This window comes from Vidua chalybeata, chromosome 1 (assembly GCF_026979565.1).
Source record: "Vidua chalybeata isolate OUT-0048 chromosome 1, bVidCha1 merged haplotype, whole genome shotgun sequence".
Classification (NCBI taxonomy): domain Eukaryota; kingdom Metazoa; phylum Chordata; class Aves; order Passeriformes; family Viduidae; genus Vidua; species Vidua chalybeata.
In genome coordinates this window covers 20,061,856-20,121,630 of record NC_071530.1, presented here as the reverse complement: position 1 = coordinate 20,121,630, position 59,775 = coordinate 20,061,856, and the positions used below count along the sequence as shown (strand labels likewise).

Here is a 59,775-nt window from a genome sequence, read left to right as displayed (position 1 = left end):
ACCTATTCTATGTTTGTTTGGAGATTAAGCAATCCCCAGAATTAAATGCTGGAAGCTATTCCTCCATTATCTGAGGAATTATTTTTATTAGTGGAACAAATCTGGACATGGTTAGCTTTGTTTGACAGAACAAATTATATTAAAGCCAGAGGAAATGCATATTATCATGTGTTTCTGCTTTTCAGTCATTCTTATAAAAATATTTATATGAAAAATTTCTGTAATTCTTGTTTTTATAAAGTAGTATATTTAGAAATGTTAGTTTGATAAATATCTTTCGTAATTTATGAAGTAAAATAAAAGAATATTTAAAAGTAGGACTGATTTTTAAAATAGTCAGCCATCATCACACAAGAATCTGTACATGTAATTGTATTTTGTGTTTTTGAGAACACTTGTTTACATTTTGCATTTCCCTCAAGCTGGCGTTGTCAGTTGAATTCTTTTATAGTCAGCATCAGTTGTCAGTTCTGTCTTGCTAAAACAAGGCTGTTGCCTTTGAGCTTACCACCTTGTAGGAGACATTACAGACATTTTAGAACCCTGGATTTTTTGTTAATCTAGCTTTAAAGAGAATTATGATGTTTCTATTACTACAGGCTTACTGCTTCACAGGATTTGTTGAGCCAGCTGAGATGATAGTCCTCCATTTGGAAGGTGGGAGAATGATATGACTGGTGTGCTGGTCTCTGTAGAAATCTGTCAGTTGTGACAGTTTTCACTAACTTCCAGTGCAGTAATATTGTAATAGTGTGGTACATCTACTTTGTAACAGCGTCCCTCTGGAAAATCTGAGTGGGTGCATGACAATTTTTTTTCACCACAGGCTGAGCTATCCCAGCTTTTTCAGTTGGAGCAAATGTGACACAGGATAAGTGGGGATGAAAGAGGCTGTTTTCTATGGGCAGTGTTTTGCAAAGAAAAAGTATAATTTTTCTATGGATGTGCTTGAAAAGATTTCTATTTCTATTGTGTTCTCATATTTTCAAGAAGTAGTAATATTTTAATGAAAAAAATAAAATTGAGGTTTGTTTTAGCATTGATCAAATAATTTAGTAACACAGAGAACAGTTATGAGTGTTTGCATATATTATCCATCAATAATGGAATACGTTCTTGAGTAGATTTTTTACATCTTGTATTTCTAAAATAGCCTGTTTACATAAAAAGATAACTACTAGAAAATGTGAAATAAATTCAACAATATAATGCTTAGAACTTGCAAGTACAAGAAGAACATGTACTAATTCATATCCACCTCCATTGTCACCTTAAGGGCAGCTCTCTCCATAGCAACTGAAAACTTTTCAAGGCAGCAATAAACTAATCCTCTCCAGCTTCCAGAGCACCATCAAGGAATTTTAAAAACATTGGACTTCCAGCAGCTAAATACTTCTGAGGATTCAGAAGGCCACAAAGCTAGATACTCAAGCATTCTTTTTTCCTTCAGAAGGTAAGAAAATAACATTTAGAAATAAATGCTCACAATATCCTTGTAACAGTGATACATATTCCTAACAATAAAATATATCTAAACACCAAAAGATTTCCTAATATCTAAAAACATACTAACTTTTTTCTGACTAAATGCCCATTTGAATTCAGCAGTACTTTTTCAATTTTAATACTTTGTAAGCAGAGTTTCCTTTAAAATAAGGCATATCATATTGCAGTTCAAAGAAGATGAACATATATGTGGCTGTTTAACATGTGCTTTGCTGTCTGAATATGTATATCACTGCCAGCATCTGCCCATCAATATAATCAAAACCTCTGTGGAAAACAGAAGTGAAACTATTTTATATTTCTTGTGCTTTGATATCGAGATAGATTACTGTTAAAGCAGAAGGAGTGGTTTATTAGGAAGGATTGTGAACAAGAGAGATTTATAGTACTAAATGTCTTTTGCACCTAGAGTTAACATGTTAAGCTTGTTTGTCTTGTTTATTCACTGAGTTCTTTGAGTGAAATCATAACCTCAGCTTTGTAATTCTTCTGTCTGAGTAGTGATCACTAATTTTTAAATACATCCTGTTCCTTCTCTTTTTGTGCAGTATAGCTGGAATTTAGTGATGTTGGTACAGTGTTTTGACAATATAACCTGCTTTATATTATTGCTATGTAACGTAATTACTGCACATTCATATTAGTATTAGACTAGCAATATTTATTTACAGCTATTTTTGTTACTAAAAACCTGTTTTCATGATGAAATGAAAGTGCAAGCCATGGTATTTTCCTATTCTTACTGAAAAAAATTAGTAGTAAATGCAATAGCATAACACTGAAATGAAAGCCATAGACTTTATTTTTAAGAAGAGGGAAGGGCACTTTGAGACAACCTCTTATTGGTAATTCTAAAGAAGTTTTGAGGCCATGGTTGTCTTAGTTTCCTGCTGTTCTGTGCTGTAAAGCCTTTACAGGCTCCCTGTTGTTCAAAAACAGCTTGTCACTGCAAATCAGCTTAGCCGACCAATTAATAAATCCTTTCGAACATATTGCATTCGCACTAATTAAAGGGTTGGGTTTTCTTCTCCTTTACCATTCAGATTCTTCAGGTTTCCAGTTTAAGCTGTGCAGCGCAAACAACAATCCAACATTCAGTGCAGATCACACACTGCAGGAAGAGGAGATGTGTTTTCTGACCAAGCATCCAGCTCTTGGGGTGGTATGTTCTGCTTTCATATTCAGCGTGCTCCTTGCTGAAGGACAGCCTGGGGAAGAGCATGGGCAGGATGGCAGCAATCCTCCCAGCAGAGGCTCTCTGGTGGAAGTTTTACGCGTTCTCTCAGCTGAAAACACTGAGCTCCACATGAACCACTCACGAGAACTGGTCAAAATGTTACTGGAGAGAGCTGAGTGCCCACAACGGATTTATGGCATGCAAGAGGATTGTAATCTGGTTAGTGCTTCAATTAATGAGGGATATCTTTACAGGATCATCAGTGAGTTCTAACATTTGTTTGAGTGATACTGTCCTGAATACGATACCTCTAAACATGTAAAAAACTTCTTGTTGCAGCAAAAAAATTTGTTCCTGCTTTGCTTCCTTTTGAATTATTATTATTTATTGTTTGAGCTCATGAAGAGATATTCCAAACATGACAGACATTCCTTTTAAAGTTCCCAAGTGTTTGTTTTCCAGCAAAAATTTTTCTACTGAAACCTGGTCTAAGAACAAAAACATGAGCTTGAATTTGGGGCACAGGAAAAGACACTGTGGAAAGACATAGGTTCATGGGGACCAGTTTTGCCACTTTTTTTGTTGTCGTTCTGAATTTTACTTCATAAAAATAAAACCCAGACAGGATTGTCTCGGATTTATGTGCCACTTCACTGAAATATTCAAGATTAAGGAGAGGGTTTTGTAAGCAGTTCAGGTCAAGGAAAATGAAAGGCAGAACAATGAATCTACAAATCCAAATTGAAACTGGAAGTAGTCCAGGGTACAGTTGCACAGAGGGGTTGGTTGTCTACTTGAGAATATTTTCAGAACTCAGTCCTGATTCAATGAAGAAAGGACAGGGACAGTGTTACTGAGCAACCTAGCTAAAAGGGACGACAAAGGGCTTGGTCAGCCTTGGCTTTCATTACTCTGGCTCTGGCACTGTTCAGTGGCCTACATACAGCAGTGTCACTTTATACCACACTTACAAGGATGGTCTGAAAGGTGAATGTTTTTACAAGGTGCTGTTTTCAGCAATCTGCCAAGCCAATGAAGTGGGAATCTTTTTATCCTGTGCAGTAGACAGCTGCTCACTTTATTGACCCTTTCTAAAAATGCTCCCATTTTTCATACGAACCCAAATGTGAAATTTCATACATAAATATTGTAGATGCCTGTCATTACCTAACTGGATAATTTTTTATGAAGGAGGTTATTCACACATGGGCAACGAATATGCATCAGATACAGGCCCAGACTGAAATTAACAACATATTAAACATGGCTATATAGGCCTCCTAAACTTCACAAAACAGGGGACTAAGTTTTTGATTGCCCTTTTTGTTTTTCTTCTCTAGTGGCATGGTTTTTTCTTGTATTTGTGATGTATTTCTGGAGAGCTTGCTGGTGTCCTTGGATGGACAAAATCTAAGAGAAACTTAGCTGGGCTTACTTTGGTCAGTACTGTTGCTCTGCTCAAGCTTCATCTTGTAAATTTTCTATAGTAAGACTTTGAGGACTTCTACCATTTTTAGCACTCCTCAGTGTGATCTGAGTCAGAAACACTGCATACATCCTGCACTGCCAGTGTTTCTGTGCCAGCACCACAGGCCTGTGATTTCTGTAGGAAATCCTTGAGGGAGACATGGCATTTTCAGTCACATGGTGCCCACATGGTACTGTGCTGAAGATTTGGAAAACCAAGATAGCAAAAACTGTGCAAGAAGTACTATCCTTCAAGTACATCAAAATTTGAAACAGAATGCCCCACCTTATATTGGCATTTTCTTCCTTGTACTTGTTGGGAGTCACTAATTGATTTCAGATTCAATTTCCCTTCTAAATCCAGGATTCTGTTTATACCACATGACTTTGTTTTCAGACTTTTTTTTTTTTCTTTTTATGATATCTCTAATGGGCATTTAAAAGCAGTGAAGTGTGAAGTTTAACACTTTCTTTAGATCCTCTTCTGGTTTGTTGTTATGTAGTAGCCCTAAGACTCTTTGGGCAGGAGCTGGCAGCTGTTGAATGGCATCTGACATTTCTTTATCTCCTAAGCAAATAGAAGTCATATATTTCTTGCATTGATAAGAAATTTTTTTTTAACTTCTGATGACTTAAAGAAAAGAAGCTAAGACTTCAGTGCCAAAGTTCTGGGCTTCTTTTTTGTTTAGAATTTCTAAATCAAGGACAGATGGTTATTCCTGTAAAAATATTAGTAGCAGCAAAAACAACAACAACAACAACAAAAAAAAAAAAAAAAAAAAAAACGAACAACAACAAAAAAAACCAACCTAATGACAAAGCACTTTATATTCTCTTAATATCTCTTTAGGGGTCACTCACCACAGGCTACCCATATATTATGGAGTATTGCATCTTTTACAATGCATCTGTTTCCTTCTGGTCAGCAATTTTCTTTTCAGTCATCTTCCTTGCAAGAGCAAACACTGATTGCAATATATCTGCAATGGATTTTAAAATCTTACAGAAATCTTTGAAAATCTTCCACTTCATGCCATATGTTTATTGTATTACTACTAAGTGTTCATAAAGGTTGGTTGACTGACTTGAGGTCTTCGGTACAGAAAAGAGAATAGACTCCTCCTAGTCAAAAGAGTAATTCTCAGAGACTGCATTAGGAAAAGTTAAAGACCTTGATAAGCAATGAAGGCAGGACAGGACACAGTGAATCATATGTAATCATCTAGCTTATTTATGTGTATAAATAGTTAATTTGCCTATTAATATCTACAATTTTACACATATTAAAAAATCTGTGCTCAGATGTAAAGCCTGCACAAGGTGAATATGTCATTTCAGTCCCTCTTGAAATGCATTTGAAGGACTAAATGGGGTTGAGACCTTGTGCTGGCGCTCTGCACTGGATCTCATTGTTGCAGTTAACAGAATTCATTGAGAAACATAAAAATAGCTGTGTGATTACAGGCTCAATTATGTCTCTCAGCAGTGCACTGAATATGGTATAACTTCTGTTTATATAACCTCAATTAACTACAGTTCAGCAACTGCTTTTATCTTATAATGTAAACATATGTAGAATGCACAGATGAAAATATGAATAGGCCTAGCCCTTATCTAATATATTTGTAACCAGAAATGTAATCTGCTGAAGCCAGTGGAAGGTTTTCGCTCCCTACAATGATGGATCAGAATTATTCCTAATTGTAGGGAGGCTCAAACCACTAAATCATAGAATTACAGAACAGAATCATAGAATGGTTTGAGTTTGAAGGGACCTTAAAAATGATGTTGTTCCATTTCCCTACCATGAGCAGAGGCACCATCCAATAGACCAGGTTGCTCAAAGTGCCATCTCTAAGACACTCGACTTTCCTTAAAAATAAAAAGGGCTCTGGAAAAAAAACCATATGGTTAATCTTGCAGCCACAGAACCCTGAAGAATTACCTGTACCCTCCTCCTGCCATTCCATCAGCCTGCATCTGTGTAGTTTTGGGTTTGATCCCTTAAGTATAGAACTTGTATTTTCCTGTTGTCCTTCCTATCTGTATTTGCAAATGCCTGGCAGGGTGTCACTTGAGTTGAGTTTCCATTTATTTTTATTTCTTCACAGTGCCTTGAACCAGATGCTTTGTTACTGATAGCTGGAGGAGATTTAGAAGATAATCTCAGTGAAGAAGTATTTGAGAGAATTTCTCTTATTCTTCTCTACTACATTCTTCATCATAGAGATATGTGTTCTTCAGAATTTAGCTTGATTGATAAGGATTATAAATTTTACCTACAAAGTATGCTTAGTTTAAGACATGATGAAGATTGTTACTATTTTTCACGGAATGAAACTGAAGATATTTTAGCTGCAGTAAGGCAACATTTTAAAACTTCTGAAAACCAGGTAAAGAAAACGTGTGTGTGTGTGTGTGTGTGTGTGTGTGTGTAAAAATAACTTCATCTTTATTACAGGTATAATGCCTTTATGCTAGTACAGAGACTATGCCAGTACTACAGTCCTCCAGAAGACTGGTAGATGAAAATGTCCGGGCACAGGTTGAATTCTGGGATTGTATTGTATGTGCTGTTTAATGCTTTTCTTTGAGTTGTTTCTGGCATGTACCACTTCCACAGGGTCTTCTGATGCAAGATCTTGCACTTGGCTCCAAGGGCAGAAAAGACTTTCTCATCTCTGATATTTGCTAGCATAGATACACTACCAGTGATCTATGAGATCTATTTGAGATGGATCTATCTATAAGGATCTATTTGAGATCCTTATTTCAAATAGGATATATAAAATAATAGAATAATATTATAGAATTCAAAGTTGAAGTATTTTTAATGGTATAAAGCAGAATAGATAATGAATTATTTTGCTGTGATGAAGTCCTTGCCAGGATCAACACTTCCATGTCTATCCAAAGCTAGATGGAATGAGGAATCTGTCCAAATATATGATGGTTTCCTTCAGTAGGAACACATAAATTTGTGATTAATTATCTACCATGGATATGCCTTGTAGAAAGATTGTTAAAGATAAGCTTAAATTTAAAGTTAAAAAAAAAAAAAAGCCTATTGAGTATTTTCAGCCAAGATCATAATTTCTGAGTCACGAAACATGCTGTGTGTTTTCTCACTGCTGTTTAGAATTCCTTATTTCAAATAAGATCTATAAAATAATAGAATAATATTCTGGAGTTCAAAGTCAAAGAAAAACTTTTCCTTGTAATGGGCAATAGAACAGGTTTTTGCCAGATTAGATAACTCCTAAAGTACAGGTTGACCTCCTGTTTGTAGCTCTTTATATCTGTTCCATGTATTTAGTTAAATTTGGTTTATATAAAGCTCAAATTTGTCCTTTTCATTTCATTAGATTTTAATTTACACATACTGTAGTAGGGTTTTCTGCACAAAAAGAAGATGGGTAAGAGACCTGGCTGTGTCCAGAATATTGAGGGCCTCCAGTTCCTCTCTCTGTCTTCTTTGTGTGGTCATTTCCCACCATAAATTATTCATTGATCGGTACTTTTGGTTCTGAGTCCTGGTGAACGTGCCGATTTCCAAGGACTCCAATGGTATCTGAGCAACTGTAAAGAGGCATTGGAAGGTATTTGGAATGCCAAGACAGAATAACAACCCATAAAATGCTTTACTGAGGGTTCTGTTTGTTTATGCTGGCAGTATAATCAGTTGTCAAGCCTGTCTAGTGACTGAGACTTCACCATTCACTGACTTGAGGGAAAAGAGATTTCTTTTATGAAAGGTACACAAAACACAATAGCATAATACTTGGAATCACAACATTTGAGTTGTGGAAAAGGGCCAATGGTGCAGGGTAGTCATAGAAGAAAAGCATTTTTATTGGCTCTTATGTGTTTTGGTTTCACAGAAAATATCCTCTTCTTTAGTCATAGCATGTAATATCTTGATTGAAATGAGAGATTAAGTTTTGGGTTGTGAAAATTTTAATGTATAGTGAATGAGCAGGAAAAGAAATGGCAGCCTCCTCTCTGAAGTGTTTATGGCCTACATAAGGGGAGATGAGTATGTATGAAATAAATGACATGGTAATGGCTCATCTAGCTGACCTTTTAATTTTGTTAATATGAGTTAGACAAAAATTAAGTAATTTTTACCTTTGTTGTTGTCATTTCATTCAAACCCAACTATTTGCAGTGAAAATAAACAAGAAAGGAAAAAAGGGACAAAACTGTGAAAAGGGGGATAAATTTCCAGGCAACTGAGTGAGTTTTCAGACCTCCATATACATGGTTGTATACTACTGACTACTGTTTTTATTTGGTCACCCAGCAGGAAAATCACCCTTTATCAGAAAAAATATATCTTTCCTTATTGTCCCCAGATAACTATGCCATAAAAAAATCTATTGATTCTATTATAAAGGTAAGGAACTAAAAGCATTCAAAGAATTCTTTCTGAAGTTTGATATGAAGAGTTACAGCCTGTATTATTTGAGCCAATTTCTCGTGCCTTAACAAAAATTCCTCCCCTTTCTTCAACTTTCTGGAAGTAGATGTAGATGTAATTGAGGAGGACACTTGGAACAATAGAAACAGCAGGAAAATAACACTAAGCAAAAATAACCTGAATGACGGACTGTACTTTTTCCTCATTAGACACTGAGTAAATGTTCAAGATTTTTAATTCTATGCCTGTTCTCCTGAAAATGTCCTTTGATTAGCTGTCCTGCTGGCAATTACAGCTTACATCTTAGCATTTTTTCTACTCTGGCTCTCTGTGAAATTGCTCTCCCCAGTTTCTCCTCATGTCACTTTGATTATTTAAATGGAGGTGAGTAGGACTGTCTTCATGCTGTTTTCTCCTGATTTCAGTGTGTTGATGTGAGCACTCTGGAGAAAAATGCTGATATAATGGACAGAGATGGTGCTGATGAAAACACTCTTCCACGCCTGGCTGCTTTAATCCTTACTCTGGCTCTCCAAGGAGTCTGTATGGGGAAAGCAAGTTTGCCTTCCCCAGAATTCTTTATAAAATATATTTTCAGTTCTCTAAATAGTACCACTGAGCTCCAAGTGACAGGTAAGCTGGAGTATGCAAAAAAGTTAAAAAGTTAATTTTCTTCAGGAAAATTTATTGTTGGACTTATCAGAAATGCTACTTAACCATAAATAAATCGAAGTATAGGAGAGCTCTAAGTGACCCAAAAATAACAAAACAAAAAATCTGAAACAAAACAAAACAAATGCCAAGCTCTCATCAGCAGCAGTTATTAATTTCTGTAAAAGGTTGTGCCTGCTTAGCAGTTTGAGAAGCTACACCATCAATTCAGGGGCCTGGCATGGATTTAGATATAGAAGTTGTTATAAGACATCAACTTTTCCTTTTTTGTGGCAACTGCTAACAGCAACAGTTTACAAGCTTTTCAAAGCACTTTTAGAAAGTTACATTAAGTATGGGTTCAAAAGGATGAAAAATTGAATTGAGCATAGGTAAAAACATTTTTAACATTCATAGGTTACACAGAGGTACATTGAATCACAGAAATAAATACTAAAAATATAATAATCCTTAGCCCTAAACTGGGGCTTATAGATTGTACTTACATAAACTGATTTGGTAGCAAAGCCCTGCCTTTAAAATTGCCCAGCCAGATCTTGTAAAATAATTCTCAAAAGAATGAATGAAGCCATCTCAGCACAGTGCTACTAAACAGCTGTATGTGGTGAAAGCTGGGCTCCAGTGAAGGTAACAGAAGGACTGTATGGTTGGTGGAGTTAGGATGTCATTCAGAAAAATAAAAAATTATTCTTAACCAGTTTGTTGCAGAGTAAGTCTATTTTAAGTCTAAGCTCATTATACTGTCCCTTTAAATTTATTTAAATTCTTAATATTAACTTCAGGAAAGAGTAAGAATCTGGAAGAATAGAAAAAGTAAATTAGATTTTACTACATTTAGAAAACAAATATACCTGCAACTATAGCTCCATTCCGATAAGTTTTTTAAGTAGCCAAAAAAAAAGTAGTGAAACATCTTACCAGAAACCTTTCTGTGAGATTTACCATTAAGATTACACCATTTGCATTTTCCAAGTAACAAGATTTAAAAAAATAAAGGATTATCATATGGAAACATTCCCATTAATCTAAATTTCTTTAAAATGAATTTGTGGACCACTTTTTAATGGACAAATTAAGTTTTACAGGAATTATCGCTATGGCTTCATTTGAAAGTGCAGGGGTGAAGGAAGGTGATAAGGAAGATAGGACAGGGCCTGCCCATCAAATAACCAGGCATCCCATCAGCAGAAGCACCCATTGCACCCCAGCTATGACATGAGGTACATCTGTGCATGATCTCAGATTTGAATTAGGGATCCTGGCTCTCTCCTTCTTGTTTCAGTACTGTGAACAGGCATGCTTCCCTGTTAACCAAAGGAGAGAAAAAAAATCACTGTCCTGTGCTTCACTTCTGAAGTGCAAGGACAGTACAGCATCCTGAAGATTGATTTCAGGACACCCTATAGAGGATCTGTTTTCTCATCCATATACCTGGCTGTGGCAGCTTAGTGTGGAGTTCCATTTACACAGGAATATTTTAAGAACAGTGAAGATATTTAGCAATTGCTGGATAAATTTGTCAGAGATGCTGATAAAATAAAAGATGAATTGCCTTCCAGTCACATCTGAGTGCGATGTGTAAAGAAGGAAAGGCTGAGGATCTGGGTGTCTGGAAGTTCCAGAGTTGTTAAGCAGAAATTGCCTCCAGTACCAAACTGAGAAAAGAGTATTAAAATGAGGAATTGAATCAATGTTGTAACAAACAAAAAGAAAAAAAAAATACTGTCTTTTAAATGTTTTGTCTTTTAAGTATGCATTTTCCTATGGTAACATATCTGTTCTCTAATTAATTACCAGAACTAGAACAGCTACTCAATGTGCTTAGAGTCAAAAGGACCTGCGCTGTAAATGGACAATTTCACAGTCACAAAAGAAGACGTTACAGTATGGCAATCAGAGATATTGGAAGAAGAAATCCTCCAGTCAAAGGAAACCATACAAAAGGAGATTATCTGGAAGGCTATTTTGAAGACCATGAAAGGAACACAGACTGGGACCAGGTTAATTTATTTTTTATGTTATTATAGTGTTGCTGACAGAATTTCACTGTCGGAAGTTTAAACTGATTTGCAAACCATGCAAAATGTCTGAGGTAAAATGTATTAGTTTCTAAAAGGCATGTAGATACAGATGAAAATATATATTTATATATATATATAAAATATATATATTTATATAGGTATATTTGTTTAAATTTTAATCAGGGAAAGAACTTTGTGGATGTTGAATGTACAATTAAAGTCACTGGGAGGGGCTAACAATGGTTAGTGTTACATGGAGTCAGGTGCTTCTTCAAGACACAGAGGACTGAATTAACATTGATGTCAATTTGATGGTTTTGGTGTTTTCTTACAGTTATTAGAGATTTCTTGTGGTTTTATGTCACAGAGTTTCTAAGATGCCTTAAGTGACCTGGTAGAAAGAGGGATTGTTTTGCACTAAGGAAAACAAAGTAAATTAAAGTTTCCATGTAAGTTGCTTTTAAAAGGCTTCTGTAAATTGAGGATTGGACATTTTCAAACTCTTTTCATAGCCATCTATGGAATCCAGAAGCCTTCTTTAGAAAGTATAAAGGCTGTAAAAGAGAGCCTTAGGTACTCCAAAGTATTCTCTCTGAGAACTTTGAAGGACACTGGCTTATTGCAGGTGATTTTATCCTTTTCCTAAGAATTTGAAAATAAATAAATTTTGTTTATGGCAACAATCAAGATGGTAACTGACTTCCATCCTTTAGACTGGGTATCATCCCTTATACAAAAAAGGAGACTTCAAAGTATATAATTGGCATATATTTTGATGTATACATTTGAAATATATTCTTCAAAGAACACTTTTCTGTTGTTTTCAACCCTTTACCATTTATATGAACTCAGTGGCAATGTTTCTTCTCGATTTAGGAGAACTGAGTGATGTGCAATTGACTTTTTCTGTGTGGTCATTTTATGGTGGGTAGCCGAGACAAATTTCATCTGGTTAAAAGCCATTCTGATAGATATTTATCTGTGTAATTGTATTGCATTTGAAATGCATACTCTATCAATACATTTCTTTATTTGCAGCTGACCACAAAAAAGGATCATGCTGATCAGCATGATGAGGCTTTTATTGAGGTCTCAAAATAATCTTAAATTAAGGTCATTTTAAATGTGTTTCATATGAATTTTAAATTACAAAGAACAGACATCAGTAGTGATTCTATCTGTAAAAGAAGTAAAATTCTCCAGCAACTAAAGTATTTTTAAAGCTCAGTTTTTTGATTTCTTGAACTTCTAAGACTGGCTGTAACTCAAAGGAAAAGTGTGCAAGGGCATTATCTGAGTCTTAGGAGTCAACTGAGAGCCAAGTAGTCTGTATATATAAAAAAAAACCACAAAGAAACATCTGGAGAGAAGATAATTTCTCTTCTGTATTAATTCCTAATTATTTTCATTTCTGTTCTTTTTAGCAATGCCTATTTTCCTTTACATATTTCCATTAGAACACTTCATGTTTCACTGCAGTGTCGCTAATTTTGTCTCCTGTTTTCTGCACCTATGATAGCCATTGTGCTTCATTAATAACAGATTCCTCTACATACAGGACATTGACTTGTCTATGGCTTGTGTTTGCTAACTGCTTTAAGATCTGTAATTTAATTTTTATATAGGAATAATTATTTGAAACATTACCACAAAAAAAAGGTCACTGCTTTCTTATAAAGTCATCATTGTCTCTACAATTAAAAATGCCTATAAAAAATTTAGTGGCAAATGATCTAATAAGATAAATAATCTCAAATTCCATTAAACTATGTCAGAACGTCTATGTATTCATTTACTCTTCCTCATTAAACAAACATGGATTTTGGAAACTTAAATCATCCATCCATCCTGTTTTTCACATGCAAAAACAATGTGCTTATTTCTTTGTTATCATCCTCCAGCAACATAGTTGCTTTTCTAATGGAGACAGTTCTCTGCCTCCTTATGTTAAAAAGCTTCAAAGGCTGGGGCTTGTAGCTAGAAAAGATGCAGGTCCTCATGCCCCACATCTTACAAGAATATTTTACTAAGTAGACCTTAACGCTATTTTTATGTAAGAGTGGGCAGTTTCCTTTTACAGATAATATTTTGCTTTTCATTGAAAATTCATGGTAGTTAATTCACATTAAAATTTAGGTTCACAGTAATCCTGATCCTGGACCTCATCTTGTCTATTGTACTTTTCAAAAAAGAGCCAACTTCAAAGTCAGATCAGGTTTCACAGAGCCATGTTGAATTCTGAATGTCTCCAAAAACAGAGTTTATACAGTCTTTGGGAAACCTGCACAAGTGCTTTATTGCCTTCATCTTGATGGCCTTCTTTATTATAGCAAATTGGATTTTTTGCTGCTGCAACTAATACTTTTTGCCTCTCATTCTTTTTCTGTGTGCCTCTGAAAAGATTCTGGTTATATCTTCCCTCTAAACCACCTTAGAGAGTTGAAGACTTAAGATACCCACCAACCCTTCTGTTCCCAAAACAAACCCAGGTCCCTCAGCCTCTCCTGGTGCATCATGTGCTGCAGTTCCCTAGAAATCTTGGTGGCCCTCCACTGGACTTCCCTCAATTTGCCAGTTTCTTGCACTGCTGGTTATTAAGCTGGACATAGTCCATATGTGGACTCCCATGTCCTGAGTGGTGGGCAATATTCTTTCTCCAGTACCTGCTGGCTCTGCTCTTGCTAATGCAGCCAGTGTGCAGTTAGCGGTCATTGCCACAAGGGCACACTGGTGGCTCATGTTCAAGTTTCCTGTCAGGACCCACCCCAAGGGCTTTTTCTGGAATCCTGCCTTCCTTCTGGCCAGTTTTCCCTAGCCTTCATTGACGCATGGAGTTAGTCTGTGTGAAGCACAGTAAGTTTATCTTGGCTGATCTTCATGAAGGTCTGGTCAGCCCATTTCTTTGTCTTGTCAAGGTCCCTCTAAATAGCAGCCACATTCATCAACATACTGATTAGTGGTCCCAGTTGAATTTCACCTGTGAATGCCACCTGCTGCACTCTGTTCCATCACTCAAGTTGTTGGTGAAGGTGTCAAGTAATATCATCCCTGCTCTGACTGGTCAGCAATGCTGCTCATAACCAGCCAAAATCCTAGTCTTCCAACTTGATACCAGATGTCAGTGGTTCCTACTTCTAGAGTCAATATCACTGCCTAGAACAGGCAAAATTAAGGTGTCTTACAGTATGGTAGCTGCTGAATTGTTCTCATGCTCTCCTTTGGCTTGAAGGCAGAACACACTCAGTCCAGGTGACAAGATCACCTGTTATCCTGAAGACTTGAATGTGGTTTTCAGAAAAAATATATCAGTGCTCAATTAATTCAGTTTCTTAGTGAACCACAAGGCATATTTTACTTCACTAATGGATGAGCAAAGGCAGGAATGTATTGGGTTTTGACTGGATTATTTAAAAGTAATTATACTTAACAACTTCAAAAGAGGCTTAAGCTTCAGTAATGAGAGAAAGAATATTTAGGAATCCCTTGAGTCTCAGATGCAGACCAATTTATATTAAAGAAAATTTTTTGGTTTTTAAATATTGTATCACAGCTCATCAGATGAGATTAAGAAATGAAGATTATTAAGACAACATATTTGATCTGGAGTTCTTCTGTTTAAAAGTGCTTACAGAAATTTCCACTAGAATTTTTCTTGTGTTATCTGCTCATGTTTTTACTAGAAGTTTCATCCTGGAGAGGAAAACCCAATTAATTCTTCATGAAAATTTTTGAAATATAATGCTTCCATGAAAAATTGCTTCTTTTGACAAAGAGATGCTCCAAACAAGAACAAAAATGTAGTTGGAATTCTGAAGTGCCTCTAATAATACAATCATTAAGCAATCTTTAGACGGATTTTAGACTATGTAACATCTAGTCTGCTGACATGCTCTCATTCAATGAATTAAAAAAACTAACTTATTTCTATATCTTACTGAAGATCCAGTACAAGGACGAATTTCAGTATTGCTTTGAATTAGGCAGTATCTTGTATCAATAACACTATTACTACAAATTATGTAGTTCCACAAGAATAACTAAGAATATGGTTCGTATTAGCATTAAAACATTTTTCTTAGCACATATAAGAATTAAATATTGAGAGATATTATTTTGTAAGATCTTAATGACATTAAGTGGCTTCAATAGAAATTGATCTGGTTTATCCCAAAGATTCTGGTCTTTCTGAAATATGTAGTAGTATCAAGTTTACACAGAAAAAAAAGTCAAGTAATTGAAGTAATTAAACTAATTTAAGCAAGAAAGAGTACAGATATATAGCAGGTTTCTTCTAGGACTGGAGTGTCCTTTGTTCTTCTAAGATTCTGTATTTAACCTCAAAACTAAATGCAGGTATAATGCAACATGTTTAGTAACTGAATATACTTTTCTACAAAGGTTTGTTTCTCTGCCAATGAACTTGTGAAGATATTTTTGAAAAACAGTTCTTCCTCCATTTCTAAGGACCACTTCAAGCAAATCAGTCCAGCTATCATTCAACAACTTTTAAGTTGTTCATGTCAGCTTCCTGACTTCAAACAGACAAAGCTTCCACCAACAACTGTGGAAAGTAAGTTATGCTCTTGTTAATAAATTATTATTTAAATTCAGATAAAGAGGTGCAAGGACTTCTGGGGACTTTTCATTCATTAACAATCCAAAACATGGGATTTATGCCATCTGTAATTTAAGCATTCTGTCTTTTCATAGCATACATGTCAGATAATAGTATTATATTGAGAAGTGAGGGGATTCAATGGTCTAAATTTTATAGTATTTGGAATTCTATTTCCACCTGTTATTTCCTTCATTTGTTAGAGAACTGCTTGATATTGCCAGCAGGTAGGCAATAACAGGTCCTATGCAATCTATGGATTGCTGGGCAGTAAGGGCTTATTTTGTGAAATTTGCATCAGTTTTCTATTGTAGTCATTGCATTGCTCTTACATATAGCTTCTAAGTTACATTAGCTGGCATTTTATACCATGATGTGGCAAATGCTTGATAGAAATAAATTTTGCATGAATGCTACTGGTGTTTCAGCTTGTGATATTTTATATCAGAGAGGCTTTGAGGATACTATTGGGGTAAGAAAAACATTCAGAAAAACAGTAACAGGGCTGCAGGACCTGTGTGATAGAGCTGGAGCAAGAATTGACTGAGGGTATAATTGGGTTGTTTCCACTTGCAGTTGTAGCCCTCATATGCCTCTGCTTCCAGTGTTTTCCACTCCATCTGTTCTCTGGATTCCACTGTAGTCAATCCTTAGTCCACCTTATAAAAGAAAAATCTGAATCTAAGCTGACCTAAGGGCTTCCTAATGTTTATTCTGGGTTTTTTCCATACTTCAAGCCAGTGATATCTGGGTTACAAAACAAGGTGTTGTGGCATAATAACAGACACATTAATTTTGGTGGGGAATTTGGGAGTTGGGAATGACCAGAAAGGAACAGACATCTAACCATAATTGCATGCATCTAGAGGTGCACTTTTTAGGTTACAAATCAATGTCTTCAATACCTTTATCTTAATATCTACATGGTTAGCTTTGGATGACTAGGTCTTTTTGGAGCTAGTAAGTTTTCCCCACATCCTCCTGCCCAATGATCCTTATGGAACAGGAGGTGAATTAAAAAGCAGGAAAGAACACATGTGAATATCCCAGAAGTAAAAAGCATGGGAGAATACTCATGGATATCCAAAGTATTGTTATAGTAGAAAGAGACATACAGGGTAGGAAGAATCATTATGGGTCTTCAATAGGCAGCAGTCCTTTCTTATCTTATACCTCTGCTCATTACCTGAACACTTTGCAGTCTTTACTGCTTTGATCTTTTCTGTGCTACACAGACATGACCATTTTTTAAGATCGGGAATCAAGGGACAAAGAAAGAAAAGAAAGGAACTTATCCAGGTCACATACAAGGTTCATAAAATATTCACTGTTAAATGGGATTCTTCCAAGTCTAAAGCCATCGGCCCAATGAATGACATTTTACTGATCTCATAAAGGTGAGAGATGAGAAAAATTGAACTATTCAAGTGCAGAATGGAATTAATAAGAGCCCTTTCTGAAGCCCTTTCCCTGTGTTTTTTGGCAAAGGAAGGTTTCCATGACCACAGGGACACTTCTGCTGTCTTGATACAGATAAAGAACTCCATGTTTGACCTATGTGTGACCTAGTGACCTGAGCAGAGGCTCATTAGTCTTATTCTGAACTCTATTTTACTGACAGGCTGTGCTGTTTTGGCTAAGTCACCAAGGCCTGACATTCCATATATTTCTACTATACTCTTGTATATTTGGATGTGCAGTCTGTGAAATTAGCTGTCTGATTTTATGAGGTGCTAAGCACTTGCAGTGCTATTGAAGTTTGAAATATTAGGTGACAGTTTTAAATATTTTGGCATTAATTCCTTTATGTGTGTTTCTTATCAGTGTTTTACCTCCCATTATAAGATTTCCATAGAAATTAATCGGGATTCATGTTGTGCAAAATGTTGGAAATGTGAGCAGTGTGTAACTCTGAGGAATTAGAAGACTAACATTCAAAAACCTCCCAGTAATCTTGGAAAAATAGGCTGATGGTCCTGGTGTATTAAGTGAAGGGATGTATTTCCACAGCAGATTTGTATTTGTACCAAAATGTTTATGCTTAGAACCTAAATTAGATTGCTACATTTATTTGAGGATTTAGGCCTTCGTTTGTTTACAGAAAATGATTTGGTTAAAAATGTGGTGTTGACTGTAAAGACACACAGGTGTGGCACATAAGAACATAGAATCTCAAGCATAAATCTTTTAATAGGGGAAGCAAATACAGAGCAGTATTCACTGTGCTGCTCTGAGTGCCTCTGATTTGCATAGCCACAGTCTGTTTAGCTCTTAAGGTCTGAAATTTGGAAGTACCAGACTATTACTTGTAAAGCCTGAAAAAATGAATGTTTTCTGGGCTTCTAATTCTGTCATGTGTTCACACATGACTAGAAAAATATATTGGCTGTTGTGGCAACTAAATATGAAGCAGCCGCTTGCCCACCCCCTCACTGCCTCCCTCCACAGGGATTGGGGAGGAGAGCAGGACAAAGGTAACACCCATCAGTTGAGCTATCATCAATTTAATAATTGAGATAAAGTAAAATATACAATTCATGCTACTCCTCCTACTACTGCAATTACTAATGGAAAGGAAGATTACAAAAGAAAAAAAAAAAAAAGAGAGAGGGAAATAAACCCCAAGATAAACAAGTGATGTGCAACACAATTGCTTACCACCTGCTGACTGATGCCCAGTTCACGCTTGGGCAGCAATCAGCCCCTTCTGGCCAATTCCTCACAGTTTCTACACTGGGCATGATATTCTCTGGTGTGGAATATCCCTTTGGCCAATTTGGTCAGATGTGTTCCTTCCCCCTTCCCAGATTCTTGTGCAGCTCCTCACTTTCAGAGCATGAGACACTGGAAAGTCTTTGACTCAGGGTAAGCACAGCTTAGCAACAGTCAAAACATCAGTGTGTTGTCAACATTATTCTCATCCTGCATCCAAAACACTGCCCTGTACCAGGTACTAGGAAAATTAACTAATTAAATCAGATAGTGTCACAATGAATAACTCCTTCTGCATGCTTGTATATAGAGGTATGAAAACATACCCTTAACAATAATTACAAATACAAAAAATACTCAAATACAAATAAAAATATTTGGATTATTAAAGGTGTCCTTGTTTTGTTTCATTTGTTTTCCCCTACAGAATATGGTTACAGCACTGTTGCGGTTTTACTTATTACTATTGGATCTATGTTTGGTACAACTCTCATTTTATTTAACTCCTGTCAAGAAATCTACACACTCATTTTACAGCTGTTTGTCGGTTTGGCTGTTGGAACCCTTTCTGGAGATGCATTGCTACATCTTATTCCTCAGGTAAGTAATAGACACTTCCGTGCTTTTTAAAATGTTGACACATATGAAGATAAAGGTTTCATTTATACCTGCATAATGCTTATCAGGTTATAAATAAAGCTTTCCTGAAATCTCCCCAGCACCCCAATTACATTTGCACTCTGTAGCTCAGAGAGAGATTAAAAATAATAATAAGTAGAAATCCATGATTGATTAATTCAAAGAAAGAAAGGTTCCTGTTTTTCGAAAAGAAATTCAGAAACTCCACAAGTCCTGTGCAAGGCACATTCTAGATGGGTATTAATTTATTTAATGAAGCAGATTCTGTAACACATTTTAACAAAAATTGTTCTAAGGTTGTATGAGCCATCCACAGTCCCCTCCACAGATTGTTCCAGGGAACCAGGCACTATCAGCCAAATTAATCCTGATGCCTAGAACTGTAATAAAATGGGCAGTGTGATCTTTTCCTAAATTCATAATCTAAATTTTAAGAACAGGATGACATGCAAAACAGAACCAATTTTTCCATTGTGTATTCATTTATTTTTAACAGTCTCCCTGATATGACAGAGATGTTATGAGCAGACTTCTAGTGGTCACAGAAAGAGATTCGCAGCTTTACTTCAGATTCTGGTTAAAATTTTCTTTATGCTCAATGCATCATCTCTGGAAGCAAAACTGGGAGAATGGTTTAAGGAAGGCAATTCTCACTGAATGTGAGACAAATGCATTTCTTTCAGCAGCACCTTTTAAGTGTGAAAGTATTCTCCTTCACCAGTTTTAAGTGATGTATCCAGTAGTCTTTAGAGCCCTCACTTTCAGAGCAAAGGAGGCTGTGACACTAGGGAAAAGAAGTAAGCATACCCACCAACAGAAATGCATTTTTGCATTAATTATGCATTAATTAATTTATGCATTATTTTCACAGAATCACAGTTACAGAACTACAGAATAGTTAGAGTTGGAAGGGACATCTGGAGATCATCTAGTCCAACCCACTGTCAAGGCACGATAACCTAGAGCAGGTTACAAAGGAATACATCAAGGAGTTTTTGAATGTCTCTAGAGAGGGAGAATCCACAACTGCCCTGTGCAGCCCATGCCAGTGCTCTGCCACCCTCAGTTTAAAGAAGTTCTACTCCATGTTGAGTTGGAACTTTTTGTGTTTTATTTTATGGCCATTGCTCCTCATCCTGTTGCTGGGAACTGCTGAAAAGAGCCTGGCACCAGGCTCTTGGAACCCACCTTTGAGATATTTGTATGCTTTAATGACATCCTCTCGCAGATTTCTCTTCTCTAGACTGGAGAGGCCCAGTTCCAGCAGACTCTTCTCATAAGAGAGATGCTCTAGTCCCCTAAACATCTTTGTGGCCTCTGCTGGACCCTCTCCAGTAGCTCCTTTTCTATTTTTGATCTGAAGTTTGCATATTAAGATAATGCAAGTAATTTTTTATAAATTTTAGCATCATGATATTGCAAACAAAATATATCTCATATATATAAAGGGTGATTTCATAAAACTGTCCCTAAAAATAATGTTACTTTCACCACTGAGAGATGAAGAAGTGTAGCTGTGCTCCTCATGATTAATTTCATCCTCTATTATTCGGCTGATTATTTCAAAACACAATTTAACTTTGACAGAACTGGGAAAATAAAATTCTGGGGAAAAAAATGAATTAATGCATTATGGCTTGCTGTAGTAAAAATTAAAACGTTACCATTTTAATTTTTTTTTTACTTTATCTCTTTTATTTTAGATTCTTGGTTTGCATAAACATGAAGCACAAGACATAGAACATTTCTATGAGGGAAAAGAATATATTTGGAAACTTTTGGGAATAATTGGAGGAATTCATGGATTTTTTCTGATAGAAAAGTGTTTCTTTCTTTTGGTAACACCTCGTGACCAGGTAAAGCTTTGTACAATTCGCCATTTAAAAAAAAACTCTTGTATTTTGAGATTTTGCAGTGCACAGAATGGTAAAATGATTGTGGAAATTAATTATCATTTCTGTGGGTTAAATGAAGCATTGATAATTGCTTTCCAAAGTGGTCCTACCAGATTGACCTTCAGTTTCTATTTTGCTTTGCTTTGTGGAATTTGCTTGCTTCATGAGTGTGTTCCATATATTTATAATTCCAGAATGGAACAGTTAATCGAACATGTTCCATAAGCCTGCATTCATGAGTCACACTGGAGCAGGTGAAAAGCGTGTATCCATATGAAATAGCAGTGACTGTTGTTTGCTCTAGGCTCTGTTTAAAGAGGAGCAAGATGCAATGGAAAGATAGATGCAAGCATAAGATATTTTCAAGAATGATATCTTAAAATTTCCAAATTGTTTTTGATCCATATCCCAGGGATCTAATATGTGTGTTGCAGTCAGTAAGACCCAATTTTTATTAATAAGATCTCCTTGCTCACTGCTATGCTTACAGTAATTCTATTACTTTATTTCGTATGGCTGGAGCCTGAAAATATGATTATGCACAAGGATAGAGTGTATGCACAAAATGTGATGGCTCATTAAGTTTCTCAGCATGAGACAACCCTAATGTCACTTAAGAAGGCTAAACCTTTGCTTGTTCTGTTTACAGAGTGTGTGAAGACTGGTCTGATTTAGGCTTCAATGACTCCCTATTCCCACTACCTTTGAGTCACCCATAAGAATATAATGTGAGATTAATAGAATGAGAGTATTTTAATGATGGTGATATTTTATTTGCTTGGTAAAAAGGAGTCATTTTTCTTCCTTGTTTGAGAGAAGGGTTTTATCATTATCCCATCAATTTTAAAATTTTTTCTACTGAGAACTAGATGAATCCTCAGACTTAATTTTTATATGTATCTCAGCTTCAAATTTGAATTTGATTTTTTAAATAAATTAAGTTTTATCAAACCTTTGTGACTGTCACTGATACATCTGATTCAATTTTCAGGGCTTTTAATAAAATAAGCATAAGGAAATGTTGATGCCAGCCAGTGATCTTTTTCAGTACATTTGTTTTGGAAAAAAAATTATTAAAAATGCTAAATTTTCACAAAAGACTGAGAAATGCTGCACCTGTGTTCATTGGGTTTCAGAACTAATTGCAAAGCATCTTCATTCAGCAGGGCCTTTCTTTAGTTAATGGGCACTGGGGACATTCCCATGATCTTCCAGTGGAGTCTGAATTAAATGAACATTCAGGCAGAGGCAAATCTACTTCAACCATACAGTTGGTAGGTTACCAATATGACATAATTCCCTAAATTTAAATTCTTCTTTCGCTGTTCCTCTAAAGAAATGAACAAAATTAATGTAATAAATCAGTATTATTTTTCAGTCTTTATTGATTTTTTGTTTATTACTTGACATGATTGTCGAGAATCTCTAGATTTTGAAGTTTATAATGAGCTTTCACAGATATATCAAGAACAGATATTTTACAATAACATCGCTTAAGTGTGTATCAGATTGATATAACAATATGCTTCCTGTATTGTTATACATTTTATTGATAAAATTCTTGGAGATTTTCCTTCTCCCTTCTTTTTACACATTGATCATATGTAAAGGCAGACTCTCCCTTAGGAAAAACTTTGGAATTTCCTGCAATGAGAGTTAAATGCATAATTAGTGAACAGATTAAATCCTGGACTGTTCTTGGGCATTTTTCCACAGATTTGAAGAATAGTGTAAACACTTTGGATATCTGGGAATGGTGCTTACCTATAAGAAATTACATGCTGTTATACTTGTCTGTGGATAGTATACAGACAGATAAATCTTTGCAAATTCAATTAAGTCATAAATTTTACCGTTTTCTCCTTCTTTTAACAAATGTCTTCAGTTTATATCCAGTATCTCAATGCATAGGTGAACTCCATTTTACTAATGCAGTTGTGATGGGCAAGAACCTCTTGAGTCACCACTAATCTCTAAAACACAGTTGGAAAACTCTCAATAAAAAACAGATCAAACAGAGGAGTGAAGCATGTTTACTATTTTGTGAGACTCGTCAAAGCTTCCTGTTTATGATAATGAATGAACATATTGTTCCTCTCAGATGGAAGATCCCCCCAGAGTTCTACATAGATCACAATATCTATGTAGAATTAGCCTGGCTGAGCTGGTTTGTACAAGAGCAGCCAATTTTTCAGAATCATGTGAGTAATACTAAGACAAACACTGGTTGACTAAGAAAAACTTATAAATCCTTCAGATCAGTAATTAGTCTTGCAGTTTTGACTCACAGTTCAAAGAAGTGGCATGTGAATAAATATAGGAGAAGTGCAACAATTACTGGAATTCATATGACTGGCTGCAATCATGGGAACTAGAGATATTTATGTTTCCTTTAAAATGTAGAATATGAGAAACAATTCTTTTTCCTTCTCTCGTCATGCTTCAGCAGAACGTATCCTTCATCACAACCAAGCTAAGACCAACCAATAAACATATCCTATTTTGTAGCCAGTGCACATCTCTGGTACAGTTTTTGGAGCGGTGGCTGCTGCCCCTAACACAGAGCTCTTGTGCTGTTGACTCCACTGGCTGCAATAATAGGTTTTAACATACTTTTTTTGGGGAAAAAAAAAAACACCTCAGAAATTAAAATTCAGTCTTTCTAGTTAGTTTCAAGCAAACAAGTTTTTTGGCTTCTCCCTCACATGAATTTCAAATAATTTCTCCAATCAGAAAGCAAAGCCCCAAGGAGGTAGGGACAGTGACGGGGACAGGAAGGACAGTGAGAGATTACTCATGTTCTCCCTTACCTCCCAACAGTTGCAATATCTACTGATTAAATAGTAGGGCTGGTGCATCAATTTATCTCTCTAGGATAAGGAGGAAAATGCTGTCTCTTTCTTCAGTTGAAGTAAGGGTAAATTTCACCATGGAGTGTACTCAAGTGCTGCTATGCCCAACCAGTGTTGCCTGGTGCTGAGATGAAACCCTTGCTAAAAGCCAAGACACAAGACACTAGAGGCCACCCTGAAAAAAGAACCCCTATATTTTGAAAGGGGATGAAACCTACTGATGATGATAGTTTTTAGTCTTGTGTTTTCACAAGAAAACTGTGAAGAAGATGAGTGCCTAAAAGACTCTACCTCTTTTTCATGGAAATCCTATGGACACGTTGTCCAGGAAAATACAGTCATCCAGTCATGACAAAATCAAAACATGCAATTTTAATTATAATGCTCCTTCTAGTCTTTGGCTCAGATTTTTGTGTATTCGAACAGAAGTGTGGCTTTCTTGGGCTACAACAATGCCTATGAATATATTTCTTCCTACCTGAATTAGACTTAACCCTCTCTGGGAGAGGTAGATTTCTTTCTTATGTGTTTCTGCAGTACCAATCCCACTGCAGTGGCCAGTAAATTATTCTAATGACACCTGTGCAAATAACCATTGACTATCTTTAATTCATTGTTTGAACTTTGTTGATATTTTCCTGTATTTATGGCAGCAGCTGGAAGACACCCTTAACACTGACCCATTATCTTTGCTTTTAACTAGAGAAGCCCGGAAGATTCTGAACCTGCTGAAGTTCCTCCAGAGAGCAAGGTGATCAGCAAAAAAAGTTAGTATCAATAAAAAGACTAGATAAGACAGGAAAATCCTTCAGACCTAAGATGGAATTGAAAGAGTGCAGCTGGCCTAGCTCTGTGTTTGCAGTGTGACACATCATCACATCTGATGGCGCCTGGCTACATAATTTAATCTCTGCTTAAAGACTTTCTCAGCTGCCAACCCTGTAATTGTGAAGTTCATTAATCTCACACTGTCCTTGCTTTAGTATTTGCTGTCTCACTGTTGGAATCTATTTTCCTAAAGTCTTTGCTTAAAGGGAAATAGTCAAAAATGAATACAAAACATATTTTTATAATTTTAAACTTAGCTCAGGCTTTTATTTCTGAAAGTGGTGAAACATTTTTTGTAGGCTTGCTGTGCTAATATAATTCTGCATCCTTCTTCACTTACACAGTAAAGCAATAGACTCTTTTAACCAGTAATGATTCATCACAGGTATGGACTTATAGCCTCATGATGGCTCTCAGTTTTAGAGTAATCTGTTTGCTTCTAAGAATTTAGGTGACTCCGGTCTTCTGTGTTTTTTTGCTGCTTAGTAAAAATATGAAAATAGAGTATAAACCAAATTTTGCCTTTAACTGTACTTTGTGACCTTGTTAAATTCAGTACAGTTGCAGTCATTCAACTGAGGGAATAATATTTTAATTGAAATCAGTTTATTTACTATAATTTACTCCCCTTTATTTTGTGATCTCTGGTCATCAGTTTGGTTTATTTAATTGTGTCATTATCTTCTTCTAGGTTCTTAATGTTCTCTTCTGTTCTTGTGGACTTCATTTCTATTTCTGAAGCATTAGAAATCTGGATTTTAATTTCTTCTCTTTCACCTCTCCAGTAGTACACAATCCGGTGCCAGTTTGAACATGACTACATAGTTCATCTCTAGATATTTCTGTTTAGTTCAATCATCATCTGCTAAGCACCAACAAATTTCTAGTGATCTCAATGTTATTTGTTCCAAGTTACTAAATTTGGGATTGCTTCTCAGTAATCTTTGTTTAGTTTTATTTTTCCTCATACCTCAGTCTTACCTCCATAAATGAAACCTTAGTAGGGAAGGGTGGGAGGTTATTTTGGTTTTTTTTTTTTGGGAATACATAATTACAAAAGTTTGTTTCATTACAGTTATTTTAAATAGCTAAGAGCATAAACATACCTGGGTACCTTGATACTGAGTGAGGTGTTTCTTCCCCAAAACTTAATGGAATCTGCAGGCCTAAGAGAGAAGCCTGACAACTCCAGAACTGCAAAGCTTAATTGTAAATGCCTGTCAAGTAGGAATGCAAAAAGAGTCAATCACCATAGATAGTCAGGGACTAACTGAGAAAGCAAGAAACTTTCGAAATAAAAAGATGTCTGACTGGCCCTCTCAGCATTTATCCATACTTGTTCTATCAATATCAGAGAAGACCAAACAGTAGCATTTTATATTTGTTGTACTTCACATTGACTAGAAATACTTTTTCTGTGTTAGTCATGGAAACACTGGAAAAATCTATTTATGGATAAATGCTTGCTTTAAACTCTTATTCTAAACTTTAAAAGTGTATTATATGACTGAGTCCTCTACCCATTAGTTTTATGAAAATTATAGAATAGAATTTGCTATGAGTTCTGATTTCCTACTTAAGCAAAGAAAAAAAGTAAGATTGTTGGAGAAGAGGAGGCTTTGTAGAAAGAGTTAAGGTACTAAGTTAATAGTTAATAGTTTGTGTTGGAATATAATGCAGCGAGATAATTGCCAGCAACAAAGTTGCTTTAAAATAGGCTGAAAGTAAAGTAAGATAAACATTCAGATTTGTTTATACATGTATCTTCTTAACTTTCTGTCAAGTAAGTTCACAAAGCTTATATCTGTAATTGCTCCACAATGTTAACCTGATCCCTGTGTTATGCTAAAACACCCTGGAATGAGTTCCAGTAATCATGGTGTATCATCTCCAGCAATAAGATACTTGAACAAAACAGACTAATAAGACCTCAGGGCAGGCCATGAATTCATCCTTGCCAGTGCTTATTACAAATCACAAACTTAATGTAAGGCAGCAATCTATTATTTCTATGTAATTCATGCTCTGCACTATTGATTATAAACTGCCCATAGTGTTTAGAAAGTACTGTGCAAACTGGGGACATCCACGTCCAGCTCTGTAAGCTGGCAGCAAAATCTAACATGCCTGCCAATTTTTCTGAACCCACAGAGCTCCCAGACAACCAGGGAGGATTTTCTGAATACAGTTGTTAGGCTTTTATGTGCTCTGTGTGTTTTTTATAATAGTCTGACGACTTCAGTTCTAGCCAGTTTCTGTGAGAAAAATATCTCACCCATCACTGTAAAATGGTCATCTCAGAGAAATATTACTGGAGTGAGACCTGGTAATAACTGTATTCAGACAGATCGGTGCAGCTTGATGTTTGCTCCTTAGTCTGTCATATTATGTCTATGTGGGGTCACCAAAAATCCGAAAAATACATATTTAAGGCCCAAATCATGACCCTGCTCCTTCAGGCATGAAACAAATCCTTTTCAAAGTGTTCTGTCCATTCTGTGTAGAGGGAAGCTGGATGAGTTTCTTGACAGACATTAGGCAGCTCTGACTGTAAGACTGTGGATTAAATGAATGAAAAAACATACAGGATGGGACAGCCAATTGTGTGTTGCTAAGTTTAGACATTGAACCTATATGGAGCCTTACTGCTTCTTGAAGAGATAAACTGCCTCCCTGGGAATGTGTTCAGCATTCCACCCAGCTGTCTCTGTTAACGGCTGGGCAGAGAGACTGTCCCTAATTCTCTAGTTTGATTTCAGTACTTGCATCACTAGTAGCACCTTTCCACTCATGTCAGATGACGTGATGCCATGAACAGCCAGTATACAGTTCCACTCTAAAACAAGGTCACAGAGCAGCATGGGAAAGACAAACAGCTATCTACACCCATGAGTAGTGCTCCAGATAGGACACTATGAGCATAACAGCCATTAATTGATTGGAACAAATGTTGGATATCAGCATGCTGTAACCCTGTACTATAAGTGATACTCTGAGGCTTGTTGTCTTTCATTTCTATCTTTCACTGTAATACAATTGCATAAAAAAAACAGACCCTGCAAATACTACTCTGTAGTATCAAGCTTTACAGAATTAAACAATCAGCTGTGTGAGACCAAATATTCATCTTCACTAAAGCTCTGCAATTCTGTGAGCAGTGGTGGAAGAATTCCAAATAACAACTAGAAAACGTGTGAAATTTATCAAATAAAGAAAGATTAATAAAGAGCCTTAGGATGCTTCATGAGATGGGACACAAACCTAATTTTTTGTCTAATAGCTGACCTAGTAAGAATAAGGAAGTTATTTCTTGGTATTTACATAGCATTTTGAATTGTTCTGGGACCTACTTTTTTTGTTTCAAATGTATTGAAGGAAGTGTAATAACAAGGACAAATCAGATAAACACTATTTCCCTTTGATTATTATGACTTTTTGTAATGTTATATGTAAAGTCACCAAAAACCCCAAATCTTCTGTAACATAACAAAACTGGCAATATCTGTTTGGATTAATACTGGGATTTTTATCTGTTTGTTTTTCTTTTTCTAGATAAAAAAATCAGCTTGTTAGCAATAATGGTTCTGGTGGGTGACAGTCTTCACAATTTTGCTGATGGCTTGGTAATAGGAGCAGCATTCTCATCCTCAACAGAAACAGGTGTGACAACGACTGTTGCTATTTTATGCCATGAAATTCCCCATGAAATGGGTAAGAAATATATGTGTGCATTTTCCCTGTTTGACTTTGCCTTTCCAGGTTTCCCAAAAAGTTCTTTCCTGTATGACATTTGTGGTATTTCTTGCTTATAGTATCATGAATTACAGCATTACAGTGTGAGACTGATACTTTCTTTGCTCTTCACAAAAACCAGAGGAGGCTTCTGCACTCATTACTGGATGCCTTCCCATTTGACCTTCTCCAGATGCAAATGACATCAGGTCAGATGTGACCTGTTATTCTTATGTGTACAGACACAAAAAAAGAATAAACTGTAAGCAGGACCCAGGTGTGTCTAATGGCCATGCCTGACACAATGGGCTATCCAAGAATTTCCATATGCAGCAGAGCTATTTAATCAAGTATTCCTCTTGCTACCCTCATTCCTGCTGCTTATCAAGAACAATAAGATAATAAAAGTTGTATGACCTATTTTACTATTGGACAGGACAGGAGGATTGTTCTGTTGTATACTGCCCTTGATTGACTTTTTCTGGTAAAACTTCCAGCATGGCTGAAGCTGCTCCTGACATTGTGTTGGTGAATGTTTATGAATTGGGAAGTTTGATTTGAGAACTTCAGGTTCTCATTTCTATCATTAAATGACTGAAGATTTCATGTGCTGTGTAGAAAACTCCTCCAAACAAAAAGGTGGGATGGAGGATTGCTGTAAAACTGGTAACTCTTGTTTGCAGAGTGAAGCAAATTTAAATACTTGAAAGTTACCTCCAAAGACACCTTAATTCTGGGGCAGTAGTGCCCCAGTGTCAAAGTGACATTTTTACAGTCATGGAGCAAAATTTTTCAAATCTTCTAGTTTTGGCCTGTTATGAAATCTTTCATTTTAGAAGAAAAATGTGTGATGGGATTCTGATGTACAACTTACTCCAACTGATTAGGACTGAAATCAGTGGGATTAAACTCAATCAGACTGTCATAGATTACTCTGACTTGCAGCACCTGTAAAACACTCAAAGACTATGTTCCAAATATATGATTTGAACTGGCAAGTTCCCAGTGGAGGAAGATTTAGAAACTCTGGGAAACCATGTGACTTCACTTTTGTATGTATCCAAGCTGGAAATGTCACGGAACATAGAGAACTAACAGAAAGCCACTCCTCAATACTGTATGCTATCTTTAGGAACAGCTAAACAAGTACAAGTCAATATGACTTTGTTGTTTTGAGATTTTTCTTTCACACAGGACAAGCTTATAACTAATTCTACAGAATCCTAAAGGCAGGTCTCCATCATTCATTATCTTTGTGCATATTTTAATTATTTTCCTTCATATTTTATTACCAAGAGTCTTAAAATACATTTTTCAGCTAAATAATAAATGTTCTTCTTCTCTATGCAGGAGATTTTGCTGTGCTGCTAAGTACAGGGCTCCCAACGAAGATTGCAATTTTGATGAATTTTATAAGTGCACTAACAGCATTCTTAGGACTTTATATTGGCCTTTCTCTATCGACTGACCCATCCATTCAAAACTGGATCTTTACTATTACAGCTGGAATGTTCTTGTATTTATCTTTAGCAGAAATGGTGAGAACTTCAGTCTATTTTTATATTTTCTTTATAGCATAGCCACATCATAGATGAGTGTCAGACAAATGCAGGGGGATGAACTTGGAGACAAAAAGAGCTTGTTGGAAAGAGCATGTTGTCTGCCCTGTGTGTGTACAGTGGTTAGAAAAGTAATCTGTTTTTCTGCTCTGTCACTCTCATGCCAGGTGTCATTACAATGAAAAGGGGAAACAAAGACCATTAAGAGATTAAAATAAGAGATGGCATAATGGACTTTTAGAGTATTAAAATATTTTAAAGACTTTTAAACAATGTATTTTTAGTTATTTAATAAAACATATACTTGAATCTTCAGGGGTTTTAAGATCTTGAAAAAACTGGTTATATTTTTCTTTTTCTGCCCTTTTCTTTATATATTTTTCACTCATTTCAATGCAAACTTTCTTTTTCAAACTAAAATGTAAGATGCTTATCCTGAACACGTCCTTTTTGTCCTAGGGAGGTTTCAATTGGATCTTAAGTAATAAAAAAGCCTTCAGATTACCTTAACTTTTTAATAGTTGCCCAATATTTTTCATACTCCCAGTTCAATAGCAATGCTCTGTCTATAGAAGACTAAAGTGTGAAGATATGAGGTAAGAGGAAGGTCTGAGCAAAAATGTGGAGCAATCATAGCTCATGCTGGTGCCTCAGGCCACATAATTTATTGAAGAGATGGATAACTGTTACACTTGTAGCAAGGCAGAACTTAAATGCCTGCCCAGCTTTATCACATGGGTCTTTAACCATCATGTGTTGATGTAAAGTTCGTTGCAAGCTCCTCCACAAAGATGGAATGTTTTGAGTGAACAGATCAAGAGGAGAAAAAAAGAAGTCTTTTCATAAATTATTACTTTGTTTTTTTCCCAAGGCTGTCTGTCTCTCCCTTGTGTTCATTACCACTTCATGCCTGAGATGCTCTTTACCACGTTCAGGCATCATACTTTAAACTTGATATGCCATTCCAGTATTATAACCTATTTAAAATTCTACTTATAGTAATTAATCTTAGACCTTGGTAGTATTTTAGTCTATTTTTGCTGTTGTTAACTAAAGTAAAATGAACATAAAGTTCACCTAAGAGCTTAAGAGGGAACGGCCAGAGGATTGTGGATGTGTCAACAGTCCTGACTGAGGTAGTAAATAACAGAGAAGAACACTGTGTACCAAGTTGCAGTTTGTTCTGACAGAGAAATTTGGAAGTGAGGGTGCCTACTGTCTAGGCATGGTTCTACTAAATGGGGCTAAGAACGATGTACACATGTTTTTCCTTCAGTGTAGGATCAGCATCCATCAAGGATCCACAAGCTCCTAGAACAATACCATGTTTTTCCCTGAGTCTTCAAAGCAATGTGCCAGCTGTAAATCTCAAGAGAAAATATAGTTCCAGGCAGAGATAGGGACATGTTTTGCCTTGTTCTCAGCTTGTCATCATAATCTTAGTCTTGATGTGAAGGGAAAAAAGAAGGGAGAGAGAGGGGAGGATCTTATTTCTCTCAATGTCTTTTATTAATAAGACTCTTATCAGCCTTTCTCTGCATTTTATGAAAAGAACTGGCATTGGGTGGCTCACCTGTTTGTCAGTGTCAAATATGATGGGATTCTTTTATTTAAAAAATATATATGTAGCACTGCAGGCATCTATAGATCTGAAAAGTTTTGTGTTTGTATAGTACATCTCAAGATAAAATTATACATTTCAAGAGAAAAATGAGCCATTCTTTTTGTATTTTTCTACTTTCTGCATAGAAATAAGTTCTATTCTCTGCTGCACTCTCATCTACAAAGAACAGTCATCAGGGCTCCTGCCAATAGTGTACATACACTTAACAGTACACAAAGTTTGACTGTTAATTTCAGTACTTGTTTTATGGGCTTTCTGATATTCATGTGCTTGTCAGAATAGCAGTTAAATAAAACTGAACAGCCTCACTGGTTTCTGCACTGAGGAATATTGAGGGGTGTGAGTAGAGGTTTGTTGACAGAACAGCACTGTGAGACTGCCACCATAGACAAAGTAGCACAAATCTACTTCTGTGGTTAATTAAAGGTTTTTCAGTTATACAAATGGCATTGTAACTCCATTAGCAAGCTGGGTAGACTAATAATTTCAGAAACTGAATAAGGGACAAAAGATAAAATCACTTATATCCATCATTTTTCACCAAGAAATCATACAAAACTGGAGTTTACTCTGATTAATTTAAAAAAATGTTTCCAATTTTGAAGATAAGGGGGTAGTTTCTAAAGTAATTTGCTGGACTGTTGCACTGCAGCAGCCATGCCATATGTGCCCAGCTTGGTAAGAACTCTTTTTTAGCCAGTACATGCTTGAGAGCCTCTCATGCCTTCTTTTAGCGTGCTGCTTCCTATTTCTTCTTATATTTTGTGCACTCATGATAACATGAGCTGGAGTAGAACAGTAGCACCTTGATTAGCAGTACCTCTTTTGCCGCTGACAGACTTGAAGCATTAGCAAGTGTGATAGCTTCCAACAGCTTGGATGTGGTGCTATGTTCCCTTAATTTCAGAAGTGGTTTTCATCTGCCAGTTAAATAGGTTTACGCTTCTTAAACGAGAAGATTCTCTCTGTTCTACCACAGGCTTTTTTGTTCAGAGAGAGTTGGGTGACCATAGTTGATGTTGTGACAGCAACATGTGTTCTAACAGATAAGCAGGGACGTCACACTAGGTGTGGCTATAGAGATTGGTTTGTGTGTTGATTACATGCATGTAGGTGAGATGGAGGGAGCAGACATCAGCATTGGATGTGGAAAGGGTACTACTTGCTAAGAATTCCTTTGGAAAACTCTCTTAGGAACCTACTGTGCATGTGTGTAGCTCCTAAATTGTCACTGACAAAAATGAAAATTCAATTTTGCAGTGGGAGGAGAAAATCATCCTGTTTGGAAAACTTTTCACTCAGGCACTGGGGAAGAGGGAAAAATAGACTGATTATAAGGATAAATAAGAAAGATTAAATATCTCGACTGGAACCCTGGATTCAGGCTAGGTCTTAAGTAACAGTTTGTACTTATATACACGAAAAACTGTGTGCTCTGAGCACTTAAAACTGTCAGCTCAGATTTTGATTTACATAAGAACTTTGAGTTGTTTATACTTGCTTTAGATTAAAAATTTATAATTATCTTTAAACACTGATCAAATCTAACTACATACGTTTCTGTACTGTAATTTAAACCACTGCCGTGTTGTAATGAAGATCCAGGGCATTTGGGTTTCCCTGGTTTTTTTCAAGAAAAACTTTAAAGTGGAGGCAGATTTTTCAGCACAGTTTTTTTTTTGGGCCCAGGCCAACTTTTAGAGAAAGAAGAATGCACAAGCAGCAGCCCCAGAGACCCCCCTCTGACAGAGGGAAGGACAAGCATAGCAAATACTCCTGTTAACCTCCTTGGTCAGCACCATTCCACTGTCTCCCAGTGGCTACTCCTGTTACAGCTACTGTGAAAAGCCTCCAAAGTGCACAGGAACTCAGTAGTTTTATTCAAGCACAGAAAAAAACCACACAACCAAAACCAGAGGTCAGCACCAGACTATTGCTCTATATTTATTTGCAGAGTTGATGTGACAGTATTAGCAATCATCAGTGATTGCCCTGAATAAAGCAGAAATATTAAGACAATTTGAGCCTGAGGCATCATTTCTGCAAGCTCTGTTTAGGCACATATTTAGTTTAAACCTTTGATAAAATACACTGTGAGAGTGAAAGGTCAATGCAAGTAGCTTTTATTATGATTATAAACAAGTGTTGCTGCATTACGTGATTTAAAACTCACAGAGAAAAATACTAAATATGTTTTTTTCAAGCATATTTTAAAAGTCCTGTTTTCTACTTGTACATTTCCTAAAGCCCAAGTAAATAGAAGTGTTGCCAGTTATTTCAGAAAAAGCATGATTGACCCTATATATAGTACTGAAACAAAAAATACTCCAACTAGTTTATTCCCACAAAAGGAAATCACTAATTTTACTAAATAAGCATTTCTTTACAGACAGCTGTATAAAATTACTACTAAATATTGAGACGTTAACAAATTTCAGAATCTTGTTTATAATTCTTGTCAGTACTAGGAAAATAACCAAAGTGGGTAGAATTTGATTAATTTAAATATTTCACTGTCAAGATCAGCTTTGTCAAAATGTGCAGAAAATGCTACACATTAATAACTATAGTCAGAAGCTCAGCATTTTGAAAATTGCTTTTTTTTAATGAAGTTTAATGAAGTTGTTTTCCCATAACTTTTTTTTTTTTCCCACAGATGAATGTATCTGGCTCTCATTCTGCTGTCTTATTCTTTTTTTAGCTTCCTGAAATGACTCATATTCAGACACGGCGACCCTGGTTGATGTTTCTCCTACAGAACCTTGGATTACTATTAGGCTGGCTTTGCCTCTTACTTTTGGCTGTATTTGAACAGAAAATTAAAATATAAGTTTTCTGTTGGAAATCTCGAAGTACCACTTGTGACAGTGGATAGCATTATTCACAATTTTGTTATGTCTGCCATAGTAATATGTAAATTAAGTTGCTGGGATTTTATATCTGAACAGTAGATAACTATTTTACTTTATTAACTTATTGTTCAGATTTTTGTAATTATTTTTTGTAAACATAAATGTTTAGAATTATGTTTTATTTGTTACTGAGTTTACCAGATGCCATGCTCAAACTCACAGGAGCTTTTAATTAGTTTTTATTGAGACTGTTCTAGTTGAATGCTCTAAGTGATCTCTGCCAGTCTGATTGAGGAAAAGAATAAAACACTTTTATATGCAATAATTAAAGTGGACTAACCATAGCTGAATAATTTGAATATGGAATGTTTTTTGCCTTCTAGTACAAAGAATTATTTCTTTAAATCTAAAAAACATAGCAAAGCTAAACTGCTAAATGGCATAAAGCCATCTCATAAAGTCTGCACTTTCTACTTTGTCAACATAAAGATTCTTATCAGTTGCATCTTACTGGTCCACTGTGGCAGGAAAAAAATGACAAGTGTATATGTTGAAGTTTAGGATACAGAAATTTGGGAATACTCTTTTTGGACTATAATACAATTTCTCATATGTGTGATGGAACCTGTGACAGTCAAGCACTGGAGTAACCAACCACCTTTTGTATTATCTCACCTCTGGTGGTTGCTTATAGCAGCTGCTTATGAAGCATTATAAAAAATATGTTTAAATTGCTTTACCCTGATATTCCTTCCAGGCTCCTCAAATGAAGATATTTCTTGTTGCTTCTGAGACATCCATTCAATAATCACTTGCCTTCCTGTCAGCAATTAGCTTAATCATAGTTATGTGATGTGCATTGTGGAAAGAGCTTTTTCAATTGTCTAGAGTGCATGTAGCCTCACTGCAACTCCTCCCATCCTGAGTGATTTTTTGTGTAATTAGTCCTCTTGATTTCAAGTTAATTCTGCATAAGTTGAGATGATTAATTTAGTTTTGCAGAACTGGGTCTGAAACAAATATACAAATTCTGCCCTGATTCTGATATGCTGAGCAGCTTCCAGGAGGTATTGAGCCACACTCAACTGTGTGATTTCAGCTCTTTACATTATCTCAATTTCTGGTGCAAGGACTTCTCCCCTACCTTATTTATACTTTTGTATGAGAACTAAATTATGTTCTTTCTTTTTCCTCTGATGAGCTGTGGAAATAGGGAGAGCAAGTTACAGAACAGACATATATTCTTTATGAAGCAACTGGAAGTTTTCTTTATCGAAACTCTGTCTTGAAATATCTCTACATTATGACACAACATGACTGTCTCACAATGTGTCCTGTGTTTATTTGAAAGCTCCTAGTGAAGGTAAATTATTCTCATATTACAGAGGGGAACAGAGTCTATTCTCCTACAGCAGATTGTCAGACCTGATAGTTCTCAAAAGCTTCATGGGCACCATACTAACTTATCAAAATACAAAGTGAAAAAAAATACTGAATTGCACTGTTTATGATAGCCCACACTCATGGGCTTGTCAGCCTTAACCAACCACTGACTAACCCTCAGGGAAAGAAAACCAAACTTAGAGATAATTTTACAAGTGGATATGCATTCATTTCCAGTGCCTGTTAGTTACGAGAAGCTGTAGCAAATACCCCAATGCAAATCTAGAGAAATTTCTAGACATGCCTTCAGAAACCTTGTCCCAAACAATTTATCCAGGGTAACACAGGAAGTCTCTATCTGACAGGGGAGTGAACTGAGCTCTCTTTAAGGTCCAAAGTACAGTCTTCCTTCTTTTATTTAGGTGTGCAAATATTACAAGTGCTTTTTATGTTAATGTAACTTTGAAAGGTGAAATGAGAAGCCATATCTAATGCTTCTGTTTTAAAAGTTTACTTTTTTTCCTGGAGCTTGTACTTTATTTTATTAAGGTAATACTCTTAAAAAGTGGTTTCTCAGTATTTCATCTGTTTGTATTGGCACCAAGTCACTTCATGACCTTCAGCTGTGACAGCCAGTTCAAGCAATAGCTGGGCATCACTGGATGTAAGCAAAATCTATTCTTGTATCAGGTGGTGCAAATGAATATTGGAAACATTCATTATTTCAAAAAGAAGAGTTACCATAGTTTGGATGCTTCTGTATGCCTAATGTTTGCTTCCATGGAAAACAAAATTATCAATATGATAATGTTTTAGTAATGTTATTGTATTCTGGAATGTTTGTCTACTATTTATTAATGTGTCTGAAAGAGGGCAAGTAATTTCTGGCAGTGTGTACTTTAAAGTTGCATATGAGCATAGGTTCCCATCCAGATATGTTCTGTGAATGTATTGTATCCACATCTATTAAGAAAAGGCTGTCTTTTGGCTATGTATGCTTATCAGGCATCTTGATCACATATAACAACCAAATATATTTATACAGCTTCCACCACAGGCACAGATACATTGATCAGAAAGCCAGTTAATCTTTATTTCTGCAACAGAGCTCTTTGGCTTTTGGTGTTTGTCAATAAGTGAGTAGTTCTATGGCCATTTTGCCCTGGTGTCAAACCTGAACACCTGAAGTCTCATCAGCATATGAAAGCTTGAATTCCTGTGGCACTTAGAGACAATTTATCTCACTACTTAAGGTTAGTGCCTCTGCTGCAAATCTCTTTACACTAGTGTCTTTACAAAGATACTGAAGGTGGAGTATTACCACATGTAAATCAAGACCTCTAGCCTTACAGAGGGCTGGAAACTGTTCCTACGGATCATTAAAACAGAAAACTAAATAAAAGTTTCTTATTATCTCTTCTCCAAAGAGATTCACCTGTCGACTTAATTGTTTTGGTCAATGTTCTCTAAAAACTCCAAGAAAAATAATAGAATATGTTTTTGTGTCCTTACAAAAGATTACTTACTCAGCACAAGTGTTCTTATGATACATTCTCTTTTCATTTGTTTTACATCTGTAGAGTTTGTTCATAGAGATTTGAAACAGATCTCTTTTTAAAGCCAGGTACATCTTTCTGTTGCTTCAAACCTAACAGGCAGAGAGCATAATATGCCAATGTTTTCATTGAGTCAAATCCTGAGTAAGGACTGCAGAACTTCATCACTTGCAGCCCTTAAATCAGGACTAGGTTCCTCAGTAAGAGGTGTGCAATTACTCAAGCAGATGTTATGTGCTTGATGGAGAGATTACTTGGTGAGGTTTTACAGCCAGTCAGGCAGCTCTAACTAGATAATCATAATGTTCCTTTGAAACTTTAAATACATTAATCTATAGATAAAGGAATTTTTCTGGAAGAAGCTGTTCAGTGTTTCTCCCTTTCATCTATTCTTAGTTTTCAGGCACCCTTAAGATGAAATGATCTTGCTTTCCTACACAGAAAACTAGAGAGAAAAGGAAGGGTTGAAAGAATTTATTTGCTACAGTATTTTTTTCTTGGAAGTTAGATGGCAGAGGGCCTCATAAAGAATACTTCCAATTCCAAACTACCAGCGCTCCTGGGAGCTGACCTTGTACCTCTCTTTTCTGTATATGTTACACATTATCCAGTGACTCCTAAGATAAATAGTTCCTTCTTTACAGTCAGTTATAGTAATGCTCTCAAGTTTCTGGAGCTCATCTGCATGTTTTAAATGCTGCAATCTATTCCTTTACTGTATTTTATGCTTTAAACATGAATGTGGCATTTTCTGAAGAGACAGAAAAATACCTTTTTCTTATAAGAAAACATTGTTAGTTTTGGCATTTACCCTTGAATTGTTTTTCTATCACCCTGCCATTGCACTTGAGAAAACAAATTATCATTGTAGCAGTTTTAAACAGGTTTATATCAGTCTGATGTATGGAATAGGGCTGATATCAATGTTCTTAGCTTGTCTTTCTTTACTGTAACCTTTTGTCAAGCCTTCCTCTTATTTTAAAAATAAGCTGCCTTTTATTGTGAGTGTAGCTGTAGGAATGTGACTACAGAAAATACAAGCAGTAGTTGCACAATGGCTTTAATCAAAACAAAAAGTCCTGCAATTTATTTTACTAGACCCACCTACATTCCCTTCTCCCCAAAAGAACAAAAAATCCACACATGGAGCTGTTGCTCCGGGTCACGTAGGGAATGTAAGAAGTGCCTCTTTCCTTTTATGTCCCTGATAACGGGACCAAGCACAACGGGAGCCCCTGCACAGACGCCTTGAAGTCCCTGCCAGGCTCCGGTCGGCGGCAGCGCGGAGCAGCGTCCCGGGCCAGGGGAGCAGGGCCCTGGGAGGGCTGGTGCCGCTCCCCGGCAAGGGACAGGGCACGGAGCAGGCGGGGACTCCCGAGGGGGAGCCGCAGGGTGGCACTTCGGCGCCTGCAGCGGGAGGATCCAAGGGTTTACAGCTGTCTCGCCGCAGGGCACGTTGGTGCACGTTGCCTGCTTTGGGAGTGAAAACTGTTGTGAAAGCGGTCCGGCCGATAGCCCGTGAGCGCGGGCTCCGGCAGGGCAATGATCCGCAGGATCCCCGCAGTCAGCGTGATCCCAGGGGTTCCCAGGGAGGTCCATCTCCGCGCTACAGCTGCAGGGCACCCAAACGGAGCGCCTCTCTCTTCCAGGGTCTCATCTCTGTCATTGCCAGAGAGCATTAAGCACAGGATTACCTGGCAACCTGAATCTGCCTAGTAACCATTTACATATTGGCCCAAGATAATGCCGAGCAGCTCTAACGCAGTGCTATAGATGTGTCTATACGTGACATCGTTTTGTTCCACTGCAGCTGGCTGGGCAGCCCTTCTCCTTTTCCCAGGGGCCAGAAGGACCAAATTTGACCCATCCAAGACAGATGAAAAGAGATATGCATAGGGAAATAGACTGGTCAATTATTATGACATATTCCAGTCTTGATTTTAGATCACACAAAATTGTCCTCCATGGACTCTCATGCTGCAGGAAAGGCAGCAGACGATGCCTGCACTGCTCTGTTGGGTAGCTGCCCAGGCTGTGGTCATCAGGGTACAGGGCAGGTGAACAGCAGCCATAGCTCAGGCCTGGCAAGTGTTTCAGAGTATCCCAGGTGTCCCTGTATTGCTGGTGTCCACCATTGCTGGTGGATACCAGTACACCACCTCAGGAAAACTCATTTTAGCTTTTCTGGCAAGGGCTTTCTAGTGTTTGTCCTTCCACCTGCTATGCAAATACCATAAGCCATATGACATAGGCTGTTATATGTTCTTGTCCATCACCCATGCAGATGGTTTTGGACAGGTTTTTGTGTTGCCACAGTTTATTTCTTCAGAAAGGGAAACAAAATGTAGGAGAATTAACTGAGAACCACACAGAAGGAGGTACTGATACAGAGTGGTACCAGTAATGCATCTCATCTTTGGAGAGACACTACTGTGAGTACTGAGCACAAACACAAGTCATCTCTTGATTCCACACTGAAGTGTGTTGGTGTTATCTTGGTGCTCTTGGCTGATTTTATCACTAACAACTGGTAGTAGGCCCTAGTTTCAGGACTTCAAAGGCCATCTACGTATTTCTGTGCAAAGGCATAGTATGAGCTTTGGAGCAAGCGTAAACCTACTTTTTGACTGTCATCCCAATCCAGAAGGAGATAGGTATTGAATTTAAGTATACAACCTAATGCCAGCTATATGCAGAGTATAGTGACTCAGGAGCAGGTGGCTATAATTATCAGCAAGTTTAGAAAATTGTAAATGGGCAATATACACCTGGTAGTTCAGTATGCTCAGGACAACACAGCAGCATTCAGAAAACATCCACACTGCTATAGCCATGAATGCAATTCTTTTCCCAGGTACTATCCACATGAGAAGACCCACGCATGTTAAAATCATTCTGTTACACTCCAGAACATCACTGATGATATTTTTGCACAAGGTTTCAGAGAAAAGGATAAAATGGACAATAAGGTCTCTTCCATAATATGGAAAAAAACTGAACACAAGTGGCAATGTGCTGTAAATTGCACAGTGATTCCTCATCCTGCACACATGCAAAGCATCTCCCTTTTCACTTTGAGACAAACAGGGCAAAACTGATACAGAACAGGAAAGCCAGAACAAGGAACTGTCCAGAAGAAAGTTCTTATAGATGTGTAATGTGTACAGGTGTAAATGGCAAAACAAACAACAAATACATAAAAAATTACTCTATCCTCACTGCAGTACCTTCTCATTGACCAACACAAACCCCACACAATTCTCTCAAATGTTGCTGGAAAATACTGTGGCTAAGAAGGCAAGTTTTAGCACTGGAAATAGTTCACATTTTACAAAATAGATGACTTTCAATAACTCTTAAACTTGAGACAGGCATTGAAAATATGATCTGTATGGTCACAGGCATGTAGTTTGGAAAATACATATTCATAGTTGATGAAATTAGTGTAACTTTTGCACAGGATGTAAATTCCATCTCAAGTAATTAGAGGAAAAAAAGCTTACGAGTGCATAGTCCATTTTCTATCATTTCCTACTACCATAAAACCTGGTTTTCAAATTGGCTTTTTGTACTTGCAATTAGCAATATGCCATTTGTCTAGACAACAGAGTAACTGAATATCTGATGTTTCTGGCATGATTAGGGTAGACTAAGAAAGCACATGACTATTTGTAAATTCCTTTCTAGCGTATAATATTTTAATACACGCTAGAATCAAAATTCTTAGGTTGGAGTGCACACAATTAACCCTCATTCTTGACTGGGATTTCTGCTCATGCAACTTAGTTTTCTAGAAATAATTAAAATGTATTTCACTTGAGTGAAGCAGCTCTTTCTGTTTCCTTCCCTTTCTCTCACTTATTTTCTCCCACCAATATAATTCCTACTATGTGTTAAGTTTCAGTTTTGGTGGAGAAAACCTGATTTTTTTAGAGACATTTCATTTACTATAGTGTGCGTTGGATCGTGGGCAAGAGAGACTTCAGAAAGGATGGTTTGAATTTTGAGGAAGCATAAATAGAGCAAGAGGTTCCTACCTTTTTTATTTTTTTTTTGGTTGGTTGGCTTGTTGTTTGAGGTTTTTTAACTTGTTTTATTTTGTTATTAGAAAGTATACGGCAGCTTTAAAAGAAAAAGAAAAGAAACACCTAAAACCCCAACAAAAAAATTAAATGTCAACATGTAAATACCAATGCTGGTATTCACCAGTTTACATTAGACTGCAAGTGATCAGGACTTCTGCACATCTGCAATCACTCTTTTAAAGCTATTGCTTCCCAGCTGAGACATATTAGCTGACCCTGGGCATGTGCCTAATGTTTTGAAAATTCTCAGTAAAACAATTGCTAACCACTTTCATTTCCACAGCCTACTAGTATTACAGAAGAAGACACAGAAAAACAGTTTCTAATAATGGATAAATATTAGATTTAGGCAATATAAACTGAAAATTGCTGATGACTTGAAGTAGATATGTACTTGCAATACACTTGCAGCTTATAGTTCTGGTATGAATGTAAACTGCAGCAATAACAAGAGTTGCTTTTGAGTATCTCGTATTGATTTCAAGTAAGAAATATTCTATGCTTTTCCCTTCAGAATTCACAACACAAAGGCTATCTCAGACATTAAGAACAAACCTGCAGGTCCCTGGCTTTCTCATGAATTACATTTTTGTACGTTCAAAATGGCTATTTGAATAGTAAAAAGACCCTTTCCTGTCTTCTGCACTTTTGTCTTTTGCTACTTATTTCAGAAATAGCCACCTTTTACAAAGAATTGCCAAGCTTGTTCCCCAGGGAAATTGGTGGTTCATATGGTAAGACATACAATGTTTTGGCAGAAGAGACATTTATATTCACTACATTCATGGTTACAAAACAGCATCAGATGTCAGACTCAAGACTTTGCTCTCTAATGCTCTTAAAATCAGTGAGATTTTGCAGCATGTAAAGAATAAACCACTTCTGAATTCTCAGGTTTTTTTGTTTTATATTGGCAAAATTTTACTAAAAGTAGTAATTTCTGCTTCATTCTATTAAAAAAAAAAAAAAAAAAGACAACACTAGCTTTTGGGTTCTTTATAACAAAACTCCTAAGTCTGCACAGTGCCTCTGTTACTGAGATCTACATGATAAGAAGATCATCTGAAATACAGCTGGCAACCAGCACTGTTTCTCAAGTACTCAAAGTTCCTAGGCAGTATGTTTGATGAAAAACACATTGCATGTTCATTTGTCCCCTATGTCTATTTAAAATGTGAGATATAAACATCTCTACTACAGACCAACTCAAAAGCCCTATATCTGGTTTACATCCTTCAGTCACCGCAAGGACACTTCATTAGCTAATCCATTGTGAAACTGATTTTTAACAAAATAAAAGCAAATTCAATTTGTTAAGTTTAACCAGATCATGTAATATCCTTCCAGTATGTCTACCACCACCATTCTAGCTGCCATGTGTTATTATTTTCTGGTGACAGATAGGCTGCTACAAATACTTCTACCATAATTAATCTGCTCCAAGGGAAAAAAAAAAAAAAAAGAAAGAAAAAAGAGGTGAAAGCAAAATTCTAAATTACTTGGTACTGCACCTTACAGTGTGAATGGGTCCTTGGGGTTTTGAGGTCTATGAATGTAAGACAAATAAGACAAAACAATTTCCCATGCAGTTACAGGGATGAAGCAGTGTTTGATATGTCTGTGATGCCAGATAATAATCATCAATAGTAATGTAACAGTTTTGTCTGCTTGTCTTTAACACTGCCTGTTGGCTACGTCTACTATTTTCACTCTATTTATACAGTGTTTCATATTACCTACTTAAATGAGAGAATAATCAACCAAGCTCTCTCAGAGAAAATCAAATGAAAAGAGTTCCTTCACAAATGAGGTTTTTTCCATGTCTTGTCTCTCACATTATCTCATCAGCTGAATTCTGCAGAATGGTAAGGAAATTGAAAGAATTTCTACTGGAGTTCAACAGAAAGCTCAAAACACAGAGATTTCCAGCCAATTTTAAGCAGCATCTTTGGGTGCTTCAAGTAACCCCTAGGGCTTGGTGAAGTTTGTCAATTAGACAAACTGTTAGATACAGCAAAAGAAACTTCCTTAGCTCAGTGGTCTTATCTTTGCACAAGACTTTGTAAGGGAGCACAAGGGCAGTAGGACAGAAAAGAACTGTCAATGAAAAGCCCCAAATATCTGCACAAAAGCCACCTGTTTCTAGGTATGGATAATGCAAAAGGTAGTAAAATATATTAATCCTACCTTTTTTCTCTAGAGTTGAGAGGCCTCTGGGATTGCAGGGATAATCCAGTCTGGATATAAAGAATTGGATGTAATCCTCTCCAGATAGAGCACATATTTTCTATCAAAGATCTTCGTCTGATCACTCCTCTCTGTTAGAGATTGGTTGAAGGAGGCTATTCTGCTAGGTTGTATAAAATGTAATTGCAGATCAGAATACTCACAAACTAATCCAAAACTAGTTAGTTCCATTTCCAGATACTGCTTGTGCATTTTCTCCAGGGCCTACTGTTCCTTGGAGCAAAGACTAGAATTCCCAAGTGATAAATTTGTCACCAGGTTGAAGAGTAACAGCCAAAGAAGAGCTGAGGTGGGAAAACCCCTCTGGAGATTCTCTAGTCCAACCACCCTAGCTCAGAACAGGCTCAGCTAGACAAGGTTTCCCACAGTCATGTCCAGCTAAGTGTTGAGAATCTCCAAGGATGGAGACTACACAACCTCTCTGGGGACCCTGTGTCAGTGCCCAGTCACCCTGCTTCAATTTGTGCACTTTGCCTCTTGTCCTGTCACTGAGTACCACTGAGAAGAGTCTGCCTCCATCTTCTGCACAACAACAGTTTAACTTCAAGTATCCATACTCATGAATAGGATGCCCCCAGGCCTTCTCTTCCTGAGGGTGAACAGTCCCAGCCCTCTCAGCTTCTCCTCATGCAGCAAATGCTACAAGACCTTAAGCATCTTTGTAAACTTTGCTGGCCTTGTATTTCCATGTGTTTCTAGTCCTGGGAAGTTCAGCACTGGGCCCAGCACTCCAGATATGCCTCATCAGGGCTGAGTAGAGAGGCAATGCTGGCAATGCTGATGGACAAGCTGGACATGAGCCAGCAACCTATCCTTACAGCACAAAAGGGCAAAAGTCTCCTTTGCAAAGCTGATTTCCAGCTTGATCCCAGCCTGTACTGGTGCATGGGGTTATCCCTCCCCAGGGACAGGACTTGGCATTTTGATTTTTGAACTTGATGAGATTCCTGTTTGCCAATTTCTCCAGCCCATCAAGATCCCTCTCAACTCCCAGTTCTTTACCACCTGCAGATCACATTCCTTCTTTTCTTTTTCTCCAACCTACTACCTTAAATTAATTCCTGTGGAGTTCTGAAGAGAATAGAGGAGTGTCATGCCTCAAAGCTGCCAGTAAGTGTGATGTAAGCATAGTCCTTTGGGGTGTAGGAAACAGAGATCTCAAGCTCCTCCTGATAAAAGCAACAAGGCAATATCTCCAGCCACATTCTTCACACATTAGATATCTTGCCTAAGAATAGGGATCTGTGGTTGTCCCTCAACCATCTCTGGAAAGGCAGTGATCATATTTTTGATCAGAGGATAATTCACAAATTAGGCAATTTTGAAGCATGTCTTGGCTGGCTCCTAGAAAATTCTCAATTTCTAGGTCTTGAATCCTTAAGATAACATTCTGAATTGCACAGAGTGTAACAGAAGCTGAATTTAGGGAGCTTACCAATCAAATAGAGTTATTTAACAAGCTTATGTAACTCTAAAAATTATTAATAAAATAGCAACCTTACCCTGACTTTGTCTTTTCCATCCAGCCTTATAGCATTCCAAGTGTGCACACTGTCAAACTGCTGCTACAGACTCTAGAGATGGGAAAAGAATGAGATGAGACAGATATTGCACAGTTATTTTATACTAACACTCCCAGCCAGTTCACATCCCTGCAAATTAGTACAACTTATGCTGTACAAAAACCACTAGAGCTACAGATTTATATGTTAAAAGTTTAAACAAGTAAGCATTTTTGAAAAATAAAAATAAAAAGTTCAAACTCTACTTACTACCATCTTAATTTCTGCCAAAGCTATGTCAATATTTGAAGTACCCAAACATGGTCTCATTAATAAGCTCGTTTGAAAATCTGAAATTCAGAGAATGATGTTTTATATTCATATGTTAACAGTTTACTTGCTATCAATAAATTCCTTCGGCTTCCCGCACTGCACAGATCTGACTGTACTTTCCATGCTTTTGTTAATGCCAAAATGTGCCCATCAGATAAAGTTTTCTATTGGGATAGAACTTCTTCTCTTTACAAAGCTGTTCATAAGTCTGGAAGACAAGCTTTAAAATGCCAAGTTTGTGAGATGTCTCTTTATCTGAATGAATGTGTCCTCAGTTGAAGCAATAGCCCCTTACACTTCAGAGATTGCCTTAGGAAAAACCAGGAAGAAATTAAAGGTAAATGTGAGTGAACTACAATAAAAAAACTGAATATATATCAAAGGTGATCTCAGTGCATTTATTTAAATAAAAAAATTATAAATCTCAAATCCTTTAATTAAAACAGTTTTCAGAGCCTCTTAAAGAATCATTGTAGGAAGCAGCTCACCCTGAACCGTAATTGCTTATTTCTATCAAAAACTTATCAGCATTTATAGTTGCAAATGTAGAGACTTGCACTATACTTCCTCTGTAGAAAATGAAAGTTAAATCTTTGGAAGTTCACAAATATATTCTTCTGTGCTGTTTCACTTTCTTTTGCTACTTTCATCACACACTTTCTCAAAGGTTTTTTTAGACAATTACAACTAGCTGGCATTCACAAAGGTGCTACAAGATAGAAGGGAGGGTATTCAGCAGTCTTACTGCAGCAGCATTTGTTCCTATTGACTTTTTTCAAAATGTTCAAAATTTGGTTCCTCCAGGGAAAGCTTTTATTTGCCTTAAGACTCATACTTTGCTGTAGTACAATGACAGGCAATCTTTTGTGCTGTAAACAGCTATGGAATTGTGAATTACTTCTATTCACCTAAGAAATGCTATGTTTCAATAGTATTTAATCCCATGTAAATGTTTAACGTAAATCCTTAAAAGGCATTTCCTTAAGAAGTGTAATTCCTATCCTTCTCATGACACAAGTTAGTGGGTTTAGAATAAAATTAGCTCATTGGTTTGTAAACTATGGATTTTTTTAGATATTTTTTCTTGACATCTTTTAGTTGTAAACAATAAAACAGAAGTTGATGATATGGCTGCTCTAGTATCTTAGTATCTAGAAAATGGATACTAGAGAAACTAGTATCCATTTTCTAAATGTAATTTTTTCTGGGTCAGGTATATATTACTCATAAAGTCACAGAAAATAACAGTTCATATCATAAATAATTTGAAAATACCAACACTTTTAGTGGTGTCACTACCTGTACATTGCATGTTTGCCCTGAGAATACATTTATGGTCTGAAGAAAATCTAAAGGTAATGAAAGTGATAGTAAATGCATTCTTATGAATACTATATACTTCATGCAAATCTCTTATTTATGGTGTGGGTCAGATCCAAGATAGTAGAAAGGAAAACTAATGGGTATTTTTCTGACAGGAAAATTTACTACATTATTATGCACTGGATATTACAACAAAGAAGGGCTGTTCCTTTTTTGGGCTCTCACATTGAATTGACAAGACATTTGGCTGTCATCCTTAAAACTTCTGGATATGCAAAACCAGGCTTTGCAGTAAATATTTACATTTGGTTGTGGGTTTTTGCACTGTGCCAGGACCAAATGAGAAAAAGGCTTGAAACCTTCAAAAACTGTTGAAGTAATATCTATCTCTTCTCATTTTATAGCATTCCTGTCTTTTAAATGCATTTTTACTTCTCATTTGGGAATTCCTAGCAAGATCAGATTTTAACATAATGGAAGAGAAAATTTGGAAGCTGCTGTGGAAAACAGGTTGCTAAGGTTACTAACCTATGAACTTGTTTTCTACCCAAGATCTTGTAGAGATTCAGAAGCTTAGGATATTTCAGGTCTCTTAAATTTTGTAAGGAAATAATATTGGCTATCTGAATAGATCTAATTTTAAAGGTTTGATTATTTAAAATAGTGGCTGGTGCAATATCTTGAAGTGAGACGTGCATTTATTTATTTGTTTGTTTGCTTGTTTATTACCAATGTAAGCTAAGTTGCATTCATGTGAAGTTACTATTGAGAAATGGAAAAGGTGGCAGTAGTGTAGCTACAGCATTCTCTGTTTTTTTTCATCAGCCTGCAGAGCAAGACAGTCTCAGGATGAGAGCAGTGGCTTTGCCTGGAGTGCCCAGCTCAGGGCACTGCTACTTCACTTCCACAGGTTTCAGATTTGCACCAGCTACAGCAGTACAGGAGAGTTGTATCCATACTGGGAAGAGATGTACACTCCCACTCAGTATTCCAACCTGGTTTTCAGGCTACTATGCAGAAAGGGCTGTGCAATGGCTGTCAGTGCTGTAAATCCTCTGAAGAACAATAATCTTAGCAAATTTAGTGAGCTGCAATAAACCAACTTCATCTTATGGCAGTGTTAATACTTGATAGAAGCCCAGAGCACTGCAACAATCAAACTAAAAAAAACTGATCTCCTCTCAAGAGTGACTTATCTGGCAATTCTCAGAGAACCTGACCTAATTTGAGCTCTTCTTGCACCCGTGCTAACGTGAAATGTGACAAGAGCACTTAAAAACTATTCCTGAAAAAATCTCAGGGGGAAAGGGTGGCTTGTGTGTGTATCCCACCTCATTACCCCAGCTGACAGCTGTACAAACTGAGCTGTCTTAGCTGAAACTTAAATGACTCATCATTTTAAAGACAATTGTGATTTAAAGCATGCTTCTATAATAGCTTGAATACTCCTTATGGATTGCAAATGACATGACTGTTTATGAATAAGAGTGCATATTGATAGTGTTAATATTTTCCTTCTCTCTGAAAGATTTATGATAATAATTCCAAAATAGTTCATCCTTATAAAATACATAAGAAGAGTTTTGTCAAGAATAATCATTTTAAATTATTATTAAAATAAATAGAGCTTGCCTGTTCTCTGCCTCAATTCAGAGCTCTGCTATAAGAGTTTATCAATCAAAATAACCACTAAGTTATCCCAATTGGCTGTTACTCAGCTTAGTCATTTTAGAACAGCTGATGTCACAGAAAGGGATTTTTTAAAAATTATTATTACTTTCATACTAGCCTGCTTGCTAAGATATCCTTTACTGGACTGGATTTATATTGACTTTTTCAAAAGTTTTGCCTAGACCTGGCACATTGTGATGTGGCTGTACATGACTCAACTGCTAATGTGGGTATGATGTTTACAAGTCTCTCAGGGGAGTTTTGTTGCTCAGAAGTAACACTGGTGAAACACTATTTTTGGAAGTGTTATCATATGCATTGCTTTTACTAGCAGCATTCTTGTGCATGAGGCTGGTGCTCTTAGATGTGTGTTCACATTAGTATTGCTAATCTGAGAAGCTTCAATGAGTGCTACAACCAATATATGCTTAAAATAACCCTGATACAAGAGCTGTAAAATTCTAATAGAATGTAAAATTCTAATAATAAATTCACCAAGTAGAAATGCACCGATAACTCACATTACAATCAGAATAAATACCAAAGTATTTGGAATGGAATTACATGGAATAACATTGAACAGTAGAGGAACTGTTGCTCTGATGAAAAAGGAAGGAGACACCAGAGAGCAGATTTTGCACTTTTAGCCCCAAGAAAGTGCTAAGATTTATTAGGCAAACTGATTATTTTCATTCTATATGGTGGCTTCAATAGCTATTGAATCAAACAGTATTTCAACACCACAGATATTAGGTTGATTGGCACTTAATATGCCAGCCTGGTAGGTATGTATAAGCAGTCATCAGATAAATTCCAAGCTCTGAAATGCAGAATCATACTTAATCTCTGTGAATTAACTTATTTTTTGATTCTGCCCTGCTTAAAGCTAAAACTTTTTCTGTGGTACCTCTCAGCATAATGTAGCTTTTTGACATTTTGACTTTTTTCTAAGTGGGATGTACAGCTTTAAATAGGTTTTTCTCTTAAACTTTATGAAAAGCAACTGAGGAACTGTAGAAACAAAGGTCTCTTGGCATATACATACTTACTAGAGTGAAAGGGAATAGGTTATATAAGCCAACATTTTACAGTCCTTCCAAACTAAGACTAATTACCAGATGTTCAAGAAACTTTATCATTAGTGCAATCAGTCCTGATGTCTTTGCTTTGTGGTGTGGTTCTTGCCATTCTGACACTGTATATTATTTCCTGTAGGGCTTAAAATGCTGCAGTTATATGGCTCTTTGTGTGAACTGGTTTTACTGCACACATTTTTACGCTGGTTTCTCCTGATTATGGTGCAATCTGAGAAGTGCCAGCACAGGAGTCTAACCTGCCTATGCTCCAAATGCATGGGAATTAGTGTTAACAGAAATTCTGTGTGGGACTCAGTCACAGGATCCAGAGAACAAACAAGCATCACTTCCCATTCATGACATTCTGCTGTGTTTGTCTTAGGGCATTTTGGTCTCACAGTTTCCATGTGTGAAGTCATAGCCACATGGAGAAATCTTCAGTTAAATTACCTTCCCTCTAAGACAATAAGGAAAATGAACAGCAGAAGGGTTAGAGACTCTGACAGCCCTATATTTAGCTGGCCTGTGAGGTTCAGCACATATCCCACTCTAGCCAAGGATCACACAGGCTGAAGCCATAAATCAAAGGCAGTTTTACAACAGCTGGCCAGCACAGAGGCAGGACGCTTCCAGCAGGACAGAGTGCAGTGAGTGCCAGCCACCTGAGCACTACCAGCTTGTTCAGGTGGAATGTGCAGCCCTGGCTGGATCCCAACACTCTCCTGTTATCCCTGCCAGCTGCCTTCAGCCTTTCTCAGTACAGACTTCTGACTGCCAGGGAAGTGCTGGGACACAGCTTTACACTCTTTGCTAAACCATGGAGTCACAGAGCCACTGTTGTTCCACACCAAGCTTCCATCTATCCTTGGCTTCAGAAATCTTTGTGGACCAGCAGTAGTTTTTCAAAAAAAATTTGAAGCAGGGGAGAAGGTGATGAGATAATTTGGATTTCCAATCTGCAGTGATTTGCTTTCAGCAAAGCCACTGACTGACAAATATTTAACAATACATATGTTTTGTGCTAGAAATGCAAAGATGTAATCTGTCTGCAGATATCTTTGTTCACAGTATTAACATCTTGAGGTATTTTTCTGGAAAGCCAGAGAAGTTGAAATAGAGATTATAAAAATGTCTCTTGACAAGGCAGGTTCTTGTTAATCTGAGATCCTGCAGAGAACTGTAATTTCCTACTGACAAAGATAATATTCAAAGATCATGTGGCCTCTGTCATCTAACAAACAGTAAAGGGTGCTGATTTTACTTCTGCAGCAGGTAGATTTTTTCTGTACTGTACAGCCTGAGGGCTTCACACCTGAGACATTACAGTACTGCTCTGATACCAGTGAAACAAGACAATTTATGGTGGAGTCCACACAGCATGTCTATGTTAACAACATGATTTTCCTATTGCTAGTCTGAATGACTAAGTAAAGCCTGGAACTGCTTGGAAAATATTTTATATTCTATAGAAAACAATTGTTTTTCAAATATATTTCTGTATTTTCACTTTTCAAAATTTTGAGGTTTTTAATATTTTTATTTTACCAGGAATTTACATTAGTCTCTTTCTTTTGTCTTTCTTTCTTTTGTCTTTCTTTTTTTCCCAAACTTGGCCTTGGATCACAGACAGATGAACCTGTGCTAAGGGTTACAAGTGGGGTTTAATTTTGCCAATAACATTGGCCAGTCAAATCTAGTCCTCCTTTTTTGTAGAGATGCTAAACACACTTATAAAGTAACTGCATTGAATGATTCAAAAAATTTTTGATTCCACTTGTTTGGTAGATAAAAGTGGTAGCAACAAACAATTATAAGATACTAAGCCTTGAAAGCCTTCATTTTGGTTTGGAGTGGGAGGATGTTTGGTTTTGTACTAAACTGATGCTATACACTTATTGCAAATGGCTCCCAGTCTGATCATTACCTTTGAATGTAATATAATGCTACTTCTAACTCTCTGAGCTCTGAAAATATAATCAAACTATATTTCATGTTATACCTAAGTTTATTCTTCATTGCTTTCCCTACTGGAGTATATGTTTAGCAAGGAAGATGTGGAAGTGTTAGTGAATGCCAAATGTTCCATTTCACTGGTAGGTTGCAATATAACATTTGACCTCCTGGACATTTTTTTAAAGATTTTTTTTCTGTTAAAGGAATTATTTTTAAAACACTTTGCATTTATAGTTTTTGTACTTGTATGTTACATTTACAGCCAGTCTACCTTTTTAATATTTATGTTGGTTATCATTAAAAAAATAGTTGTATGCACAGACCTACTGAGCAAACAGTAAGTACACTAAGAGAGCATTTGTTTCTGTTTTTAAGGATATTTTGGTTTGTAATCTGATATCTGTTTAATTACCTAAAAGCTAAAAAAGGTCTTCTTTAAGATGTGTCAGATCAGGTTTACCAGTTGTGTTTTCAATACTTTTTGTCATGTTTTTCTGTTTGGGATTGACTTTGTTTTGTTTGATTCAATAAGTGTGGATTTTCTCTAAAAGATGTTGTGTAGTATGTCTGAAATTTTAGCTACTTCTAAAATGTAAGGTCTGATCTAAAAATAGGATTACTCTCATAAAATGGGATCTGAATTGAAGTTCAGCAATAGTAAAGAGCAAACCTGAAAAACCCTCCTGGGGTGCAAAGTGATCTTAAAGGCACTCACCTCAATGGATTTGTATTTCTCTTTCAAGTTGCACCTGGGACCTAAGATTAGGTAACTTTTTTCCCTAAGAAACTCCAATAAGGATGCTTATATCTAAAATATATATCTGTCAGGAAGTTCCTGTAACCATCCCAGGCAGAGGATGCATCATGCCTGAAAACATTCAAAGTCAGATTGGACAGGGCTCTGAGCAGCCTGATATAGTTGAGGATATCTCTGCTTATTGCAGGGGAGTGGACCAGATGAGCTTTAAATGTCCCTTCCAACTCAAACTGGTCAGTAATTCTATGAGTCTATGATTACAAATGGTCTCTATTCTGAACACATATTTGTATAGGACAAGGAATAAATATTAATTTTTAGTCAGATGTTTGAATACTCCAAGAGGTTTGAAATATCCTGAGATTTTATTCCTGTTCTTAAAGAAAATCTTAATTTATCCAATGCCTATTTTGGTTAAAAAGCCAGTACAGTCTCACCTTGGAAACACTGAACTGTTCTGTACTTTTTTTTCCTGATGTGCAAGTTATAATTTCACTGGCTAATTATACTATTATTTCTAATCAACATTATATTTTAAAATGTTAAAAAAAAAGCATTCAAATTATACAGTGCAAGCCATTTGGCAAAGTTACTAATTCTGCAAGACATTCAGAATAATGAAATTATTAAATGTACTGGAACACATATTTGTGCAAGAAAGACACCTATCTTAGAGCTGTTTATTCCCTTTCTAATTGAAGCATGGTAGCAAATGTAAAACAGTGGTGAATTTTCTTACAATACGCAGAATGTAGCAATGCACATGGAGATTATATATAGACACTATAGTAGATTGTGGTAAATGAACTTTCATTGCAGTGGCAAACAGCAACTTGAATGCTAATTAAAAAGAGTTTACAGGCTTGTTGCACGACAGCATATGTGCAATCCAAGAAAAGCAGAGCAGACACTCAGCTACGTAGTGATCTCAACTGCAGTGTAAAGGAGCACTTATGAGCAGCACCTCATCTGTTTATGAACTCTCCGAGGAAGGAGGATATAACAAGTTTCTTTCTTCTACATGATCTTCATGTAGATACTTTGGTATCTACTCTGTTTTCATTGCTAATTGATAAAAAGACATGTAAAAGCCCTTATTATAACTTCAACCTTGTTTATTTAGGGGAAAAAAACACAAAAAGAAAAAGAATTACTCACTCTGGCAAAAGTTCCTAGTAAAAGCCCTTTTAGTTTGCACTAATGGCTGAACAAACACTGAAAACAAACTGATGTTTCTTCCAGAAGGAACTACATGGCAAATGAAATTGGAATTGCTGAGTGGGTGACCACATTCAGCTGGCTACTTTGCTACTTTAGGACACTGCTGCTTCAGCAATGTCTACTGTTTAGAGAATTATTACACTGAACATACAAGTAAGAATCAAAAATTAGTCTTGTTCTAAACTGGTATACTGGATTTGAAACAGCAGTTCAGGAGTTGATTCCTGAACAATAGTTTGGCTACAAACAGCTAAAATTTTGGTTCTGACTATCTCACTATGTTTACTGTTGTTGTTTCCTTTATGCTGGGTGACATATAGAGCAAAATGAAATAAAACAGTTTGTTTTTTGTAAAAGAATGCAACAGAAATTTTTCTCCAAGAAGTAACCTCACAGTGACCCAACATGAAGAGCCCAGAGATTCACACTGGTAAGTAATATTTATAACATTTGCCCTACTATTTATGTAAGAAGCTATTCACCTATATGTTATTCTGTTGTTGAGAGACTGACTTTAATACACAGTGGGTTTTTTTTTCTTTTTTTCATGTGTTTGATCTATTCTAAGTGTTTTGTGTCAGCCTGTAAAAACTAAATCATCGGGTTTTGCTATGTATTGAATAATAGATGAGCGTGCAGAAGATATAAGTACATTAGCTACAGTAAATATTGAATTACTGTTTATAAAGTGCTAGAAAAAACTTGCACGAAGTAAGATTTGTGTTAGTGTTTATAAGCCATACTGAAATATTTCCAATGCAGGAGAAATCATGTTTGGGATTCTGGCATCCAGTCAAAAACTACTGTAGAGCACTCTGTAACTCATGAAGGGTTCTATGAAACTAATGAAGTTACATTCAGCTACATTCATGAATGATTTTCAGGACTCCTTTTGGTACCCGGATGTACAGCTCATTCACAAATCTTGGGAAACTAGGGCTTAAGTTATAGCTGAGCAGGAATGGTTGCCTTTTTTGATGGTTCTGTCTTCAGGTGGATGTGAAATCTGGCAGGACTTCTTGAGCTTTGAGTGAATAAACAGATGCACACTGATTATACCAGAAAAAAAAAAAAAGAAAAGAAAAGAAAAAGGAAATAAAGCAACAGCATGAAATTTATTTGAATATTGTCCAAACAAAGGCTGTAAAATCTCATCTGGAATATATTTTGTTCTCAGGAAAAATCCTTTATGGCTAATTACCAAAGACCATGATCTGCTTCTTTTCTTGAGGAGGAAATTTTTTAAGGCTTTGTTCATTATCACTCTTTGAAATGTATTTTTCTTCCTGTTATGCTAGAATACGCTCCATGTATCTTCGCAGAATTAGGTCTCTGGCCAACAGGATGTTTCTTTAGTATTTGTTGCCATGGAGCTGTCTCTGCCTATTGAATTCACCTGGGCAGCCTTCAGATGGCACACCAGAGGTGATGCAGTCTGCCACTAACACGTTTTCAATGACCACAGAGTTTCACAGGTGTCCTAAGGAAAAGCAGTTCTGATCAGATTTTCTATTTAGGGATTGTTTTAAGTAATACTAAAGATTTGGGTTTCTTTATGGATGCCTTGTGAGGTCACTGATGGCCTGAAGTGCCCTCCCTGAAAGAGCAATGCTTCTTCCCTTTCATTCTTTGCCGCCTTTTTCAGAAAGATGCATTCAGGCAGCTAACCCAAGAGTGAACAGGGATGTGTTTCACCATGGTTTTCACCATGGCTTTCAGCAGCATCTCCTGTACTCCCTGTTGGAGTAGTACAGAGTGGTTGTTTTTTAAAGTCCTGGGTGGCACAGGCTTGGACAGCAAAACATTGGCTGTTGCTTTTAATAGATATGTGATTTTAGAAGTTGATCCTCTCCTGTTATTTTTATAAGTGTAATTCCATCATGAAGGGAAAAAAAAAAGGTATGTCTATTTCAAGCTATTTCTCCTACAAAATACACCATAGTAAATTTGAAGGGAAATTTATTATTTTAGCAAGTAATGATATAAGGAAACCATAGAGATTTGAGAAACATGTCACAGGAAGTATTTGAGATTGTATTTTAAAATACATGGTTTCAAAATAATATAAAAGTATATGTTTACTTTCATAATGTATAGTACATTTGATTGATACTTGCCACTGTTGTCTTCTTTGCACATGACTGGGATGAGAATGCTGCTATTAGGCTTTTGGCATTTTTTTTCTAGAGAAGTCAGATGGGATGGCAATGTTACAAGAGAAAATTATTATGTCTATATAACTTGGTTTTTAGGTTTTTAAAGGACACTTCAAGGATAATTATCTCAATAGAATTCAGGGCAGCACGAAGTCAGAGAAGATGGCAGAAACTTATGCACCACTTCATGTTTTAGGGGCACAAAGGTTTTCCTTAAAAATTTTCTCTGGAAATAGATAAGTTGGTTTTGATGGCAATTAATTGACTGTGGCAACTATAGCACTTACATCACAGTATTAATGTGACTGCTAATATTTTATTTCTCAGAATAATTTTTCTTATAAAACTTGGAGGGTGCCTTATTAAAAATCATTTTCTTACAAAATGAGAACTTCAGTTGTGTTAAAGATTGGGTGAAAGTTGAGTAAAAGAGGCTTAGCAATATGTGAGAAAAAGAAGGAACAAACAAAAGCTTGAAGACTTGTCTTTCCTTGCCTCCTTTTGTTGCATAAACTCAAAGTACTTACCAAAAATTACTTTTCGGAAACCAAATCAGCATTATTCTGCAGTAATGTTCTCAAAACCAAGCCTTTGCAGTTTGATGTTTATAGCTAGGCTGCCTTAAGGGTTGGTGTGCTGCCAGGAAGGAATTTTTCAGCTGTGCACCGAGTTGTGCTTCCCTGCTGTCTCTCTTTCCCCTTTCACCCTGGCAGTCGCACTATTGAGTCTACATGGTAGGGTGGCTCAGGGAGATAAAGCAGCAGATTTACCCCATGGAAAGGTAACTAATTTTCTGCTACATTTTACCTTTAGTTCTTGAGTGGAGTCCCTCATGCTCCAAGAGCCAAGCAGTGTGCCATGGAGGATCAGATTAGTGCAGCCAAGGCAAGGAGGGTGGGAAATGACATCTGGCAAATGCTCACTTTTAAAGCTGACTAGATGGCAACATGGAGTGGTGCCATCATTGATTTGCACTTCAAAATCTGTACATGTATAAATTGGCAAAGAATTTCAATACTCTCAGACGTAGTAACTCTGCCAGCAGCCTTGGTAACGATGAGTTAACTGTCAACCATGTTGGTGGTTTTGCAATCCTCACGCTGACTAGAGGTTGTCACTGTCTTCTCTTACACAATTTATTCTGAATGAAGTTTTGCCTCACTGCCACAAATAAATGATTGTTGGGTTGAAAAAGAAACCAAACTACCCAAAAGCAGAGAAGCCCAAACTGAGCACAGGGATCAATGAAGGGTGGAGGAGAGGCCATCCTCAAGGAGCTGTGGATGAGAGCTTGGATGCTGTCCTTGGACACAGGCCATACATGATCTATTAAAATCTGTCTCTCTTGTCAGTAACTCACATGGGCTGAACATATTTGTGGGTGAGAATGCTATAAAGCCTTTTTGTGCTTTTGTGATTCAAGTATTTAATAAGAGAAAAATGATGCTATAAATAGGAACACCATAGTTGGTAAGGACTGGAGATACAAAAGGAGATATGCAGTCTCAGTTATGACAGGAGAGCAAAGAAAAAGCAAAGAAAATATCAGCTGAAACCAGCAACTTCTGCAGAAGTGCTTAATCAAACATGAACTTTGTATACAACCCATCGACAGCAAATTTGCCTCTTGCAAAGTGAACAGCTTGCGAGCAGGAGCGTGCCTTTTTTGGACACGTTTTGCAAAGGGCTGAAAATATGTGCTTAGTAGGTGTTGTGGCTTTTTCAAGTATTGTGAGCCTTTCTGTGCATTAAAAGGATTTTTGCCAGTGTTTATATACTGCTCCTATCTTCCATCAAGTGGAAACCTTCCTCCTTCCAATCCTGTCTTCTCCTGAATACATTGTACCAGTATCAATCAAGGCTTTCTTAGGTGCATGGCACTTATATCCAAGAATAAAACATAATAAACACGAGCTGGGAGAATGGATCAGTTCATTAAATCCAGCCAGGTGGTGTTGTGCTCTGATACAGACTGATAACGGATTCAAAAGTGAGCCTGTCTGGAGTGGTTTTGTTCAGACTTGTGTGAAAGATAAAGTACTAAAATAAGAGGAATCCCTTTAATTTGCACTTGTGACAGGCAGCTTCCAGTTTATCGCTGAAAAAGATGAACTGTGTCTGTTTTGAGATATTAAAACCGGGTAATCAAGTGAATACTTTTTTTGAATATTGAATTTCCGGCTACAATTCATTTTAGGCAGGAGGTGGCACAGACTAATAGATGGCCAGCATTTCTTTTTAACTGAAAGTCCTAAAGAAATTCTCTGTATCAGGGCTTTAAACATATGCTGAGTTAGAAGCATTTTATATAGTTTCATAAAAATAATTGTAATCTCACTGGTCTGTATTTGTGCAAGTTTTTAATGAAATCCCTTGGGTCTAAGTTACTGGATTTTAGCTGCATTTGCACAAATATCAGCCAACCCTCCTTGGCCTATTTTTTGCACATTTAGGTGATAGTTATAGGCTAAATCAAACATGTACTTGCCATACATGGGTAAAAAAGTTAGGACGTGGTGCTGACACATTCTTATACTGATGGTAAAGAACAATTAAATATGCAAAGTAATACAGCCCTCCTTGCTTTAAAAGAACATCTAAACTCTCATGCAAAAAAACCAGCTATTTTTGGCACCCAAATCAGGTTGTTTGTCAGCCTAAGCTTTTGGGATTGTTTTTTTTAAAGAAAGAAAAAGGCCCTATGAACAAAACAGCTTGTGTTTTCTTCTGGTTTTCTAACATTTACATGTTTATAAAAATCCAAATAAGCATGCACAACACCTCTTCATTGCAGATAAAAGTGTAAATAAATGCAGCAGGGTGGTTTTCTGCTGAGAAGGGGTTAGGCATACCAGGTTGCTTTTCCCCTTGAGAAAAAGCAAGCAATTTAGAATCTCTGCACCTTATTTTTACACACTGACCCTTCTCCTGGAGCAGAGGTGGCCAAAACCAGCATGCAGAGAGATGACTGCACGCATATGTGTTCAGCTGAAGGATTTTCACTGCACATTTCAAGGTTAGAGAACTTGGATTAACTGCTAAACAAAAGGGGTGAAACAGAATAAAATACAATATGCTAATCTTCTAGCCACACATTACATCAAAGCAATGAATGATAATTGCTGCTAAAGAACAGTTATGTAGAATATTTTTCCTCAGAAAGAAAAACCAAATAAACTTACTAAAAATTCAGATGTTATTTGTGTATGTGGGGTGAAACGTCTTTCTTGAGTCTTTGCTTTCTACAGAACCTCTATGTGTGTACATAAACAAGCAAAATCTTTACCATTATATTTTTATAATGATAAGAAAAAAAAAGACAATCATAAAAGATATGACTGAGCACACAAAAAATAAACTTCAATTGACATATTCAAGCTCTAATTTATAAGACAGTATAAATACTCTTTCAATCCAGATTCACAATTTATGGTTTTAGAAACTGTAATGTTTCAAAAATAATCACTACTACTCTTACAGAAGGATGGTATACTTTAAAAATGCTCTTATTTATACACTCTTTACAAAGTGAAAATCCAGAAGGCAATATGAAGGGCCACTGTTGCATGATTAAATGACTTCCACTCCCTTCTCTGTGTGAGAGAGAACAGGCAATCCCTGACAGATGCCTGAAAATCTACCAAGTAAATGTACTGAATCATAGTGGATCGTCAAGCGCCTTTCCTAGAGCGTGCCTCCATACAGAAGGATAAATTGTTCCAAAGCCATAAAAGTGTTAGAAATTCAAAGACAACATCTTTCAATAACAATACACCACCCAGCAATCATTTACGCAAATACTGTGTTTAGGTTTTTCAGGAAATTCCTTTATAATGATGATGGTCACAAAAAATAATTCAATTTAAACAATCTAATTTGTAAGTGTCAGAGAAATAACTACTTCAAAGCCTCTACTAGATGGTGAAGTATGCATTTTTCAC

The 59,775-nt window shown here is 36.6% G+C and overlaps 1 protein-coding gene across 4 annotated transcripts; it reads left to right on the top strand.

Annotated features, from left to right (window-relative positions):
• The first annotated feature begins 1,363 nt into the window (after positions 1-1,363).
• On the top strand, positions 1,364-34,930 carry SLC39A12 (solute carrier family 39 member 12). 4 transcript variants are annotated; one of them, XM_053965910.1, is made up of 13 exons: positions 1,364-1,453; positions 2,550-2,902; positions 6,262-6,543; positions 8,996-9,203; positions 11,040-11,242; positions 15,662-15,833; positions 19,018-19,190; positions 20,933-21,085; positions 22,288-22,398; positions 24,680-24,743; positions 28,357-28,515; positions 29,887-30,074; positions 34,421-34,930. In XM_053965910.1, exons 2-13 carry the CDS (start codon positions 2,633-2,635, stop codon positions 34,547-34,549), a joined length of 2,112 nt encoding a protein of 703 aa, XP_053821885.1. In that variant the 5' UTR covers positions 1,364-1,453; positions 2,550-2,632; the 3' UTR covers positions 34,550-34,930. The 4 variants fall into 4 exon arrangements, with proteins under 4 accessions (XP_053821885.1, XP_053821876.1, XP_053821867.1 ...); XM_053965901.1 differs by lacking the exon at positions 22,288-22,398 and having other exon boundaries at positions 2,550-2,668; XM_053965892.1 differs by lacking the exon at positions 22,288-22,398 and having other exon boundaries at positions 28,357-28,464.
• The last annotated feature ends 24,845 nt before the right edge of the window (positions 34,931-59,775 follow it).

Coding starts and splice junctions, on each gene's coding strand:
- SLC39A12 (XM_053965910.1), top strand. CDS start 2,633: ATGTGTTTTCTGACCAAGCATCCAGCTCTTGGGGTGGTATGTTCTGCT. Junction 19,191..20,932: donor TGCTACATCTTATTCCTCAG/GTAAGTAATAGA, acceptor CTTTTATTTTAG/ATTCTTGGTTTGCATAAACA. Junction 22,399..24,679: donor CTACTTCAACCATACAGTTG/GTAGGTTACCAA, acceptor GCTTTTAACTAG/AGAAGCCCGGAAGATTCTGA.